The following is a 61,998-nucleotide window of genomic DNA, read 5'->3' on the forward strand; positions in this document are numbered from 1 at the left end:
CCAGACAGATGTGGCAAAATAGAATATGAGCTTGGTTAACTTAGATGGGAGCCTTTAAAGTTACAATCCATGTTTATCGCCCAATCGTTTGTTTTAATCGTGTGGGTGGGGGGGGGGGCAACAAATAAAGTGCAGCATTTTATGGTTCCACTTAATCCTATCGATGACTATTGTTTCAAAACGTGCCGTTAAATTCAACTGGAGATATGAATTTCCCCTCGATTCACCAAGGTGGGAAATAAAGAAAGTAGGCCTGCTTGATAACAATAGCCAATTTCATCGTATAGGCATTGAATGCATGATTTCATCCGAGCGCTAACCCATGGTGTTTTCAGATCCAACGGCACGCGAGATTGGACTTTATAGTCAGAGGAGGATGTGTACGATTTGGAGGACCCAGTTCGTGGAAACCATAAACTATTCCAGATATTCTCCTTATTTAGGTACAAGTTATCAGACAGGGAGATCCGCTGAGAAAAATTGCCGCCCGATAACACTTTCAGAAGAGAATGTTGACTTTGCTCCACCCTGGTTGGCTACAGGTTTCCTTGTAGACCAGCCAGGTTAAATTTAAGAAGACTGATGACAAAACTGACAGCATACGACTCCTCGTGTAGGATCCGATCATCTTGGTATCATTGGCAGCCATCTTTGAGTCTATGTTTGTTGATAGGCCTTGGCCTCAAGTTCATATCTGTGTGGTGTTAGGCGCTTCGTCGTGCCCTGCGTGTGATAGTGCAGACAGCATGAGATGATGCATAGTGAGATTGGAAATCTAGACAGGCACTCAAGGTCAAGGTTCACCCAAGGGATGTCAGAATGGGGGCGTGGCTCTTTCTAACGCATTGGGGGACTCTCTGCGAACAGCCTAGCGGGAGGAAGTGTATTAAAGGCACTTGACACTATTGGTAACTACTCAACGTAATTGTTACCATAAAAGCTTACTTGGTACCGAGCAATTGAGAGCTGATGATATTATAAAACATTGTGAGAAACGGTTCCCTCTGAAGTAACGTAGTTTTTGAGAAAGAGGTAGTTTTCACTCAAATAATAAAAGACTACAGGCATGAAGCCTTTTATTATGCATCTGAACGCACACAAAGCTGTGCACAAGTTTTTTTTGTACACAAAAACTTCGATGACTAACTTGAGCAAAAAATTTCATAAGTCAGGTTGGTTTATTTTATGCATTACAGCTCTTCGTATTCTCCTAACGAAGACCTAGTCTGTTTAACTGTCCCTGTAGGCGTAGGCCTATAGTCAAGTGTAAAGCTTGGAACGCTAAAGTTTGCTGTTGTTAAAGTAACAAGTTGCCTTGAATCGGCCGAGTTGGTCTTTGAAAGGCGTTTGTTATAGAAGCATATGGGTAGAAAGATGCAGCTGTACAAGCACAATACAATGATCCACACAAACATGCCTCCAAATTGCACGGTTTTCAACTTTTTATGGGAATCTTTTGACTCCCAATGGCCGACCGTGTTTTACTGTTAGTTCGCAAAGTAAAAGGAAAACCACGCAATTTCGAGGCAAATTTGTGTGGATTATTGTATTCTACTTTTAAAACATCTTTCCAACCATATGCATTATATAACAAACGGTTACAAACGCCTTTTATAAAATAACTCGTCTGATCCAAGGCAACGTCATTCTTTTACTGAAAGAAACAATACTACGAAATGCCCGGATGCAACTCCCTCAGTATAAATTTCGAGATAACAGTCTTTATTTTCTTCCTTCATGAAATGGATAATCGTTTCCAGATAACTGTTGTACCCAAGACTCCAATTATTAATGATTGTTATTGAGCTGGACCGACCCGGTGAACCAGGGACTCTCCGTCCAGTCACTGACGGCCTGTGAAGCATCAGCTGATTGTCGATGACTATGCAACCGGTCGGTCGCGTCAGTAGCGGCTTCATATTCTCCACAATACAGGAAGTTATCGATTAAGTCCATCTCGTAACCGTCATATGTTACTTTAATCAACGACTGTGAGCCTACCAATAAAACGATACAAGCCTTAATTACATTACATCTATTATAGAGTTGTGTAGCTGGACAAGACTAGACGCTACGTGTCCTCGGATTCACCTTGGACTGCGCGCTAATTTATGCTACATGTAGACTACCTTTATAGGTTTATGCCGAGTGGTTCTTTATAGGTTTATGCCGAGTGGTTTTGGCGGGAAGTATTCCGTGCAGAGAAATGACTACGTTCAAGAAAGACTGGATGATTTTTTTTGGGGGGTGGGATTGTAAGTCGTGATGTTTTTGGACCCATAAACATGAAGTTGATAATTCATGAACTGGTACATATTTCCATGTAGTTGTTAACCGGATATAATGAACTGTAAACCCATAGGTTGCGATGGGAACCAACCTCTTTTCCAGGAAAAACACGGACGATTTGTTTCCTTGCACCGTTTCTTTCAAGACACAGACATCTTTGGTAGCCAACTTATCAAAGACCAGTCTTCTAACTTGGTGTATCTCAAAATAATATGCATAAAATAACAAACCTGTGAAAATTCAATTGGTCGTCGAAGTTGCGGGAGAATAATGGAATAAAAAACACCCTTGTTGCACAAGTTGTGTACTTTCAGAAGCTTTGAATTCGAGACCTCAGCTGAGGTCTCGAATTTAATTCAAATATTTTAGTGAGAAATTACTTCTTTCTCAAAAACTATACGTTACTTCAGAGGGAGCCGTTTCTCACAATGTTTTAAACTATCAACAGCTCTCCATTGATCGTTCAACAAGTAAGTTTTTAATGACTGTTTGTAAGTCTTTCATTGCCGATTACCACCAGTTTCTTTTTGTAGGCGTATCTGTTCTCGTAAGTCTAAAAACGGAAATGACCAAATGTAGATAAACAAAAGGGAGATAAGAGGAACCCATTGTTTCGGATGTTTTATTGCTGTGTTCGATTTAGCAAAATGTTTATTTTGCACCATTGTGTTATGACATGTCATCTCAACGGACTTGACGCACCCGACAACTTAACATCTAATGCCTCTTTCAAGCTAGACGAGTTTGCCAGGTTAGTCCAAGGAATAGTGATTGAAGTTTTTACATCTGAATCGCTTACCCCAGCTAACTCCTGGGGAATAGCAGTGTTCATTGATCTAATGAAAGTTGCACTGAGTGTGAATGAACGAACATGGATGGAACAAGTCCGCAGGAATCTGCGGATATTTCTGCGGTTTCCTGATAATTGGAAAATGGTGTAACAGGAAAATTATGACTTTTGTTCTTTGGGAATGAATTATGAATCATACTTACTCTTTAAAGATTGGACGACGATTATTTTAATTCATGTCAGTATTCAAATGTAAGCCAATTACTGCTCAGCTTGAGCACAATGTACGGAGGGTGCTACAACGGCGTGTAGAAGCCCAGGAGTTTCTGTTGAATGAGAGCTATAGATCACAGTGTTTTCCATTTTCAGACTCAAAGAGAAAGACCATATTACATGTTGCAACATCATGGTACATGGCAGGCCCTCTTCATTCATAAAAACATTTTATAGGAGTATGTGATAATGCTGCATATTAAGTAACAATTTTCAATTTTCAATTTATAAGGTTATATTTGATTTACTAACTTCCAAAAGTTGCATGGGCATTTTAGGTGTGAATATTGTTTATGGTGTCTGGTAGCATCGCAATTTGTCAGTAAGAGCAGTAAGCATGGTCTATAAATTGATAAAAGATATAATTTTCCCTTTGATTTCAAGGAAATTATACCCCGTCTTTGGCTAAAACGATAAGCCGTTTGCCTCCGTAGTGGATGAAAGATGTTTATCAAAACTCAAGATAAAAATAAATTGTTTTGAAGTTTGATTTTTTGTAATCTGATACATCCTTTGAATATAAATTATCTCGGACATAGCAATTTGGTCAGGATATGTTTTATCACCTGCAGTCTCAGTCCATTTCAGCCTCTGTCTGGAATTTATATTGATACTTGTACATTTCGGGAAACCTTTATTGAATAAGTATGAACTGCCTACTTAAGTTTTACGTGAGTTTAACAAGAATCAATAACTTAATGAAATGCATACTTTTTGTTGTGGAAGTTTGACTGTAGCCACCTGACGTTTTGATGGATATCCCCTTGGGAATTCCTTGCATCTCAGACCCCCAAATCCTCTCATTAGGGCTAAAGTTTCGACAGGCAGAAAGTGCACTTGACTTGGTGACTACTGTGGAAAGTGCAAGGGGGCAGTGTAGCATTGATCCTCTATGCAGACCAACCCTTTTAACACCATTCCGGTTGAATCAAAGTAGTTGAAAGTATACAGTGACTAGATTTGACCAAACCATGTATGCCTATACCGAGGAGTCATGCATTCACAACGTTGCATCTCAAACCAAATCTAACATTGGACAGTGGACACTATTGGTAATTACTCAAAATAATTATTAGCTTAAAAACTTACTTGGTAACGAGTAATGGGGAGCTGAAGTAACGTAGTTTTCGAGAAAGAAGTATTTTCCACGAATTGATTTCGATACCTCATATTTAGAATTTGAGGTTTTGAAATCAAGCATCTAAAAGCGCACGAACTTTGCGTGACAAGGGTGTTTTCTCTGTCATTATTATCTCGCAACTTCATTGACCGATTGAGCTCAAATGTGCACAAGTTTTTTAAATGTATGTATATGTTGGGATACAGCAAGTGAAAAGACTGGTCTTTGACAATGACCAATTGTGTCCACTGTCTTTAAGAACCAATCTGGATAACGTGCAGGAGACAACGAAAATGTAAAATTTACTGGAGCTGAAACTTATGGACAACCATTACTATCAGACGCTGATCTACAAAATCAGGTAAAACTGATATAATTGAAGCAAATGACATATCAAAATTGAAAATGATGAAGAAAACAGTCCAATCGGCATTCCACACTCGAATCACTGTATCTTTCAGTAATCTTAAAATCCAATCATTCATAATGAACGTTCTCATCAAAGTTTTACGAATTAAGAAAGGGTTCCCCGCCCCTCCTCTCCCCTTCCCCCATCGGCCATATGCGGCCACCTAGAAGTTAAATAAGTAAATATTGGAATCTAATTGATTACTTTCCTCTGCCTCGCCCAACTCCGAGATATGTGGTTCGATATATCTCGGCGCTCCAAGGTAATGACGAACAAAGTTAGGAATTGCAAAGTACATTGTCGTCAGCTTCCAGATGCTGGTCCCATTCACTAAGGGCGGGAAGGAATTTCATTGGTCACATTGTCGTGTCAACTAAATCTACTCTTTGGTGTGAGACACTCTGTCATGTCCTAACAACTGCACGCGTACATTCCACAGTTGGTTACGTCTATCAGACCACAAAGTGCTTAGCGACACATTCTCGTCACCCTTATCGGTCGCCCAAGTCTCAGTCGTCTTGGGTCACGAATTTTACCTGTACTTTCGTTCGTGATTTAGTCAAGATATTGTTCCGACCTGTAGAATAACGATTTCGCACATAATGTAATGAACCTCCAAACGATTTAGACTTGTCTAAATCTTGAAGACTCAGGAATAAATCAATCGGACAGTGAAACAAACTCTGATACAGCGAAGAGTACAAATGTATCAATTAATCAGTTAGAGTTGGAAGTCAATCCTTTTTAATTCTTTGAAAGCTCAGAGGAATGAATTCATCATGATGCTGAAGCTGTTTTATGAGTTCGAACTAGATCTGAATGGCTCCGAAGAGGTGTTTTCCTTAAATATAACTTAACCCTTGACTCTTCGCGCAATGTCATCGAGGTATGCCACAATATTTGATTTAGTACTTGGTAGTTTACACTGTCGGCGTTAAAGACAGATGCTGCCTTTTCTGAGTGATCATTTTGCTCATGTTAAAGGAACACGTTGCCTTGGATCGGACGAGTTGGTCTATAAAAAGCGTTTGTAACCGTTTGTTATAAAATGCATATGGTTGGAAAGATGTTTTAAAAGTAGAATACAATGATCCACACAAGTTTGCCTCGAAATTGCGTGGTTTTCCTTTTACTGTGCGAACTAACACGGTCGGCCATTTATGGGAGTCAAAAATTGTACTCCCATAAATGGCCGACCGTGTATTTGACTCCCATAAATGGCCGACCGTGTTAGTCTACGATGTAAAAGGAAAACCGTGCAATTTCGAGGCATGTTTGTGTGGGTCATTGTATTCTACTTTTACATTATCTTTCTACCCATATACATTTTAATGACCAACTCGACCGATCCAAGGCAACGTGTTCCTTTAATGTCAAGCTTTCCCTGACATCATCACCAGTGAATTCGATTTGCTGATAATTGCCCAATTTCGTAAAGTTCCTTAAGCAAAAAATGCTGCTTATCTAAAAATGAGCAGGATATCAGCACCAGAAACATATTTTGCCCTCGTAATTTTATTACGTTAAGAATAGATGTGCTCAGCCACTTTTGCTTGAAGTAGCTATGAAATTATGCACTGGCTGGTGTTTACCGGGATGTTGGTTTTACAATGCATGCAGAAAGACCGTTTAGTACCGCGACGTCATGCTACTCATCATTAACGTCACTGTGCCATAGAGATGAACCTGACTGTATTTCTTAAGTCTACTCAGCCGTCTAAACAAGCTACTATGGGCTATTGAGATGTACCTGACTGTATTTCTTAAGGCTACTCAGCCGTCTAAACAAGCTACTATGGGCTATTGAGATGTACTGATGGCGCTTACTCGAAACCCAAGTCAGGGAAATGAAAAATTAGTCTAGCCTCAAGAAATCTCAGCCGCCAATTAGACGTAACTTTAGAGGAAATTGTTCTTCAAATTCGGCTGATTTAAGTAATTATTCCCGAGAGATGGCGAGATGGATAGAGAGTTCATCTTGGGGACCCGTACCCCGAGAGACCTCGATATTACTGCCCTTTCACGAATATTAGTATGGCTATTTTTTGATAGTATGAGATCGGTTTAGATTTTTATTTTGCTACCGCGGTATCGCAGCTGATTCACAGTAGTAACGTGTTTATGAGTAGGCGGTACTTTCTCTACGGAAATAAGGCTCTCTGCATGGATTGTTTTGGATTTTGCGTCCAGGTGAAAAATATCACAAGCTAAGGTTCATTTTTCATAATTTTTTTTCTTTCTTCAAGAATGTTTTTGGTTTACCTGCATCATATATTACTGAATTGTTTTTATGTTAGGGAGTTTATCCTTTATAATTGCATGTCATCTGTTTCGCAAATACTTGTCGTCGTAAGCAATTCTTGAGTTGTGTTAGGTTGCTGAGCGCAAGACAGTTTATAAAATCTGAAGATCTGAGTTTCAGATGGTACTCTGTGGTGCTCTCGCACATAGGGTCTCATTCCCGGTACCGTAACGTTCGACAATAGCAATAAAGGTTATTGTCAGTAGCTTCCCATCAGACAATCCATTCAGACAAAACATTTTGCTTCCAGACAATCCATTCAAATGGTTTTCTCTCAGACACTCAACTCTAAGAAGAATGTATTGGACTATTTCTGTGTCGTATTTTCCTTGCGTTATATTGTACATGAGGTTATATTGATTCAGTGGCAATTAATTCCGCTGCAATGACATCTCAGTGTGTTGTCATCGGTCAATCCATACTTTATATCGCCCTCATGTGATCAGAAAGTTCCAATCACGCAACTTCCATATATCAATTACACTCAACCGTCGATATGCATGTCTAAGTATTTATTTCATAATGCATATAGTTTTGATTATGTTTTATTGCGAAAAGTGCTTTACTTGCCAACAGAGAGTAGTATGCGGTCATTTTGCTTTAAAATTATTTGGCTACCAGGTATTTGTTTAAAATAACTTGGTTACCAGGTAGTTGTTTAAATTAACCTGGTTACCAGGTGGTTGTTTAAAATAGCTTGGTTACCAGGTAGTTTCTCAAAATAACTTGCTTACATAGTAGTTGTTTAAAAAAATCTGGCTACCAGGTAGTTGTTTAAAATAACTTGATTACCAGGTAGTTGTTTGAAATAACCTGGTTTCCAGGTAATTTTTTAAAATGACCTAGATTCCAGGTAAATAGAATGTTTAAAATAACTCAGTTACGTTGTGGTTAGTTTTAAATAAATTGGTAACCATGTAGTTAGTTTTAAATAATTTGGTAACCAGGTAGTTAGTTTAAAATAAATTGGTAACCATGAAGTTAGCTTTAAATAACTTGGTAACCTTAAGCAATAGTCAGGCAGTTATCTTTTACTATATAGTTAACATGAAGTTAGTTTGTAAAATTATTATGCTTACTAGGAAGTTAGGTTTAAAATAACTAAATTACCAGGCTGTTAGTGTTTAGAATAACTAGTTCTTCCTTTAGAAATAATCAGAAAGTTATGTCTTACCCCTTTAGGAAGTTTGAGCGTTGTTTGAACTTTCCTACTCTTTATTGTGTTTTATTCGCGAGCAACAATTTTGTTGTGTCTTTTCGTAAATCACAACAAACAATATTTTGGCGGGAGATGATAACTCTTATTTGATTGTTGTGATAGAATTAATCTGGGGTGTTTCAACATCTTTGGCATCACTCAGATGTGGTTAAAATGAACATTAACGGTCAGTAATGAATGCAATTGTCATTATAGGGAAAACGATGTTAGTTAAAAGTAAGATTTAATCTTACATGAAAACGTAAATTTCCCTTGACAAGATAAAGCATCGCTTTGGTTTTGCTGATGAGAAAGCAAGACATCTAAAACACATTTCTAGTGAAATTAACATGCTACTTAGCTTACGCTAAGTGATACTTCACAACACAACACAAAGCACCGAAAGACTCGAGATTTAACATAAAATACTATTTCAATAGGGAGTTTAGCGAATTAAATTACAAAATATCTCTTCGTGAGCAACAATTGTCAATATCTTCAAAAAAAACTGCTAAAAATGTACCTGTTCTGTTATTAGTATAACTGTGTAAAGCTCATTTGAACATTTTTGTTGAAAATGTGGTATACAAATACATTACTACTTTATTTCAATTAAAGAGGTGTAGTGTCAGTAACCAGGAACATTACGATAGCCTATATTTGCAATATCTTTGTTTCCTGCACATTAAAGAGAATGTACACGTTTGGCAATTACTCAAAACAAATATTAACTTAAAAAACTGACTTGGTAACGGGCATTGGAGAGCTGTTGATAGTATAAAACATTGTGAGAAACTACTCCCTCTGAAGTATAGATTTTGAGAAAGAGGTAATTTTCCACTAAAATAATAAAAGACTTCTATCCAGTAGAATTTTATTCCTATCGAAAGCACACTAATTCGTCCAAAAAGGGTGTTTTTTTCTTTCATCATTTTCTCGCAACTTTGATGACCAATTGAGTTTAAATGTTCACAGGTTTTTTATTTAATGCTTATGTTGGGATACACTGAGAAGACTGGTCTTTGATAATTACCAAACGTGTTCAGTGGCTTTAACGATATCTGTCAAACCTGTTCCACATTTCTGTTTTTAAGGGGCGTGATTGTTGCTTTCTTCCGTGCGATACTATCCAGAAATAGTTTGCATTTTTATGAAAGAAAGATCAAGCAACATTTTCGAAACTTGATATCGTTGTTATCGAAGTAGTTTAATCTGTTTTACCGCAAACAAATTTATAACAATATAGCACGTTTGAAAAATGTGGTTTCATGAAAAAAAGTTTCACTTCAAGATAACCAGTTACCCCCCGCAGCAACCGGCCATTTTGCTTCCGCTTCAGAGGGCTCATTCTATAGCACTACAGCTTACCAGCTTAAATAACACTAATCGTCAATATATCTGACTTAACTTGTAAAGTCTGTTTACCATCAGTGGTACAATATTTCCCCATGGTTAGGCAAACCAGGATAAAACTAGGACCGTTCATAGGATAACCTAATCGATAAGTCATTATAACCCGGGGGTGCCGCTCCCCGTTTAGAACTGGTTATAGGAAGTTGTTTGTTCCACAACTCGAATGATGTCGAAGTCACTGTACACAACACTGTAGGCGTGCTATTGTTTATTAAGACGCTTGCTATTATTATACAGACTTGCAACTGTATCGATCTCTATTGCCAATGTAAAAAGCCCTCCAACAATGTTTCTCAGCTCATCTAATTCAGGGCGTCTGACAATCGTTTCTTTGCCCAGCCTAACGGGTCATACACCAAGGAGTGCATACTGAAAGCACTTGCCTTCCAGGCCGGCCGTTTATGTAATCCACACTCGGACCCTTTCAACGTCTCACTTTGTGAGTCCAGGCTCCTTTTTCTCTTGTTGACACTAATTTCAAACCACGCTATTCTGAGCTTTTGAGCTTAGGCGTGCGCCACCTATGTAGTAGGTATTTCCATAGAGAAAGGACCACGGATGGTATTTCAAACCATGTTCAAAGCTAGTTTGTGCATGGTTTGTGGTTGTGGTTTTCTCTTCAGTGGGACGAGCCGTGCAGTCATTCACCACAGGCTAATTAGTGTTGTGCTTCATATAATGAGTGGTGATGACTTTACCTCACTAGTAATTTGGAAAATTAAAGGGAACAAACCCACTTGGTTTGAACAATGGTAGCTTTGGATAGAACCATCCTTAAAGCGTTTTCACAATCACTTTACTGCAAAGTAATGTGAATGTTTTTATCCCCCAAAATTTTGCATTTGAGAAACGTTTCTGTCCGATACTTTTCTCAGACTTTGTTTTCTAATTACGAATCATTCTTTCTGCGTGGACAATTTCGTCCGGATTTTTGGCGATATCTCAAAAAACGGTACCACTTTTTGAAATGGAATGTTCACAGGTTGGCTTCCACTGGGTGACCGATCGGATTGGAAGATTTGAATGAAATACAAACGACAGATCGATGCAAACGGGCAGTCTTATTGGCTTTTTAAGTATCGTGACGGCTCGGGAAAGGCACACACCCCCATTGTTCAACTTTACAGATGCTTTATTTTAAATCTGAGGCCTCGAAATCAAATTCGAGGAAAATTACTTCCTTCTCGAAAACTATACGTCACTTCAGAGGGAGCCGTCTCTCACAGTGTTTTATACTATCAACCTCTCCCCATTACTCGTCACCAAGTCAGGTTTTATGCTAACACTTATTTTGAGTAATTACCAATAGTGTCCACTGTCTTCATATAAGAGATTTTACCCCGGTCCTCGTTTCTCTTAACAAAACAACCGAGCATGTGTTGCTGAAACCAATGTTTAGTGGCAACAAGTTATTCTAAGAACACAGTGACATATATGACAGAATGTGTTGGGAATGTGTTGGGATGTTAATATCATCAACTCTTCACTTTGAATGTATTTAGTCCAAATGATATTGACGAACAATTGAGGAAGTCATGCTAAGTTTCAAGAGTTCTTGGCATCATCAATCTACTGAGTCAAACACTTTATTAAAAATAATTTCATCAAACTCTCCAAGGGTAACTCGCACTTTTCCCGAAAAACCCTCTAAATTAAATTAGCTGGAGTTATGAGCTTGGTTGCAAAGTGATAATAATTGCCCGGTCGCCAATCAGATTTGGCACTAGAGGGGAAACCCCTGAAGGACTGTATTTATTAGTCACATATTTGTCGGTCACATATACATGAAGCTTGAAACAGTTTTACTTGTAGCTGTAAGATCTCAATGAAAAACGGCCTCAGGATCTTTAAAAAAGACCACACAAGTCAAGAATTAGTTAGAATTTGTTCAATACACCACGACGTGTTGCTTGCAAAGTAGAGAATGCAATCGTTTTATTCTGAGAGGTTTCTATTTTATGTTGTTTCTTGAGTGACCAGTGTGTGCGTGACTTATTATATATGACTGGTCTCTTCTGGCATTTATCTGAGATTTTCTTGCGGAAAAGCAACTTTTTTGCAGTTTCAACCGGAAGTGGTGAAGTACAGTAAACGTCCCACTGGTGCCTGGTCATAAACTTATTGGTCGTGATAGAATCAGATTTGCCATATGTTACGAAAGGACAACTATTACAAACATGAAATGTTTGAAAGGACAAGTTGGAGTGTTTATCTTTAGAGAGTGTTTTGGGCACTAACATGGTCCGTTCTTTAACCATGGAGGAAGAAATAGTCTACCATAAAACTCCACATGTATTATTAAAACGAAATGTGACACGTTTGATAACAGGGGTGAGACTGCTCCATAATGGTTGAAGATTATTGGTCAATTATTATTACACGACGTCACGCAAGAATGCATTTACTTAAACCTGCTAAATTTATTTGTGCGCCTTGTTCATGTGAATAATTGTTTTTGTTGACAGCACAATGCTCCTTGAAAAAAAACCTGTGGATTTTTGATATAACAGAGGGATAAAACAGAGTGATCCCAAGTGACCCGTCTACAATAGATACTTGCTATACCTCAATACTCTGATAACCCAGTGATGTATATAGTTCAAGCCAGTCAATCACTACACGCATCAGCTGTGTGTCCCGGTGTTCCTGTTTGTCTTATTGTGTCCTTGCTTTCTCTATCTCAGACATTTTATTTCGGCATCTTGATAATGTCCCATACCTTCCCCGGTTTGTTAGATTTCCTATTATTTAAGCCTGGTCAGTATTCAAAGTCGGTTGTGGGCATATAGGCCTATTGTTTGCTTCAATTTTCTAATTGTCTGTTTATTTATTATTTGCGTCTAGAAAACACACATGCCGATTTGATTTAAATACCCTGTACACCTTTGGTAATTGTCAAAGACCAGGCTTCTTACTTGGTGTATCTCAAAATGTGCATAAAAAAAAACACCTGTGAAAATTTGAACTCGATTGGTTGTCGAAGTTGCGAGACAATAATGACAGAAAAGCACCGAAGTTTTGGGCTTTCAAATGCTTGATTTCGGGACCTTAAAATCTAATTCTGAGGTCTCGAAATCAAATTTAAATATTTAAGTGGAAAATTCCTATTACGTTACTTTAGAGGGAGCCGTTTCTCACAACGTTTTATACTATCATCAGCTCTCCATTGCTCGTTACTAAGTAAGGTTTTATGCTAACACTATTTTGAGTAGTTATCAATAGTGTCCAGTGCCTTTAAAATAAAACGAGAAAATAAAGTCAGATGTACTTCCCTTACATTCCCGAATGTCTATCCACCATGATCCAATACTCCCTTAAAACTTACTCACATTTAAATACTTACCAGATAACATCAAGGATATGAGTGAACACAGCTTAGGTCTGATAGCGAACTTTGTTATCATGTGGTGCTGCATGAATAAGTGGCCGACATTTTGGAGTCTTTTGGCAACTTCAATTGTAAGGTGGCTGCACTTTAAACAGCGACTCATACCTGGTATGCTTACTGGAACGTAGGGTATATATTGGATGATTAGTTCACCTAACTGAGTGAGTCAATGGCCTCCTATATGTATACCCCAACCTGATGTGTCCCACATAACGATGGCGACCTATTGACTGGCAGGCTCGTTCATCACTTCCAATTCAAAACCTGTTGACTTCGCCAGTTTTAAATTTCTAGGGTGTGACCTTTGAAGGGCGTGGCTCCATTTGAAGAGAGAGGAGGAGCTTTCGGGAAAACTTCTCTCTTGACTTAAATATATCACTCACTCAAGTAAATTATGAAATAAATAGTTGTTTCTTCTAAATTGATTTAATTTTGTATGCAATTTTACGAAGCGCAGAAAGTGAAAACCTTTTTGTTATAAATTGAACAGATAAACTTGAAAGCAACCTTTTCCGTCAGATGCAGTGCCACCTTTGGGTTCCGCACCTATTTTTAAATCTTGGGAGCTTGATACCCTAGGCTTACTCACTGTTGCTGTTCCCCTATTTGATGTTTAAAAAACACTTAATGTTTTGTTATTTCCCACATCGAAGCCGTAACTATTGATATAGAATGTTAACTTAGTTGTTTGCTTTTGTTTTCTATGTGTTTTCAAGAGATAAATTCTACTTCGTTATTCGTGGCGAATAATTAAAGAAAAATAAGATACCTGTAAATATAAACAAAGTCAACTCGGGTATCTTGATCTTTTCTAAAAAACTTATTTTGTAACTAAACTTTTTGAGATGAAGACTGTAAATGCGGATAGGAATTTTCCAAGCCTCGGTTGGTTTGGCTTCACCGTCAGTCTTAGAAGCTTTTACCTATACATTCAAACGGTTCAGGAGATTCACCTGTGAAATGCAAAGTGCATTTTCTACACTAATGAACGCATCAAAATCAAATACTTCACATGACCGCGGGCACTTTGAGCGCTTTCCCGTTCCCACCAAAAATCTGGGCTAATGAAGCTGTGTGCTTGAGTAGAGCTTGAGTGAGCTTGAGCGTAGAGCGAGTATCTCTTGCCATGGAGTCATTTATTTAGCTAAAGGCTTGATTAGAACTGACATGTTTTTCTTCTCGTCGGAGGTTGATTGACCCTACCGTACATTTAGTTTTATTGTAGGTTTTGTGGTGTGGATGAGTTACCCTTAGTCGTCCTTGCATTCTCTTGCTCTATGCTTGAACTTCCCTGACCTGTAATACACGAAGGATGGCTCTTCGGTTCAGATAGAGTTGTTATTATTTATTTATTAATGCGAATCAGTGTATCAGGTGTTTTAAAGACACTGGTCACCTTTGTTAATTGCTTGATGCTTAAAAGACCAGTGTTAAAAGCTTGATGTATCTCAACAGAACATGCACAAATAACAAACCTGTGAACATTTGAACTAAATGACCGTCGAAGTTGCGAGATATAAATTGAAGAAAAACACCCTTGTCACACAAAGTTGTGTGCTCTCGATGCTTGATTCGAGACCTCAGCTGAGGTGAATCAATTCAAATAGTTCACTGAGAAATTACTTCTTTCTCAAAAACTACGTTACTTCAGACAAAGGGAGCCGTTTCTCATAATGTTTTATACTATCAACAAGTCTCCATTGCTTGTTACCAAGTAAGTTTTTATGCTAACAATTATTTTGAGTAATTACCAATAGTGTCCAGTGCCTTTAAAGTGCAAAAAGTGTTTGAGAATCCACGTCCATTTCCTGTGACCACAGTTTGTGCTCAATATGGCATGGTGTACACTCTCCCACAATATTGTGTCTTTATCGAGCTTTGGGAGTTTCAGGAATTCACCAGAGGATTTTCAGGGATGGAGGTTACTTCTCTACAGGAAGGCTGGAAGAGTTGTATGTGGGCAATAGGAACACATGTTGTTGTTGGTGTTTTTGTTGTTGTTGTTGGTGTTTTGTTTGTTTGTTAAGTTTGGTCTTGTGGTCTTTGTTTGTTTGTTTGTAGTTTGTTTTGTTATATGAGAGGGGTGGGATGGCTCCTCCTGCCACTCAGTCATGGTAAAGACGAGCAAGAAAAGTGGCGTTTGAATTTCCTGTGTCCATTGCATTGTATACTCTCAAGGAAACAAGGTTTATGCCAATATCATCTTTCATGCTATCGAGTCAGTTGTATAACATCATTGATGCTGACAATAAGACCTCTAGATGAAGACATGCAAACAGATCATCTTCAAAATGGATTGGACAATTTGAGATTGTCCGAATAAACTGTAAGTGATCTTGACAAAACACAGTTGTTATTTTATCTTTGGTTGTAAGAAGCTTGTTGGAATCAATTTCAACAGTCAAAGATTCCATGAAAAACACAAAGTGGCAAAACAGCTTCGTATCGGTTCATTGCTGGTCACTTACTTACATTTTTCTGCATTGTGTTAACGTTGTAGTAGGCGCAGATCAATACGGCTTACGCATGTTTTTGCACACTAGCAGACTAATTAGTTAATACCGTTGAGCGGTGGACTCATCCTCGGTACATGATTGGCTGTAATCTTACATCGTCCATCTTCACTCCATCCCTTTACTCGATTTAACAATGTAGACCTCCCCCTGTGGTGGCTATGTCTGAGCCTCACTTCCGATCTAGTTTCCCCAATAGCAAGCGGATCATCAAAACCAGCACCGTAAGAAGCGACAGAAGGACAGAGGTGAGCAGGGGACATGCAGTGTGAGATGACACTAGGCCACCGTGTGGATACATTATGGACCACCCCTTATCTATTCTGGTACTAGTCAAGTTTGGCCGGCTTTGACCATTCACAATCAGTATCACGTATCTCTACCAAGCTGGAAATACAGCCAACGTTCGTGTGTATAGCTGGACGTTTGCTGAGTTGGCTAACAACACTGATGTACATGTTGACACACGTGGATATAAGATTTGGCGGCAACGGCAGAGTCGTTTAATTTGTGCCAAGGCTTTTGAGTAGGGCTACAGTTAACTCGTGGAAGCTTTAGTTGTGCGCTGTGCTAGATGACTTTACATCTCGGAATTAATACTGTGACTCTTGAGGAACTGCTGCGTTTTAAAGTGTAAGTTGTTTTCGAAATTGTTCGTTCATTTCTTGTCTGTGCTGTTTCGATTATTTTTAATTGTTCACACAATATAAATTATTAATCAAATGGTGTCATCCCCATAGCTTTTCAATTATTTTCTTTTGTTAATGTTGATTTTATTTTTTTAATTTTGTATACAGTTGGTGAGCATTTATAGCCTCATGGTCAGACCATGGCCAGATGAATTATTGAAGATAAAGTCAATAATGATATGTTTTTCACGTAGTCCTATCTTGTCTAGGTTCCGTTCGTAGTTTGCATGCATGCTAGCATAGAAGAATACGTCCCTTGCCGTTACCGTATGTGATTCTATACTTAATTCGCAGTCACCCAACCCTAATTCGATATTGAAACCCGCTAACAATTAGGAACTGAAAAAAACCTGCGGCTGTCCTCGGGAAAAGGCATGACGAGCTGCAAATTTTCAAACTTCCTGCAAACTATTAAATTACTTACTACCTCGATAACGTGAACGTGCATGTTGTCTTGGGCTTGGCACTCGGCACTAGAATCACTACGTGACATTACGGCTATTTTGCGCTCCATTTTGTCATAACTATTATCCAGTTCATAAATTGGAGCTGTAGTCACTTGGTACGATTTTGACATGTTGATTGGAATGACCTTGCATTGCATATGGCGTTTACTGCTGTATGAAGCGTATGTTGGTAGGGAGTAGCCAGTTGCAAAAGTCAATGTCAGTTCCATAACGTCATCATCTAACGCAGCCCTAAACATGCTTCAGTAGTTGCTGTGTTAAATTCAACGGTAGAATCACACACAGGAATGATTGTTTTGACAAAGCTACCTGGATTGAAGATCTGCTTAAACAGTATCGGGTATATTTAAAGAGCTCTGTGTGTTTTCTGTTCCCCACGACCGAGTACAGTTTGCTATATGAACACGTTAATTACCTAATGATGTAGTGCCTGCTTATCGTAGCTTTTTTATTGTAATCCAAAGCAACACCGCGTAAAAAAATGTGTAGGTTACCGCAGTACTGCCCAAATCAAAACGGACTTTAGGAAGTCTAGTAAAAAGTACAGCGTGACCCCTTAGGTCCCTTGAACGTTGGATCTATGGATACGTCAATTCATTGCTAAAGGGGAACCATTGCACCTGCCGAGGAAGTGCCCAGATCGGTGGTACACTTCCAACTTGCATGTTCTTCTTTTCTTTTCCATCACTTTCTCTTTTAGAGGTCAGGCGGTTCACTAAGTGGAGGCCATACACAGAGAGTGGGTGTATGAGTGATTGGTTTGACGGGGCAGTAGAATTAGTACGCGGATGTGAAGCACAATAGATATGTTGGGTAACTGATGTGGTTTGAGGGAATCATATGAAGAGCTATCAAAACACATATTGGAGGTTTTAAAAATCAAAATCGGGGGCCTACTTACCCTACTAATGTATAATCAATGTCCGCATAAGTCATGAACATCATGTTATTTTGTGTATACTTAACTGTCATAGTTGATAGATGTAGGGAATGAAGGATTCCACACGATCAGAATGCTTCTGTTCGAAAATTCACATGAATAAATAAGTTGTCCAAAGTTTAAAAGTGTCATTTTTATTGATTGTGCAGTGTAGTCAAGTTTACTTTCAGATTATTTTCTGTAGCACTGAGATAGACGGGCAATAATTCTGTTATGGAACCCACCTGTTTGATACTGGTTACTGTCCAAGAGGCTTACTATTGTAAGTTATAGAGGATTTGAGGCATTGCATGAAGTATCAATATATATTTGGTTTGCGGTAACACCATATGTGTTCTCTAAGAACAAACTCTAACTGGCAAGTAGATACACACATTGTGTTACCGCAAACCAATAATATGTGGTAAGTTAACTAGGATGAAACTTGGATCGATGACTGCAACGCATCGTAACTCGCAAACTCTGAGGCTCAGCAATTGACTTACTCTCTGCTCGAGATTATTTGAAGCTCATGTGGGAAGTAAAGGTGATTGTTCGACCTACTTCCTTTGGGAAAGAGAACTTTACTTTTTATCGAGTTGTTTGAATGCTTTGGTAAACAAACACCGAGCCACAAAAAACACTGAATAGCAAATACGTCACCTGTAACTTTTGTAGAATTATGTACATCGAGGCCTTTGTAGTGGTTTGTAGTTGTAACCGATACGAACTACATAAATGAATTCATGTATCGGGACTCTATGCATCAGTTTCGTCAGTGTGGCGATTTATTTGACAGTGTGTTTATTTACGGTTGGCTGTTTGCATTGTGTATTGACCATGTGAGAACTTTAGACCAATCAGGTCGTGTACCCAGTCTGTCTGTACGGCGTGCAGTGCAGGCAAAAGGTGTTCGACCAAAAACAAATTCTATGACAAATTCAATAAACATATAATCTTTAAATAAATGTGAACACAATTTAATGGAATGTTAATAAAGCAAAATGAGCTCTTGACACGTCTGAATATTTAAACCGTATATAGTGATCAAGGATCAAATTGAAATGTCCATATTAAATTTGTCTATATGAGGCAGTAGTTTACAATTTGTAATTTGCTAATGGCTTTTGCCTTCGTGGTGGTTGTTTCAAGTGTTGATGACACATAGCGTCCCCGTTGAGTGACACAAGGCACGATTTGCTACACACGCATGTGACAAATAGCCCAGTCATCGCTGCAGGTAATCCCCATGTAGCTCTATCGACACTGATTAGTTAGACGTGACTTAAACACACTCATACCATGCAGCTGATTCTACCTACATGCTCAAACCAACTACCATCTCTAGACCCCTTCGGAGACAAGTCAGCACACCAACTGCCAATCTTTATAGACGTGCAGAGTAAAAATTGTGGTGGTGCAGTAGCAATGATGAAAACATGATGTGTTTATAATTGCATGAACTTAAAACAGTATGGCTGTTTTTAGCAGAGACGCAATCAACCAATATAGTATTATAAATAACATGTATTGTGGACAACATGTAACAGAAAATTGGGGTTCTGAGAAGAACCAGGGTAGAGATAGAATAAAGGCAGTGCACACTATTGGTAATTACTCATAGTAATTATTAGCATAAAACCTTTCTCGATTACGAGTAATGGGGAGAGGTTAATAGTATAAAACATTGTGAGAAACGGCTCCCTCTGAAGTGACGTAGTTTTCAAGAAATAAGTAGTTTTCCACGAATTTGATTTCGAGACCTCAGAATATAGAATTTTAGGTCTCGAAATCAAGCATACGAAAGCACACAACTTCGTGTGACCATGGTGCGACAAGGGTGTTTTTCTTTCATTATTATCTCGCAACTTCGACGACCGATTGAGTTCACATTTTCACAGGTTTGTTATTTTATGCATATGTTGAGATACACTAAGTGAGAAGACTGGTCTTTGACAATTACCAATAGTGTCCTGTGTCTTTAAAACAGTATGGCTGTTTTGAGCAGAGACGCAATCAGCCATTGACTATGTAGCTCTATAAATGACATGTACTGTGGACAAGTAGAAAGCGGTGGTTCTGAGAAGAACAAGGGTCGAGATGGGTTCCCAGTTTCGATGATCAGAAGATGCTGAACGGGCAACATCACGACACATCTTACCTATCATCTTTGTTATCTCGTTCTTTCGTGATGATTGCTATCAAAGGGTTGTCACAAATAAACTTTTAAAGTTTCAAATCTTACAGTTACTGGAACTCTACCCGTTTGCATTTCATCAGCTTATGAATGCAAAAGGTTGTGGCGCTTGTTTATTTAAATATTTTACCAAAATTAAATATCATACACAATACAAATATCGGAGACAAAACCCCTGACAAAACTGTTAATTGGCTGATGAAGACATCGCATTTTGTAAAATTTAAACAAAAGTTGATGTTAAATGCGGATTCTGTGAACGACTTGTGAAAGTCGTGTTTAGTCTGATAATATAATACTTTCAAATCAGAATGGTGTATCAGCTTCCATGACTTTATTTAGGTGTGTAACGATTGTAAAGTTGGGTCAAAGTACGATTGACGTAGAATTGTAATTGAGGGCGCAATTTTACCATAACAATTATTATACCATCTATCATATTTTCATGTTGCATATTTGGAATGTGTAAGTTGCATCATGGTTGCATCAAGTATGTTTGATGGATTAATCAGGAAGATGAACATGACGGCAGTTCGTCTATGACTGACTAAACATGAGCAACTTGGCAGGGAGTGTTTTGCCCAAAGGAACGCCAAGGTTTCCAGGGAACTTTTCTGTCAATTTAAGAAGGAACTTCATGTTTTGGAGTGTATGGAGCGTGTGACTTTGACCTTGCCCAAAAAGTGCAGGGGACTCGGGAAATAACTCATCTGTATCAATTTGTGGACTGCTTAATTTGATTGTGTCCAGGCATGATACGGGAGTAGCTCATCAAACTGCAGCGTGATAACTTACAAATTGTATCGTTTAGGATATCAGTACCGGCTGAATATTTTAGCTGTTGACAAATGGCGGAATATGTTAGACGTTGAAAAATGCAAGGCATTCAAATAAATTAGTTCAGAACCAATGCGTTGATATTCAGCCAAAATAGTTTCAAGGTTCTCGTTTGAATATTGCTATTTGTCCAGATGTATAATTAATTTAGGAGATATGACTTTTTGCATGTTGTATATAGAGTGTATTTGATCGGATTCATATGTTGTGTTAGCATTATATTTGCCATGTCATCCTGAGCAGCGAGTTCCGTATGGAACAGTCCCAATCATTTTCCAACAAAGAACGAGATTTCTACTCAAAACTCATTTGTTTGTTTGTTCTGAAACAAGTATTGACGATAACGACCAGGAATAGTTGGAAATCAATATGACCGTTCTTTGCAATTTTTAAAGTGCTTTGGTTGATATCAAAAAAGAGTTAAGACTAGTCTTAATTCAAGACAGTGGCACTATTGGTAATTGTTCAAGGCAGTGGACACTATTGGTAATTTCTCAAAATAATTATTAGCATAAAACATTTCTTGGTGACGAGTTATGGGGAGAGGTTGATGGTATAAAACATTGTGAGAAACGGCTCCGTCACAATTACCAATAGTGTCCACTGCCTTTAACTTGAGTTAGGACGAGTTAAGGACTATATAGCTTCGTATGTTTTAATACCTCTTATAGGAATAGTCCTATCTATTGTGAAATCGACCACAGGTTGACACTTTAATGACAATTGTGCACAATGTAGGGTGGGGAAGCCTATTGCACACATTCCCTCGATTAGGCCGGTGCTAACTTTTCTTTGTTTAATGTAGGTGAGGGGAAGCCTATTGCACACATTCCCTCGATTAGGCCGGTGCTAACTTGTCTTTGTTTAATGTAGGTGTGGGGAAGCCTATTGCACACATTCCCTCGATTAGGCCGGTGCTAACTTGTCTTTGTTTAATGTAGGTGTGGGGAAGCGTTATGCACACATTCGCTCGATTAGGCCGGTGCTAACTTGTCTTTGTTTAATGTAGGTGTGGGGAAGCCTATTGCCCAAATTCTCTCGATTAGGCCGGTGCTAACTTGTCTTTGTTTAATGTAGGTGTGGGGAAGCCTATTGCACACATTCCCTCGATTAGGCCGGTGCTAACTTGTCTTTGTTTAATGTAGGTGTGGGGAAGCCTATTGCACACATTCCCTCGATTAGGCCGGTGCTAACTTGTCTTTGTTTAATGTAGGTGTGGGGAAGCCTATTGCACACATTCGCTCGATTAGGCCGGTGCTAACTTGTCTTTGTTTAATGTAGGTGTGGGGAAGCCTATTGCACACATTCGCTCGATTATGCCGGTGCTAACTTGTCTTTGTTTAATGTAGGTGTGGGGAAGCCTATTGCACACATTCCCTCGATTAGGCCGGTGCTAACTTGTCTTTGTTTAATGTAGGTGTGGGGAAGCCTATTGCACACATTCCCTCGATTAGGCCGGTGCTAACTTGTCTTTGTTTAATGTAGGTGTGGGGAAGCCTATTGCACACATTCGCTCGATTAGGCCGGTGCTAACTTGTCTTTGTTTAATGTAGGTGTGGGGAAGCCTATTGCACACATTCCCTCGATTAGGCCGGTGCTAACTTGTCTTTGTTTAATGTAGGTGTGGGGAAGCCTATTGCACACATTCGCTCGATTAGGCCGGTGCTAACTTGTCTTTGTTTAATGTAGGTGTGGGGAAGCCTATTGCACACATTCGCTCGATTAGGCCGGTGCTAACTTGTCTTTGTTTAATGTAGGTGAGGGGAAGCCTATTGCACACATTCCCTCGATTAGGCCGGTGCTAACTTGTCTTTGTTTAATGTAGGTGTGGGGAAGCCTATTGCACACATTCCCTCGATTAGGCCGGTGCTAACTTGTCTTTGTTTAATGTAGGTGTGGGGAAGCCTATTGCACACATTCTCTCGATTAGGCCGGTGCTAACTTGTCTTTGTTTAATGTAGGTGTGGGGAAGCCTATTGCACACATTCGCTCGATTAGGCCGGTGCTAACTTGTCTTTGTTTAATGTAGGTGTGGGGAAGCCTATTGCACACATTCCCTCGATTAGGCCGGTGCTAACTTGTCTTTGTTTAATGTAGGTGTGGGGAAGCCTATTGCACACATTCGCTCGATTAGGCCGGTGCTAACTTGTCTTTGGTTAATGTAGGTGTGGGGAAGCCTATTGCACACATTCCCTCGATTAGGCCGGTGCTAACTTGTCTTTGTTTAATGTAGGTGAGGGGAAGCCTATTGCACACATTCCCTCGATTAGGCCGGTGCTAACTTGTCTTTGTTTAATGTAGGTGTGGGGAAGCCTATTGCACACATTCCCTCGATTAGGCCAGTGCTAACTTGTCTTTGTTTAATGTAGGTGTGGGGAAGCCTATTGCACACATTCGCTCGATTAGGCCGGTGCTAACTTGTCATTGTTTAATGTAGGTGTGGGGAAGCCTATTGCACACATTCCCTCGATTAGGCCGGTGCTAACTTGTCTTTGTTTAATGTAGGTGTGGGGAAGCCTATTGCACACATTCGCTCGATTAGGCCGGTGCTAACTTGTCTTTGTTTAATGTAGGTGTGGGGAAGCCTATTGCACACATTCCCTCGATTAGGTCGGTGCTAACTTGTCTTTGTTTAATGTAGGTGTGGGGAAGCCTATTGCACACATTCCCTCGATTAGGCCGGTGCTAACTTGTCTTTGTTTAAACATGAGTGAGTTACGGGTAATAGTAATACTACTTAACTGCAAGGCGTCTGAACCCAAATGCAACGAGAAGATCATGTCATTACATTCAACAAATGCAATGATATGCGGAAGTAATTCTCCTTGGACTGTATCCTGTATATAACCAACTTTCATTCTGGAATACTTTGTGTTGCACATTTTGCGATGTATTATATTCAGATTTTGTTTTCGCTCTTACACAAGTCCATATGGCATAATGGCTATGTATCTTATTATTTTATTTTATTTCCAAAACCTCTTTGATAAATCATTGCACGGATGACTTCATGAGGGGGTAATGCACCATAAGTTGTGCATCATTGGTTCAAGACTTAACATATTAAGTACATTATTAATTTGTTTATTTTTCTGCTTTTCAATTTGTTGGATTGAATTTGGAAATTAGGGAAATGGTGTTCATGTTGTCACGACGAATAAGAATAATTTAATTATAGGTGAATTACAATTACTTCTGCCAACTTACGGGTTCATAAAGGGCGAATCAGGAGTTTGTTTAATCCGAAATGGTTGAAGATGACAATGCCGTGTGCATTCGTAGAATCTCCGAGTTATCGTTTGCACAGCAAATAGTTAGAATGGTTTGTGTCATTTTCCCTTACCCCTGTTCCAGAGTTTACTTTCATCATTTTTCTAGCCGGGGTAGTTTTTAACTGGCTCTGTTTACCTCTTTACGGTTGCCCTTTAAAAATAATAATAAATATTTTCAACATTTTTAGAAACGTAAAAGTGTGCATCTCGAAGCCTGTGTTAGGGTTCGGCCCGCTTAAGGGCCCCTGCAGACAATATTTTATGAAAAGATACCCTTAATTGTAGGTGGAGCAGTTTGAACCGTCACTAGATTTCTTCCGGCTTTTGTTCTCTCAATAGGCGGGAAAAGGGGACGGACAACATTAAAGGAACACGTTGCCTTTGATCGGACGAGTTGGTCTATATAAAGCGTTTGTAACAATTTTTTTTTAAATGCATATGGTTGGAAAGATGTTTTTAAAAGTAGAATACAATGATCCACACAAGTTTTCCTCCAAATTGCGTGGTTTTCCTTTTACTGTACAAACTAACACGGTCGGCCATTTACGGGAGTCAAAAAATTGACTCCCATAAGTGGCCGACCGTGTTAGTCGACAAGGTGAAAGGAAAACCGTGCGATTTCGATGCATGTTTGTGTGGATCATTGTATTCTACTTTTACAACATCTTTCTACTCATATGCATTTTATAACAAACGGTTACAAACGCTTTTCAAAGACCAACTCGACCGATCAAAGGCAACGTGTTCCTTTAACTGGATTAAACAAACTTGAAAGGTTGATAATGCATACTTGCTTTTAATTTTTGCTTGCATTGTTGCGCTCTTCCGTAAAGTGAGGTGCAATTTTACTTTGAACACAATGAATAAAGTATCAGCCAAAATAAAAACAACAATTTCAGCTCATCTATTTCCGAATTATTTGAGTTCAACTTTGTGTTTTAGTCATCAAAGTCCAGAGTTGCCGAGAGGTTATTGAACTCGACCAAGAGATGATGCAGGCATTGTCAGCTATGCCTAACGGAAACATGATGTCGCTCTCACAATTACAGCCAAGCTCGCTGGCCATCCATTTCCAATTTGTCTGTAATTTGTTGAGTCTAAAATCGCTGTAAATTGTAATCGATCAGTTGTGTAGATGAAAGTTGGATTGTACAAAAAGACGTGTTTACGAAATCGATTGTTGTCGTTATCTGTCAATTAGACGTGTAAATGCATTACTGTTCTTGAACAACAAATGAGTTTGAAATGGTTGATTTGACTTGATGGCTTTCCTGATACTATCTTTGCAAAAGTGCAGCCATTTCACAACAGATTCTGAAGATCTATTGATGAGCCCAAGAAACAAAAACAATTGTTTTAAAGGTTGATCGCAAGTGAAATTGTTTCTCAGGTAAAATTGATTGAAATTCCGTCATGTAATTCATTACAGTTTGTATGACTTATGGTAGCGTATGTTCACATGTCCATGGTGCCTAGGCCAAATCATGATGAATAATAAAAAATATAAAAACACAATGACAGTGTAGTTTTCATAACTGGAATTTTAACCTTCTAAAATTGCAGAGTCACTAGATGCATTAATATCATTGTAATATGTGTATGTGTCTACACCACTTGGGACGAACTATTTGTTAATGACCTTCAAATACATTAAAGATAATTTAGGCCCATCTCAAAGTGTTTCAAGACAGTGTTCATTCCCGCATCTAACTTGAATCACCGTCCAATATCAACGAAAACAAATCTTATTCCACTCCAGCAATTGTCACTTCAAAGTTTGTATTTAACGAAGAAAGCAAATAACTTGCCACTGGTAATAACGTCTGTCATTCCCCATTTCAGCAATGAACGAGGCTTGAGCCTACTTTAAGCCCACCTTAAGCCATGCTCAAGCCATGCTATGAAAACCATTGCAGAGTTGAAAATGTTGTCGATATACCAAATTAAAGCTAGACAAGGTGCACAGCTACCCGTGGTTATTACAAACTTCGTCATGGGTAAAGTGGCAATTTCAAAAGGTCATCAACTTCCCCCAATTATGGTTATGTAAAAAAAAATACAATTTTGAGACAGTGAAAAGGTTCAACTTGCAGTTCACTTGTACCTTTTTGGCGCCGTTTTTAATGTGTTTTTCCGATATTTTGGCAGTAAAAAGAGATGTGGTTGGCATAACGTAGGTTGTTAATGTCATATTGAATTACTCTTCGGCTTGTTTATGTATTTTGACCATACCCTTAGCATTCTCAAGGGATCGGAGTTTGATAATCTGTGCATAAAACACCCGCTGTTAAAAATCATATAAACACGTGGCCTTAAAAGAAACTAATAAAAGAAACTAAAAATAAAAACCACAAAACAGTATTGAGTTGCCAACCACCGGTTCATCTCAGAACAACCACTAATCAAGTCCAAAGAGATTTACACACAGTATTATCAATTAAAAGAACATGTCCTTATCTTGTTAAAAGGAAGAATTTTAGTCTGAACTATTTTAAGTAAATACAAGTTTATTTGTGAGTGTAGTGGATAACAGTTAGATAGTCATCATCTATAGCTCCAAATCGCATTTCGTTCTAAATATGTACAAAAAACAAAAATGCTGAAAATAAATGGCAACACATGGAAGAACAACCAGTGAGATTAGTTTAACTGATTATAATTATTAATAATAATACATTTGACCTTATCTCCCCCTATCAACAACTATGCTTGACTGAACTTTTCCATGGATACTTGATGTGTTATTTTCTTCATCTGTTTCGGTACTCCTTGATCACTGATCCATCGAGGTGGCTCAGGAGATATATGCGGTTTGCTGCCTGCCTGCTATCTGATGCTGGGGGGGGGGGGGGGGGGGTTAAGTTGGGGCGACTGGCCCGGTTTTGGCAACTACTTCCATGTCTTCACTTTGCAGTGACAGAGTTTGGCCTACTTATGACATTAACGAAGACCCATTAGTATAATATAATGACATGGTAATTAAAACAGCTTTGTTTAAAGACAGTGTACACTATTGGTAATTGTCAAAGAGCAGTCTTCTCACTTGGTGTATCTCAACATATGCATAAAATAACAAACCTGTGAAAATTTGAGCTCGATTGGTCGTCGGAGTTGCGAGATAACTATGAAAGAAAAAACACCCTTGTCACACGAAGTTGTGTGCTTTCAGATGCTTGATTTCGAGACCTCAAGTTCTAAACTTGAGGTCTCGAAATCAAATTCGTGGAAAATAACTTCTTTCTCCAAAACTAGGTCACTTCAAAGGGAGCTGTTTCTCACAATGTTTTATACCATCAATCTCTCCCCATTACTCGTTTCCAAGTAAGGTTTTATGCCAATAACTATTTGAGTAATTAACTCAAACTGCAGTATCTCTGAAATAGCTGAGGTAGCTTTGTAGACAGGGGAAGAGGGCTGATTCTGATTGCTTTAGTTACGAGACTCATTTGAGCAATGTCAAGTTCGTTTATTTTCATGCATAAGGTTTGCTAATTTGCATACATGAACTCCTCCCAAACAAAGTGAAATCACAAAGTGCACTATGATGATAAGGTTACTCAACACAACACTCAGCAGATGATGTACTTTTATGCTACCTGTCATCTGTCACTTTTCCTAAATCTTTCGGACTCTTTTGGCGGGCAATTGAAGTAGCTTTATATCCTGCCTCTATGAAAAACAACTGTATTGGATTTATTACACTCAATCACGACGAGCAACATACCTAAGATGGTTAAATCACAGTCACATATGAGTTGGGATACCAGACCAGCGAATCACCCAAATACTAACACTTTTAAGCTGATTTAAGATCAAGGTGCCTGCGCGGTCGGAAATGTTTGGAAAACTCTAATTTTTACAAGACAAGTTGTAATGATTTGGTTGGAGTGCAGAGTGTCTTGCGTGTCAGTGGAGATAATAAATCAGGGACTCAAAAGCTTACCTCATTAAAGAGATTTATGTGTAATTGATAAAAGGTTCGGAGTCCCTTGTGGTTTATTGTTGTGACATCTTTATATATAGTTATAAAGGTATACATAGTTGTTTACACGAATCAGTCCAGTTTAAAAAGAGCATCATCGCTTAAATTGAAATCACTAGTGACTTTTGGAAATTAAACTTGGTATCCCCTTTTTCACAAAATTTTGAAATATATTGACAACTCACTTAAGTGTCTATTGATGAAAATGACATGAATGTTTTTGGATATGACCTCCTTCTGCCCTGTGTAAAACATAGGTTGATGGTATTCCTGGTACCCTACCGCAGCCAGACACGGCCATAGCAACGCTTAGTATCTGTCCTCACTGTGTCTCCCCTATAATTCGATTTTCTGGACTAAAATTCGATTCCAGGGTCCTCCTACGGGACAGTGATTATGCTCAGAAACGTAATCAGGCGTAAATGATGGAATTATGGCTGCGGATATTTGTGAGATCTAGTTACCGCCGCTGGTAATTCCTGTCCGTATTCACTTGAACGAGCCTGGGTAACTAGCCAACATGGCGGAGACTACTCCACCAAACCTAGGCCATAGCCTAGGTTTGGTCAGCAAGATACTATTAAAAAAATACTACTTTTTTGCTGAGTCGTCATCGAATCACAATGGTTATTCGAATACTTTCTTATTGTTAGTTCCTAGTCTTCTTAAGTGCTCCGCAGGCTGTTCCTTCTTCGAACTTAAGCATGACGATAAGCTAATAAAAAATAGTCTACAATATTTGGTGGTGATTGGGCATTTTTTACCTGACTTTGAAATGGTTAATACATTCGCCGCTATAACAAGGTCACACGTGGCTTCATAATTAACTACCACTTGTGAATGTACACCCAGCTATCCTGTGCCAAACCCTTCACCTGAGCAATACCTGTGTGTTTTCCTTGATATGTTTTCTGGCGTTAGCAGCAAGCTCATATAAATCATTCAGTCTTCACACTAGTTTCACTTCATGTTTTTGACATACATGATATCTGGATGGATTAGTAATGTCCTGTTTGTGAAACTTAGATTTCCCGAAGTCGTGACCTTAAACTTTGCACTTTTGTGCCTCTTCAAAGACCTGCTTCCAAGAGGCCGAGGGACTGACTGTACAGACTGGAACAATAATTAATGAGTAAGGATAATTTTGGATGTTGTAAATGTTCTTATGCAGGAAGCATGATGGATATTGTGTCATTCATCACTCATACAAATGTTCCAACTATCATAAACTTCCAAGGAAGTCTAAAGTACACGCGCGTGTGTGTTAATTAATAACAAAAAAGGTCCATGACTTAAAATTGCCTCCCTTGGAATTTCTCAGTGTAGACTGTATTTGTTTATTTTGTTGTTCATTTTTGCGTTTCTACCTCCATGGTTAGATGTATGGATTGTCTATAGGAATGTTCTTTGCTTCATGCGGGTACTTTCATGCATGTATGCATCGTATGTAAACACATTATAATTTCAGCGGGGGCAGCTGTCTCCCCATTTCAACTGGAGAAATTTCATTAAGTCCCCATTAGTCCCGGTGAGAGACCGAGGCAGGGAGGGTTTGACGGGGCGGTTGCACGCTCGGCCTGACCGTCTCTCGCGGCTATGTCCCTGCTCAGACGCGCCTTGGTGGCATGCCTGCCTGTCGCTCTACGTGCACGCTCATGTTGATACTACACTTTTTCCTCCTCCAGCGTCAAAACCCATCGGCTACGGTGACAGAACACCCAGACTCTCTTAAGTTTAAAAGCGCACCATTAATTAATGACTGTCGATTGATGAGCACTTCCTCTCAACTCCCATATCTCATTTTTTTTTTTTTTTTTTGATAAAGATTATTATTTATATACTTTTTGTTTGTGTTTTTTTGTTTAGGACTATCGAGTGGCCAATGAATTTCTCACGTCATTCTTGCCACGTCCCTTGGCGGTCTTACTCAGTGTGTTGCTGAGTATATACCTTTCCACACGCACAAAGTCTACCAACATCTATTTCGTTAGATATAGCGTATCTAAAAGCAGTTTGATCACCAGGCTATTGGAGGATAATATATGACACATTTGGACTTGCGGGGGCATTGTAGTTTATAAGAAGCAACCTCATCACAGCGAGATATTACCTCTGGAACTACCGCACATTCTCTGTTGCCTTCTAGCGGTAAGCTATTTTGTTCAGATGCTATTGTAAAATAACCAAAACCTGGATGCAAAACTGTTCCTCTTTGAGTATGAGATTTCTGTTAATATGGCCATGAAGGAAAAAGACATGTTCAAGTTGGTTTTCTCGTTATCACTTTGCGATAGACCTACGTAGTGTATTCACAGTAATAGTCTGGTCATGATGTTATAGTTATATGCACTGTGAGAGTTGAGGAACTGTTTGGTGCGTTTCTAATATTGACTAACTTCACACCGGTTATTAATACTTTATCATTACATTGTGGTTGACTTTTTAAAAGTCTTTCCAATTCCCGAAGGTGAATATTAACTCGTTATGGTTTGTTGACGCTGTGCATATTTCGTTTCATTACCATTTATCACCATTCATTACCACTGCAGCTATATCATTTGTTGGGGAATTGAACTTCGAAGACTAATTAGAGCTTTAAGTAAACCTACTCACTCAATGTGAACACTGTCGTTGTTAGGTTTTGCTGCAGTTTAGACGTTAACACGACCAGACCACGGCCAAATTTCCTAGAGCTGCTTAGCAGACAAGGCTGCTTAACAAGTTTCCGCTTTGCAGAAGTGAGCAGGATACCACTCACAACGTGTACATGTGACATTGTAGGTTGGCTGATAACGCCATTTTGGTAAGCATATTTTGTTGTATATAGCTACATTTTTGTCTGCCTAAGCAGCATGAAATTGGGCCAAGCATAATGATGACAGTGGTTTGGTTTAATGTCATGGCTGTGTGCAATCAGTTGAGTTCTTCAACTTTTAATCTAATAATGTAAATCTTGAAAATAAGTTAGAAAAGTTTAATTTGAGTGAATGAAGAGAAGACCACAATGTAAAGCGGTATTGACATGTGAATTGGAAATTGCATCGTACACAACGTACTGTACATACACTTACAACTACTGCGTGTATCAAGACGTGTGACATTCGGAATTGAAGTGGTATGGGTTGGTCCAGACGTTTATTCTGAAGTGATGCCTCATCCTAAACCCCTCCCCTCTAATATTTGACAGCATTGTTTTCCTCCATGAATGAGGAAAACAACAGCTTGTTCCCATGTGGGTTTTGAGGTTTCGTCACAGTTCTCGACATCCGCTATGTCTGTCAGTTCTACAGAGTGCGCGCTAGTCGACAATTATGATTGACAGCTGATTGACCTCTGCGTCTCATTATGACCCCATGTGGAGAAGGGTCAGGTCCGTAGAAGCTTTTCCTGTGTCAGTATTTGTCAGCGAGTCATTTTGCTGAGGTCACTGTCCTGGGGCAAGTTGATTCCAATTCCCTTGTTGCATCTCGTCTCCTTGGCCGTATATAGCGATTAGTGTTCTTCCAACGGCTGACCTGACTATCTAATGACAGTAGGACAACGTATAGGCACATGGTTCAGCATATATTCACAACGTATAGGCACATGGTTCAGCATATATTCACAACGTATAGGCACATGGTTCAGCATATATTCTCCATTGAGAATTATGAGCTAGTTGGAAAGGACTGAATACATTTACCGTGAATTTATTACGGGTGCTGTTCAATAGCCCATGAACCCCTTTTTCAAAAATAAATATCCAAAATCTCTGAGAGACATTAATAAAATAATGGGCCCAATTTCATGGCTCTGTTTACCGCCGAAGTCTGTGCTTACGATCAACATTCCCCGCTTACTTGCAGGTGCTAAATGTCTGCGCTGGCTCTGTAAGCGTATAATACCTAGTAAAATGGAGTACGTACACGCACAAGTCAAAATACCCTGCCAACCCTTGAAACTTGTTTGATGTAAGCACAGAATTCCCTGCTTCCATAAGCACCGATTCCTTGCTTACCGTAAGCAGAGCCATTGTATGATATTAACCAATCCTAATTGATAGTGCAGCAAAGGGTTATGAAAATATCTTTGCATAAAGTTCTATATTCAAAGTAGACGTACATTGGTTAACATTGAGCTCATTAAAGTTTATGCCACTTTGCGAGACTGGTAGCCTATGGTAGCCAATATGATGGCCATAGGTCAGTAGTATCAGTAGTATGATCGACCAGTATTGGCACTCATGGAGCTCCGTACAATCAGCCAGCCCAAAGACATACATGATGGCACTCATGGTGCTCCGTACTCTCAGCCAGCCCAAAGGCACACATAATGGCACTCATGGAGCTCCGTACAATCAGCCAGCCCAAAGACACACATAATGGCACTCATGGAGTTCTGTACTTTTAGCCAGCCAAAAGTCTCACATAATGGCACTCATGGAGCTCCGTACAATCAGCCAGCCAAAATACACACATAATGGCACTCATGCACTCCGTACAACCAGCCAGCCCGAATACACACATAATGACACTCAATGAGCTCCGTACAACCAGCCAGCCCAAAGACACACATATGGCACTCGTGGAACTCCGTACTATCAGCAAGCCCAAAGACATGGCACTCATGGAGCCCCGTACTATCAGCCAGCCCAAAGACACCGGAATGGCACTCTTGGAACTCCGTACTATCAGCAAGCCAAAGACACACATAATGGCACTCGTGGAACTCCGTACTATCAGCAATCCCAAAGACACACATAATGACACCAATGGAGCTACGTACAGTCAGCCAGCCAAAGACACACATAATGGCACTCAAGGAGCTCCGTACTATCAGCAAGCCCAAAGACACACATATGGCACTCGTGGAACTCCGTACTATCAGCCAGCCAAAATACACACATAATGGCACTCATGCAGCTCCGTACAACTAGCCAGCCCGAATACACATAATGGCACTCAATGAGCTCCGTACAACCAGCCAGCCCAAAGACACACATATGGCACTCGTGGAACTCCGTACTATCAGCAAGCCCAAAGACATGGCACTCATGGAGCTCCGTACTATCAGCCAGCCAAAAGAAACCGGAATGGCACTCGTGGAACTCCGTACTGTCAGCAAGCCAAAGACACACATATGACACTCGTGGAACTCCGTACTGTCAGCAATCCCAAAGACACACATAATGACACCAATGGAGCTCCGTACAGTCAGCCAGCCAAAGACACACATAATGGCACTCAAGGAGCTCCGTACTATTAGCAAGCCCAAAGACACACATATGGCACTCGTGGAACTCCGTACATTCAGCCAGCCAAAATACACACATAATGGCACTCATGCAGCTCCGTATCAGCCAGCCAAAGACACACATAATGACACTCATGGAGCTCCGTACTATCAGCCAGCCCAAAGACACCGGAATGGCACTCGTGAAACTCCGTACTATCAGCAAGCCAAATACACACATATGGCACTCGTGGAACTCCGTACTATCAGCAAGCCCAAAGACACACTTAATGACACTCGTGGAACTCCGCACTATCAGCCAGCCAAAGACACACATAATGGCACTCATTGAGCTCCGTACAATCAGCCAGCCCAAAGACACCGGAATGGCACTCGTGAAACTCCGTACTATCAGCAGCCCAAAGACACACATATGGCACTCGTGGAACTCCGTACTATCAGCAATCCCAAAGACACACATAATGACACCAATGAAGCTCAGTACAGTCAGCAGCCAAGGACACACATAATGGCACTCAAGGAGCTCCGTACTACCAGCCAGCCCAAAGACACACATAATGACACTCGTGGAACTCCGCACTATCAGCCAGCCAAAGACACACCTAATGGCACTCACTGAGCTCCGTACAATCAGCCAGCCCAAAGACACACATAATGACACCAATGAAGCTCAGTACAGTCAGCAGCCAAAGACACACATAATGGCACTCAAGGAGCTCCGTACTATCAGCAAGCCCAAAGACACACATAATGGCACTTGTAGAACTCCGTACTATCGGGCAACCAGAAGACACACTAAAAGACACTCAAGGCTCTCTCTGAGCCCTATTCCAGAACACCAGGATCAACCTCTTCTCCTTATGATAGTGTATGCACTTCACAACACACAAGACCAACGGCTTCACGTCTCATCCGAAGGACGCAACAATAATGGTGAAGTGTCTTGCTTAAGGACACAGGTGTCACGACTGGGACTCGAACCCACACTCTGCTGAACAGAAACACCACAGCTTGAGCCCAGTGCCCTATATCCACTCGGCCATGACATCTCTAGGTAAAGATGTAAATATGTTTACCCTTTTCTTAGAAATTCTTGAATTTAAATGGAAAAATACCGTGTGTTTGATTTAACCTCTTTATGAAAAAGTTAACCATATTCTTTACTCGTTCATAATTATCCTCACGGTGTATTGCAACCGAGGATAATATGACGTACGGAAAGGTAATTGGAATCTGCCTTATCTGACATGACCATGGTTGACCATGATTTGGCCTTGACTTTGTGGTTAATGTGGGCTGTAATTGAAAATACAAGATCGATTCTGTATCTTTTATTTTGTCGCATTGATCATACTGTGTGTTGGTAAAGATGTCATACCATACTAATCTCATTACTGCGTATTTAAAGGGATACGTTGCTTTGGATTTGGGCGCTTCGAGCTTTACAAGTGAAATGAACAGTATATGTGGAAATATGTTTTAAAAGTAGAATATGTAATCCACCCAAATTAACCTAGAAAATATGTGGTTTTCCTTTTACATCTTGACAAAACACAGTCCGCAATTTGTTGAAACAATTTGTTTAGTGTACACACATAATGGTAGACCGTATTGTTCACAGAATAAAAGGTAAACCGCGTAGGTTGGAGGGATTTATTTTGTAAATCATTATACTGTATACTTGTTAAACATGTTTTCAAACATATTCAATTCAAACAAACGCTTTTGATAGTCTAGCCCAAAGCGCCCAAATTTGAAGGCAATGTGTCCTTTTAAAGGCAGTGGACACTATTGGTAATTGTCAAAGACTAGTCTTCTCACTTGGTGTATCTCAACATATGCATAAAATAACAAACCTGTGAAAATTTGAGCTCAATCGGTCGCCGAAGTTGCGAGATAATAATGAAAGAAAAAACACCCTCCGTCACACGAATTTGTGTGCTTTCTGATGCAAGTTTTAAACTTGAGGTCTTAAAATCAAATTCGTGGAAAATTACTGTTTTCTCGAAAACTACGTCACTTCAGAGGGAGCTGTTTCTCACAATGTTTTATACTGTCAACCTCTCCCTATTACTCGTAATCAAGAAAGGTTTTATGATGATAATTATTTTCAGTAATTACCAATAGTGTCCACTGCCTTTAAAAGTTCGATGCAGTAATTTCAGTCTTGTAATCTTCGTGCTATAAGCAAACACTAAACCTTTCATGCTCTCGTCTAAAAATCGTGTAAACTTTATACTTGATACAGTATACATCTGAGCCTTGTAATATACGTCTTGAAGCCTTGTTGCTGCTAGTATAATTGGATAGTTCCTCCAGGTGTCTCAGGTGCTGCCATCACGTTGTCCTTACAATATAAGTACGGTGTAGTTCAAATCTAGTTCATTGTACATGCAGACCTACCAAGTCTCGCGCATTAGGCGTGAGACTCACGCATTGGGGCCAGACCGGGAAAAAAATAAAAATTAACGACATGCATTGCCAAATCGCGCTCGTGTGTACAAAAAACGCAATCTACAATGTTTGCACAATCTTCAGATTGCACGCAGTTTATCAGAATCATCATTTGTGTACAAACTTTGTACAAACAGAGCGCAAGTTTGCAGATTGCGCACGCTTTTGCTCTTCCAGCAGGTTCAGCTAAACTTCGGCAGAGCGCAAAACGCTTATTGCGCACAAGTTTTTACCGATTCGTTTAGCAAATTCGTTAAATGCGCTCCACTAGCGAAGACACAACAGGCAGAAGAAGTGAGCGGAGGATTTTGGACATCTTTTTTAGTCGATCTTTTTTAAGTTTGGAAGGAAATAATCTGACGCAATCGTACCTCCACATTTACCATCAACATCTCCTGTGTACCTCATGTGAGTTTTAATTATTTTGAAGAGGTTTTTGATGCATTTTGGAACACTTTTTTTGTCCACTATTAAATTTCGGATTTATTTTTTATTTTATTAAAAATAAAAATAAAGTTGGGCGGCGATTTCGAAAGGCCTTCTAAAACTGGAAGAAAAAAAATCCGGGGGGGGGGGTTGAGCTTTGAAAAATCTCACGCATAGCTGGCCTCTGGACTTGGCATCTCTGCCATACTCTGCCATACTGATGCCAGAAGAGCATTTGCAAGCTGTGTTTATTTCTAAAAAAATATTTCCAAATTCCAGGTCAGTACCATGCTCGTTTTACTCCTATTCTATGCAGTTTGGCTGGAGGCTTGATCCAAACTAATGTGTATGTATGTACATTGTTAAGGGAAAATCACCATTGTTTAAGGGAAAGTAAATTCATTTCTATTGTCCGGTTCAAGTTTAAAAACATCATACAACCATTTACACATTTCATCAAATCGTGCTGTTTGCATTTTCGAGAAAACTACAAAAAAACGATTGATTTTTTCATGGTGCACGTTCACTGGTGTGAGCAAAGTGATTTTTTCGGTCTTCAAATGCGATTTCCTCGTCATTTCGCGAAAAAAAACGGGATTAGCATGGGCTTAATTGAATGAAATAAAATGGTTTAACTTGAAATGAAGGGATGTTTGAGACTTTGTATGGCCTGGTTCATTAAGTGTGGATACAATACTTCGTTAAATCTTTGACAATACAATGTTGTACACCTGCTGTTATTAAATTTAGAAGTCTGAAGTTATAATTGTCACAAATAAAACCCGTATAAGACCAGTGATGTTTTGTTGTAGGAGATGCTTGGCCTATGTCTTACCCGTATAAGACCAGTGATGTTTTGTTGTAGGAGATGCTTGGCCTATGTCTTACCCGTATAAGACCAGTGATGTTTTGTTGTAGGAGATGCTTGGCCTATGTCTTACCTTGCTTTAAACCCGCATAAGACCAGTGATGTTTTGTTGTAGGAAATGCTTGGCCTATGTCTTACCTTGCTTTAAACCCGTATAAGACCAGTGATGTTTTGTTGTAGGAGATGATTGCCCTATGTCTTACCTTGCTTTAAACCCGTATAAGACCAGTGATGTTTTGTTGTAGGAGATGCTTGGCCTATGTCTTACCCGTATAAGACCAGTGATGTTTTGTTGTAGGAGATGCTTGGCCTATGTTTTACCTTGCTTTAAACCCGTATAAGACCAGTGATGTTTTGTTGTAGGAGATGCTTGGCCTATGTCTTACCTTGCTTTAAACCCGTATAAGACCAGTGATGTTTTGTTGTAGGAGATGCTTGGCCTATGTCTTACCTTGCTTTAAACCCGTATAAGACCAGTGATGTTTTGTTGTAGGAGATGCTTGGCCTATGTCTTACCCGTATAAGACCAGTGATGTTTTGTTGTAGGAGATGCTTGGCCTATGTCTTACCCGTATAAGACCAGTGATGTTTTGTTGTAGGAGATGCTTGGCCTATGTCTAACCCGTATAAGACCAGTGATGTTTTGTTGTAGGAGATGCTTGGCCTATGTCTTACCCGTATAAGACCAGTGATGTTTTGTTGTAGGAGATGCTTGGCCTATGTCTTACCCGTATAAGACCAGTGATGTTTTGTTGTAGGAGATGCTTGGCCTATGTCTTACCCGTATAAGACCAGTGATGTTTTGTTGTAGGAGATGCTTGGCCTATGTCTTACCCGTATAAGACCAGTGATGTTTTGTTGTAGGAGATGCTTGGCCTATGTCTTACCTTGCTTTAAACCCGTATAAGACCAGTGATGTTTTGTTGTAGGAGATGCTTGGCCTATGTCTTACCTTGCTATGACCTGTCTTGATTTCTGAACTCTGTCAATGTGGACATATTTTCAGATATCGTATGTTTTGAATGTTCCTATATTTTGAGGATTCCAAGGTTCTGTACTGTAGCAACCATTGTAGCAAGCGTACTCTATCTTCCTGTTGCACCTCTAAAGCAGGTTATATATAGGTTTGGATTTGGCTAAGATAAGACCCGATTATTGGTCCATAACTACCTTATTAATGTCATACCCGGGTACAGGATATCATGAAGGCCGAGAATTACTCAAATTCATTTAGGAATTGACTTTTTTGTCTAGACTAAGCGCAGCTAATTCTTAACTTGAAGTTATCTTTATATAATAAAGTAGAATCCGGGATTATGGAATAATGTTGTGGATGACAGATTTAATTAGTTTTTAAGATAACAAAACAGGTTGTTGATGGATGCTGAGCATGGTTTAATACCCTACTGGTTTGGCTGACCTCTCAAACCTCTCGGTTCAACGATTTGATTTTTATAAGAGAGTTTCCAGTTGGCTAATCTGGAGATACTTCCGGGTTGTCGTGTCCAATCAGAGAGGTCTTTAATCACAATAATATCGTGATGGGGTTTGTAACGAGCAGATCACGTCCAGCCACTTACCGGTCGTAATCACAATAATTACTGCCTCTAATATCTCTATTGAATACCTCTATCCATCTCATCTATATCGACAAAACAACCAAACAAGTTGAGTTTGGTTAATGTGGTGTGTACTGCTTCTCAAAGAAGGTTCATTAAAGACAGTGGACACTATTGGTAATTGTCAAAGACCAGTCTTCTAACTTGGTGTATATATCAACATATGCATAAAATAACAAACCTGTGAAAATTTGAGCTCGATTGGTCGTCGGAGTTGCGAGATAACTATGAAAGAAAAGAACACCCTTGTCACACGAAGTTGTGTGCTTTTAGATTTTTGATTTCGAGACCTCAAATTCTAAACTTGAGGTCTCGAAATCAAATTCGTGGAAAACTACTTCTTTCTCGAAAACTGTGTCACTTCAGAGGGAGCCTTTTCTCACAATGTTTTATATTATCAACTTCTCCCCGGTGACTGCTCTATGTTCCGACACCCCTATGTTCCGACACCCCTATGTTCCGAAACCCCTATGTTCCGACAACTCCTATGTTCCGACAACTCAACCTATAATCCGACACCCCTATGTTCCGACACCCCTATATTCCGACACCCCTATGTTCCGACACCCATTTATTCCGACAACCAAAACACCCCTATGTTCCGACACCCATATGTTCCGACAACCTGCACCAACATTTTGTGTTAGCAATTTTTCAAGAAAAACGGTGCGAGTATAATTTATATGAAAAGTGTTATTCTGCAACTTTGGTTTAGTAAGAAGTGCTGAGTAAATGGGGGGGGGGGGGGGGGGTAGACTTGATTATTTGTTATTATTAATTGTTAACGTATTATTATTACTTGTATTATTATAAATAAATAAAAAATTGGGGGGGGGGCAAATGAAAGAAATTACACATCGGCGCTAAAAACGCAGGGGAGAGTTGTAATTTTTATAAATTATGAAGGCTCGCATCTAACAAAGGAAATTGTAAAGTACCGAGCATTTTCTTGTGGGCTTACTCGGGGAGCCACAACTCATGTTTATAACCACAAAACAAAAGCACCAAATTCATGTGTGATTCAATTATCTTAATTTTGATTCAATCACTTTAAACAAACAATTAACAAAATTCAACTGATGATTGTTCAAACTTATTACCGGCCGAAATTCGCCGGGCAACATGTAATACAACTTGTGTTTGTGTTATTGGTCAACAGAGTAACAATGTGCGAATATAACTTGTCGGAACATAGGGGTGTCGGAACATAGGGGTGTCGGAATATAGGGGTGTCAGAACATAGGGGTGTCGGAATATAGGTTCAGTTGTCGGAACATAGGGGTGTCGGAATATAGGGGTGTCGGAATATAGGGGTGTCGGAACATAGGGATGTCGGAATATAGGCTGAGTTGTCGGAACATAGGGGTGTAGGAACATAGGGGTGTCGGAACATAGGGGTGTCGGAACATAGGGGTGTCGGAATATAGGGGTGTCGGAACATAGGGGTGTCGGAACATAGGGGTGTCGGAACATAGGGGTGTCGGAATATAGGGGTGTCGGAACATAGGGGTGTCGGAACATAGGGGTGTTGGAACATAGGGGTGTCGGAACATAGGGGTGTCGGAATATAGGCTGAGTTGTCGGAACATAGGGGTGTCGGAACATAGGGGTGTCGGAATATAGGGGTGTCGGAACATAGGGGTGTCGGAACATAGGGGTGTCGGAACATAGGGTTGTCGGAACATAGGGGTGTCGGAATATAGGCTGAGTTGTCGGAACATAGGGGTGTCGGAATATAGGGGTGTCGGAACATAGGGGTGTCGGAACATAGGGGTGTCGGAACATAGGGGTGTCGGAACATAGGGGTGTCAGAACATAGGGGTGTACCCTTTTCCCCATTACTTGTTACCAATTGAGGTTTGATGTCGATAATTATTTTGAGTAATTACCAATAGTATCCACTGCCTTTAATATACACTGAAGGCAACATTTGACACATTTTATATCATTTTTATGTTTAAAAACATTTGTCAAGGTAACATTGTTTATTTAGTTAAAGGTACGCTTTGTGGAGAAAACTAAGGAAACAAACCAACTATAAGAGCAATATACTAAATTTTACCCTATTTATATTTTAAATTATTCAATAAAGGCTTGTTTTATTTGATTCGTTATTACCACATTTTATTTGGGCTTGAATTGTGAGCTCTGGTAGGTTCTGATGAATCTTCTCACGCCGTCCAGTTGACATTATTCTCCATTCGATAAATCTGAAAGTACACCTCTTTTCTGGCCACGTCTGAGACCATATCAATCACATGATGGACGTGGGAAGCCCACCACCGTGTTGTTTATATAGACACCATTCCCTTTTAAAAAGTGTTAACACAATAAACAATATTGCCTACACGGAACCGTTGAATATTCATAAATGCTTAAGCGAATCTTAAAGGAATGGTTGCTCCTCTTACATTAACTGCCTATGGATGGGCGTGTTATCTTTTTAAGCCAACACGTGGTTCCGTTTTTAGTACTTTTATTTTTGTGTAAATATTTATATATTTATATATATTTAAAATACAACCAGGCAGTACCTATCAAAATGGATGACGTATCAAGTTTGACGATGTGTCAGAAAGTTGATGCTTGACTGTGACACAGCAGTGCAAAGTGTGGTTGTGTTGGCCCTTTAATGTGATTAATGACGTGATTTGTCTTTGACGCAGACGAAGCTGGGTATCTGATACCACGCTGGAAAAGTGTGTTTTTATAAATGTACAGAGTGATAATAATATCTGATAGCGATTTAGCGCTGTTACAATTCTCATCATACTTATTGCACTCATCGTTGGATTGTTGGACCAAGGTTGCACCAAGTTTGAAACAAGCAAAACATATCCCTACAAGTATATCTCTTATCGTGGAATGCAATGCAATGGCTGGGGGAATAGATGATCACAACTCTCTTTGTAAAAAAAAATATATATGTAGTTTGTTATGAAAGGCTTTCTTGTGTCCTTTAGGATATATTGGATGCATCATTAACAATCTCAGATGCTCAACATTAAACAAAGATCTGACTGTGTTTGTCTTCAGGTATAGGTTTACAATAATCAGGGAGTAGGGGAAATAATCGAAAAGAATTGGAGAAAACAAGATTGATGTGACTCGAGGAAAGGTCGTGAACATTAGAGAGGTGGGCGTCTAGCCTATACAGTTATATTTATAGGCCTTTAATACAATTAATTTTTTTAATGTTACATTAACGCATACAATACAAGCTCACACATTAACCTTTCAGCAGAATCGATTCGATTTCCAATCCTGATCTGTATCAACATAAAAGACGTGTATTTCGCTGGTTCTCATCTATGTCAATGATTCTATTACTTAGTCACGTCTCAGTCAGTATGACGTCACATACGGCCTTCAGTGGATGCATGCATTATGTTTAAGACAAGAACAACAAGATATATTCAATACATGACGTACTTTCCAGAGTTCAGTCGATATAAATAAATACATTTATAAATATATTTCACTTACGGTTTTAATTGATAAGGTTTTAAGAGCTTAAATAATAGGCCAGCTTATTGCACCCTATAGTTTAGCGGTATTCTTTCAATAAGCTTGGGTGTTTAGGTTCTTAAGGCCTTATAAACAAGTTCACCATCAGGGAGATTTGTTCTAATTTCTTAAAACTCTGAGTTTATAGCCTACTAGAAGTTGTTAATGTGTGTTCATATGTAATACATACAGTAATTTAGGTTTACCGTACTTTGTTTGTTACGTGTCGGACGATAAGTTAAAATTTTAATTTTGGTTAACAAACAAAATTAATGTTCTTTATCTCCGATGCAAATTTAACATCTATTATATCGTTGCGGTACCCGCTGCCAAAACATAGGATTCGAACTGCCTCTAGCTACCGGGTAACTTCGGTAGTCTAGTTGGTAAGACACTGCTCTAGAATTGCAAGGGTCGTGGGTTCGAATCCCACCCGAGTAACATGCATGTGATTTTTTTTCACAGGACTCGGGAAAGTGCTGAGTATACAGTACTTACACACATCGGTGTATGGGTAAAAAACAAAATTAATATTCTTTATCACCGATGCAAATTTAACATCAAGTTTGAATTTGTTTTAAATGTTTATTTTTATTTTGACATGCATGTATTACATTGCAGTGCAGTACACTAGCACCTTACATGTTGTTTAATGATGATCTGTTCTGAATACATACAAACGTGATTCTTGACCCGGCTCCAATTATTCTTCAACGGCTTTCTAGGCTTTCTTTTAGGTTTCCACCTAGCTCCAAATATGTGTTGATAGCTGAAAAAATGACGGACGAAAATATCGCTATGAATAATAATCATGTCTGTCAAAAACAACGAAGCTCACTAGTCAATCTAGTTAAATGGTGCTGCAGTTCTGAAGGGAGGCTTGATCAAGTTAGTGTATAAATAGGAGTTCAAATCGATAACATTCTGTCAAAAAAAACCGTCAGCTTTTGGCGGTCGTCTATACATAAAAGCTCTTTTCGAGTTTTAATTTATACCTTGAAAAACATGAAAACCGATGACGTCATTGGAAACTTGTGCATAGTCATTGTGCGCAGACACAGGTGAGTTCCGGCTATGGTTTTTATCATCACCCGTTATCTCCATTAACATCTATAGGCCCCCTATCCATATTGAAACAAAGATATATGCAGATGTTCTTGTGTCAACTTTACTTCTTGAACAGAGACTACTCAACAATTTGAACCCGTCAAGGCCAAAGCTCATATTCCACAACAATAATAACTGAAACAAACGGATATACTATCGCTTGCATTTGAATATCCATTTGAATAGGCCATACATAAATGGCAAAGCATGTCCACACTACGAACATGTACCTAGCAATGTCATTGAACGGTTCCATACTTTGAGCAAGTCCATGTTCTATGATCTGATGAAGCGGTATAGTTATTACGAATTATACTTAGTAATATGCAAGACTGAGATTCGAAACTTCCTCTTTCTTTCTCACCCTTTTCGTCCCCTTTCGTTTGTTTGTTAAAATTAAAGAAAGGACTGCAATTTGCAACGTATAATAGAAACACAAGGAAGCCTAATAAACATGATAGTCGTTTGGCCGTCAACGTCCTACCATTTAGATAATCAGCTTTTAATTGATATTTCCAGTTTTAGATGTCCATTGTGTTTTGTTACCAGACACTTGTATAGGTTGTATAAGGTGGTATGCGTGCTTAGTCCCTGGTACCAGCCTTCAGTACAGTATTTTACTTGAGCTTAACCAGATCACCACCAGCTGCAACCTACTACTATTCACGCACACCTGTCGCAAAGCTGATTAGCTGGCAACACATGTGCTTTTACACCGAGTAAATCACTGATGTATCGCCAAACGCCGACCGGGGGTTACTTTCAGGTTAATGGTGGGCTCTGGAAATATACAACAGGGAATTCGGTCATTTAGTGTCAAACCTATTTTATAACTCATAAAATAACTTTTTAGTCTGCATGAACACATTTTGTTTTGTTCTGTACCATCTACGATTACTTACGGGTAAAATGTTTAAATTGATCTGTGCACTGTTGTTTGCAGTGAGAATGTTGAGGCAGTGTGTACTTTGTGTAATTACTCCCGTAAAACTTGGAAAGGATCACCGGAGAGATGTAGAAACGACCCTGTGAAGTAATATAGTTTTTGATCTTGACCTTGATATTTTTACTGCACAAATCGCAATAGATGTGGCTGTTGACGTGCAGTCCCACATGTTTTTTGGGGTTATTTTTCCACCCCAAAAATAATATGAAAACGAGAAAGGCTTCCGCAGTGCACCCTTTATATGAAAGCACACAATTCTATGCAACGCGGGTGTTTCGCGGGTGTTTTCACTTCTGTCATTGTTTTCTTGCAACTTCGATGACAAACTTAGCCCATATCATTTCCACTGGATTGTTATGTTGGCACTATTGGTAATTGTCAAAGACCAGTCTTCTCACTTTGTGTATCTCAACCTATGCATGAAATAACAAACCTGTGAACATTTGAACTCAATTGGTCGTCGAAGTTGCGAGATAATAATGAAAGAAAAAAACGCCCTTGTCACGCGAAGTTGTGTGCATTTAGATGCTTGATTTCGATACCTCAAATTCCAAATCTGAGGTCTCGAAATCAAATTTGTGGAAATCTACTTCTTGCTGGAAAACTATACTTCACTTCAGAGGGAGCCGTTTCTCACAATGTTTTACACTATCAACCTCTCCCCATTACACGTAATCAAGAAAGGTTTTATGATAATAATTATTTTGAGTAATTACCAATAGTGTCCACTGCCTTTAAGCTTGTCTAATAGAGGAACCGTCTTTATGGTATGATCACAGAGGCTCTGAAAGCTCACACCCTCCACATCTATCCCCTGAATAGATGTTACACAATTTAATATACTTTCTCTTACTGAAGGGTATATCAAACGGCGCGTGCGAGCACATGGTGAGTAAGGGGTGTCTATTAAGTGCCATTCCTTGCAGGGTGTTAATCCATTACACGTGTGCTCCTCTAGAAGCAACGAGTAGTAAAACATAATAACGAGTGATTTGTTGTGATAACTAGCGATTAGTTGTGATAACTAGTGATTGGTGGAATAACTAGTGATTAGTGGGATAACTAATGTTTAAGGGGTAATGGTGATTAGTGGGATAACTATAATAACTAGTGGATAACTTGTAATTAGTTGTGCTAACTAATGATGGGTGGGATAACTAGTGATTAGTGGGATATTAAACTAATGTTTAAGGGGTAACTAGTGATAAGTGCTGATAACTTTAATGATTAGTGGGTAACTAGTGGTTAGTTACGATATCTTTTGGTTAGTTGTTACATGGAGGAAGGAGTTGTAATGACACAGAAAATGCAGCGTATCATCAAACACTAGGATCTGGGTCAGACCTCTGGTTCCAACCAATAAGGTAGAATCTTGGTGTCCAAAAAGGAACAAGGATACAAACTGTGAGCAAACGAACATGATATTGGTTGTTATCAACCGAGCACAGTTTGAATTACATATTCTTGTGAATTCATCAGACTTTCTTGAAGTGATGACTAGAGAATCTTTAATTTAGATAAAGTTTGATGGAGTTGAACTATACTCGTGGTAGTCTGTGAAATAGCAGTACGCATACATTAAAGGGTCTATGTACACAAAACACAATGTCCACAGATTTAAAGTTTGACGATAATGATAGTAAACGCTGCCATTAAATTATTACCTACTGATGCGCTGTAGTTTGAGAGATTGTTAATACTATGTCACGAAAATAATTTGCGTCTCAGTTTTAGCATGTAAAAATGTATTAACCAGTTATGGTAATATCATAACTACAATATCATAACTGGTTATCAATTTAATACGTTATGCTAAAATATTTATCATTTGAGACGAAAACTATTTTGTGACTTGTTTTGCTAATTTCTCAAAAGCTACAGCACTCAAGTAAGTAATAATATTTGAAGGGAAGCTTTATACTCCATTATCTTCAAACCGTGTTGTTTTAATGTAAATCGGTGGTCGTCTTTAAAAAGTACCCGAATCCATTAAGCTAGTACATTTAGGCCTACAATGTATGCTCCTACGTGTTCTCTGACATTCGACGTACGGATGGATGCCAGTAATGTGTCCAGGACGGGCATAAGGAAATGCACGGTTTCAATAGAGGGGTTCAATCAGAGGCCATTGTAATTTGCGCGCTGTATACAGCGTGTAGCCTAGGAGTGGGGTCGAGGAAATGGGCCATTGCATGGACATATCGACGTCACAGCTGTTACTACGTCATCAAATACAGCCAACACCACAGAAGATAACCACGCACTTTAGCATTGCACAATATCCAGCCCGTAACTAACCAGCATCAATTAATCACTGACAGCTAATAGCTATACCCTATCGTAACTTCATTAATTTCAGTAACCAATTGTTGTTTCCATGTGCTTTACATTTGTAAGTCGGTATTCTTTTCCGAAGACGTTTTAAATTTTTTTTTATTGGAAACACCCTAAGGGGGGGGGGGGGGGGGGCTCCTGCAAGCTCAAAACCTTATAGTTAAACCGTATTTCCATCATGGAAGTTTGAAATAATAAAATGTATTGTATTGTATTGTACTCCATTAATACTGTGTTTAGTGTAATGTAGTGTACTATGTATTTTGATGCAGGGACAAATCCCATAACCCTCGGTAGGGTTACATTATGTAAATAACAACAAGTATAACTTGACATAAAATAATAACAGTTCTCTCAACGATCATGTTTATGCATTATATCACTTTTAACTACCATACAATGTAATCACCTTACAATTTTTTTTTTTTTAAGTTTAAATTAAAAAAACGAAAAAAAAAAAAAAAAACCGCCAACACAGAGCTATAGATATCTCAGTTGCTTCTAATCCCGCTTTAGTATTTTTCTTTGTTCAGCCCAAATTTGAAAAGAAAAAAACCTATTGGATTGAGTCAATCTAAAAACTTGTACATAATGGTTGGTGCATGAGACTAGTTTTTTATTAACCGTACTGCGGGAATATATCTCTTTGTGTAGTTGGCATTGTGGCATTTTGTACAGTTCAGATTGTAACTACGCATATTGGATGACCATACACTGGAGCTTTCCAACTAAGTTACATCACTAACAGCTCAACTTGACTTTCTTACTTCTTTCAACGAGAACTTACTTGAAACATTAAGTCATTCAACATGATCAACTGATCAAGACTTTATAATTTTCCCCACCGCCAAAAATATTACCATCAATTTTCTTTCTCAGACGAAGCAATAACGAGCGGAATGTGTGTCTGGCTTATTCGAGAGACCGTGCTATTCAGTAGGGAAGCTTAAATCATCATTTGTCTTCATCTTCTCGTTTCCACTCCAGGGAGTGGAAATTTATTCTCTAAAGTTATTGGAAATATTAAGGAAAGGAAGGACACTCTGTAACTCTAGAACTTCAAGACCTTTTTTATAGTGCCCAATAAAGTGGGCAATTGTAAATTACAAGTGGTTTTAATAACGACGCTGCGACGGTTTGCTATCATATTACCCAATGCGTCTAATGTATAAAAAAAAAAAAAAACTCTATCAACTCGGCAACGGCTGAGGCCTGTTCAAATAAACTACTGGGATTGTCTTTGAAAAAATCCGAAATTATATATTAGAGAATTCCATAGGAATGCCTTGGTACACATTCAAATGGTATTGATTGATGTATTTTTGTTTCTGTAAAACTAGTGGTTTTATAGTGACCAAAATCGATTAGAGAATGATTGTATACTTGGAAGAAACCAATCAGCATCACAACATGATCAAAACAAATAGACTTTTAAAAAGTCCTTAATTACATGCTGATTAATAGTTTCTCATGAGGTTTTTGCTAAAGAAAAGGGAAGTAATTTGATTTGACCTTTATTATAGGCCTATCTGTTTCAATTTGCCATTGCGAAATAATGAACATGTTGTCTTCAGGTGTCATAGACCTATTAGACTAACCAATATTCGCGTGCTCGAGGTTAAACATGAAGACTGCCAGAAAGTTCTGGTGCGAGCCACACCGGCTGGTTGTGGGCGTCGGTCACCCATCGCTGCCGGTGTTTGTCCGCGGGGAGGCTCCTAGTTCCAGGCGACTTACTGACGGTAAGACCCGACCTGCTCAGGATCCTTGTCTTCCCGCATGATTCAAGCATTCAATCACGCTTCGGTGGACGATATGAAATTGAAATAGATGAACTTGATTTTAGTAACGGATGATACGTCTAAATGAAATAATTGTTCTCTTTATTTACGTTGATTTAGAATGATCGCATAGCCTCATCTGCTATAATGTATCTTATAGTACAGTCTTGGGGCATATTAAAGCCTTACTCCTGTCAACATTTTTAGGTCATTGTATTTTTATTTCCTACAATGTGTTTTAGCGTGTGTCGTAGTATTTGACGAACTTCAGTCATATAGATGTCTAGCTGTGTTGCTGCCAACTGCACACATGGGCAACCAGCAGGAGACGTCAGTTCTAGTTAGAACTCTTCGTTTAGCGGACGACGTTTAGCGGACTTCTCGCCTACCATGCGTCCCGTAGCCGGCGTGTCTACTCCGGGCATCCGCTCCAGTGCCTGATGCCCTCCGTACAACCAGATTTAACTATTTCATCGTAAAGAAAACTTTTGAGTTTCTCCTGCTTGCCAGCTTTGTAGTCGTCGTTGAGACTCGCCCGGATGTTCCGGGACGGGATACCGTGCTGGTTTGATCTCCGGAAGTTGAGTTGAGTTAAGAACCTGCGTGCCCATACAACCAGCAACGTGTCATCCAGCCTCAACTAGCGAGAGACCAGTGTAAATAGCCATCGGCTTACACCAGGGCATGTCATTCGGGGGTGCGAGAAGCTTCCATCAAGAACTTATCCAGCCGCATACTTGTTGGTTTTAACCATCATCTTTATCATAAAGAAAATTTGACCGGGATTATCAGCTGTGTAAATCCAACGTGTACGTCAACTGCTACTGATGCTGTAGAGCATCATTGTAGGTTGCTCTTCATCATCACTGGTCACCGAGGCCAACGCAACGCACACCAAGCCAGTTGCTAACTAACTTGTGCAATAAACCATTGAGTCACGTCCGTAAAGAAGTCTCACAGAGCACTTTTGGCCTCCCTGAGTCTAGGTTGGATGATCCCATAGTACCTTGTGTCATAAAGCAATAACTGCTCCAGCAGTCTAGACAGTGTCAGCCGTGGAAATAAAACGTTCTTCAAAAAGTAAGTTGAAACTGAATAATTGTATATTTCTAAAAAATCAAGTTCTATGCTTGAAAACCCGATTGCGCTTTACGTGTCAGTGTGTTAATTCTAAAGATGATTGGAGGAGATTGTACATAATAGGCAAGTACAAGGAAATGTGGCTCATTGTGTTAGTTGTGAATTGCCAGGGATGAATTGGTGATTGTAAGATTACTTAATTGCTGTGGAAAAGCTTGATATTGGTTAGCAGCCTCCTCAAAATGTTCAATCGCGAATATGCCAGGTATGTCATTATCAAGGATAACACTTAATGTGAGTTTGGACAATTAGACATGAAGAAGCATCATTGTGAACTCTAAACATGTAAGAATCCCATCGTGATTGTAGCTGCTCATGAATCGAGGAAAAATGTTACAGTTAGTTGTACAATACCTATAAATACGTTGTGTACCCAATATGTTGAAGATAATATCTGACTTAGTATACCAAGTAATTAGTTCACATCTCACTGGTAATCGAATATTCGTAATACAAAAGCCGGGTTCAGCGTTTCAGTTAATGAAGCATCAATGTTGTGTTAATAAATCACCGGGAAAATAGTCCGAGAAAAATTTATGAATGAAGTGTTGATGTGTTAAGGTCACACACTTATTAACGTTATAGTTTTGGTTATTAGGTAAATCAAGCCTATCAGAAGTATCACTTTCTGACAAAAATCCAAAGTACTAAACTACAAGGGAACCTGACTGATAAAGATTGGGTTTGAACAAAGATACATTTACTGGAGCGGGACTTCAACCAACGAACTACGGGATTAACGTTACCGCGGCGCTCTACCAAGTGAGCTAGCCAACCCTTTCTGAAATCTTGCCATTCACCAGGTTTGCATATAGAATTCCTTTCTCCATTACACTATCATAAGACACATAAGTATACGAATAACTACTTGTATACTAATACAAATTTGGTATGATATTTGTGTAAGCTTTTTTTTTTCCATTAATAACATAAATGTTGAAGAAGATGTTAGTTTTCTGAAGCAGTGTTGTAAAAGTTGAATGCATATCGCGGTCAGCGAGTCAGATTCAAGATGTGGTGTTAGAGAGAGTCATATGAGGGCTGGTTCACATCCCGGTCGTTACACTGTGCTTTTGAGGAACTCATCTGTAATTGGTTCTCTTCACCTGGGAGTGAATGTGTATTTACGAAGTTGGAGATTGTTTATGTGAAATTCAGTGTGTCCTTCTCTTATAAGGGTAATTTTAACTGCCGGTGGTGCATACTCCTAAGGAGTTGAGATGGAATATGCGTATAGTGTACAACGAACACGGGGCAATAATATTAACCACTTGCTTCGAGGGGATTGGCTTGAAAAGCGCCTTTACAAGGTGTCTCAAAAAACCTATACACTTTTGAAATGACTGCCGAATAGCTGGGGGAAGAAGTTTATATGTATGGATAGCTCGAAATTCGGATATATTATGGGCTCATGACACCAAAAAGTCCGAAAATAGTTTATGATTGGGTGAGCACTGCTCACTTTTGTAAAGGGTATATGAAAATAAGGTTGCGCAGTAATTAGCCTTCCAATTACTTTGGAGCTTACAAATTCACTCCAAGATGTCGGCTACTTATTCTTCAGGGAGCGGTGCTCACACAAGCATGAATTGTTTTAAGACTTGTTGGTGTCATATTAAAGTTGAATCCATAAGCTATCCGTACATCTAGACCCTCTCCCCCAGAATCATATATTTTTTATTCGGCAGCCATTCCAAAGTGTATATTTTTTTTAGGTACACGGTTAGCGAATAAGGGCCTGGTTATCAATATTTAACCCATTAAATTGTTGTAATTGTTGTCATGGAAGTGTCGTGGCCGAGTGGATAAGAGCACCGAACTCTGAGGGCAGAGATGGTTCTGGTTTAGCCGAGTAGCGCATATATTGCGCACAGGCTGTATACTCCCCAGGGAGCTGAGATGGTGTGAGGAATGATTTAAGGCCCAGTGACCAGTGGTAATAATGTCGGAAGCGCTTTGAGACACCCCTCTGGCGTGAAAAGCGCTATATAAAAACGGTCTATTATTATTATTATTATTATTATTATTATTATTATTATTATTATTATTATTATTATTATTATTATTATTATTATTATTATTATTATTATTATTATTATTATTATTAATTGTTCATTTAATATTGGGGACAAACGAAATTGTCTTATTTCTTTGCTTCAAAAGTAATGAATACTATAGAACATGGCGTACTTGCTGTCGTTGAATCGAAAAATTACGCGATTTGGCGTGTGTATGTATGATGTATTTTGATTGTTAGAGAATTCAATCGGGCTAAGATTATCTGTTCCTTTGAAATTATTGTAAAAGCTCCCAGAGTAACATGACAATACGTATCCTGTTATGCTTGCTAGTAATCAAGTATAATGGGCATCTTACATCTCACTATCTGTATTATCAGGCTCGTGTTTCCAATCTACGTGTTAATGCAACGTGAATGTCAAGGAGACTAATCTGGCTACCATTTACCACAATCATTACGTTATTAGAAACTGACACTGGGTTCCAGACATGCTTAGAAAACACCATTAAACTGCACCTTAAGCTATATTACTATTAGGCGATTTCAGATTTTCCGTACCAGCAAAAAGGGAAACTATTTATGCGGTTGAAGTGTTTAAGTATCTGACATTCTGGCAAATGTCATTATTGTTACATCTCGTTGCACGTTTTTGAGTTGAGGTGGAATTTTGATGCATTTTTATGTATGGTGGTAGTTGACTCATTTTCATATTTTCTTTTCCTTTTTGGCCATAGGTCTGGACATGAGCATGTATACAACGACGGATAACCGCCTTGGACCCTTCACAGTCATGCATTCGCTGAGTATGGTGTTCATTTTACTGCTGGTCGCCTTCTCCAGGCTGGCAATGAGCCAACCATTTCCATCTCGCGACGAGGAATTATTCATCCATCAAATGTCAAACCCAGAGTCAGTTGCGGACACGAAGCTGCTTCCAGATGGAGCTGAGACAAAAGACTACGTTTTTCAAGACTCACGTAAATTGTAAGTATGTTTGTAATGGCGTCTGTTTTAAAGCAGTGGTCTTTTTGTGTCAGCGTTCAGTAAGTTTGCAACTTGTGTAAGCTATCGCACACGATTTCTGAACCGCGTTTGATTAATACATGAGTTGACTTCCCTTTCAAGATTTGCAAATTTGCTCTCAACCCCTTTTTGTGTTTTCTGTTTTCTGGGTCTACAATGGGTCATCATTTCTTCTTTGTTTTAACATCATACTCTATGGTTTTAGCAAGCTGACCTTTCAGTCAAATCCCCACCCTATACAAATAGTGCTTTCACTGGAGCTACAGGTAAAACAAATATTTTAAATCGGGCAGCTTATTCTTTGACATTCGAAAAATGCAGAAATCCCCCCATGGGACCAATGAAAATATTATCTCTAACCTCGCCTTGACCCTTAGTGTTACCCGGTCCTGGGTGATGTGACCCCCATCAGCAACCGCTACCCTTGCCGTGTCTGCACAGTGTGTGTAATAGACTCGGTCTCACTGCTAAGTCTGTTCAAACTTGGCACCAACTAAGAATGATTTAAAGGCATAAAAGCATAAAACCTTTCTTGGTGACGAGTAATGGGAAGAGGTTGATGGTATAAAACAATGTGAGAAACGGCTCCGTCTGAAGTGCCACAGTTTTCGAGAATTTTGATTTCGAGACCTCAAGTCTAGAACTTGAGGTCTCGAAATCAACCATCCAAACGCACACAACTTCGTGTGACAAGGGTGTTTTTTTCTTTCATTATTATCTCGCAACTTCGATGACCGATTGAGCTCAAATTTTCACATGTTAGTTATTTTATGCATATGTTGAGATACACCAACTATGAAGACTAGTCTTTGACAATTACAAATAGTGTCCACTGCCTTTAAAATGAAGAGGTGTAGGTGCAATGATTAGTGTTTTTAACACCTCAATAATATTCAATCAGAGCATGATCAAAGATACGTTGATCTCCACATATCCGTTTGTCTCTCGACCTACTTACAGTGACTGGTACAAGTCCTGCTAAGGATGTTGTGATTGAATAATTACTATAATTTGCTTATTCGTCAGTTCCTAAAACCATCTTGTTAAACACCTAAACAACGTTAACACAACGTGTTAAGATCGCACGTTTATTAGTGCGGGTGAAAGTTTTCTCGCGTTCCCGTGGGAAATAAAGGTGTGAAATCCGTTTGTTTTGATCGTCAAATTGACCGGATTCCCGGAAGCCTGAAGCCAGGTTAAACAGTACGATGTATATAGCCATGGTGCAGCCACAGAGGGATGTTCCTTCCTCCACGGTTGTTCCATGATCAACGTGGGAAAAAGTTGATCAGCTTTTTGCGGTTTGTTTTGTGTTCTTCATTCAACACCTTTAATGTTGGGACGCACCTATGAAATTGTTTTGTTGTTGTTGCATACACAAAATCGTTGGCAAGCTAACTTGGATTTCCAATCCAACTTGATCACCCAGACCGCCAGACAGACCATTGAGCAAGGACAAGACCTTATAGTCCTATGCTCAGACATTGTAGAATTGGTTTAAAGGCCCTGGACACTGTTGGTAACTACTCAAAATAATTGTTAGCATGAAAGTTTACTTGGCAACGTGCAATGGCAAACTGTTGATAGTATACAACATTGTGAGAAAAGGCTCCCTCTGAAGTATCGTAGTTTTTGAGAAAGAATTAGTTTTTCACTAAAATATACCTCGCTGAGGTCTCGGACTCATTGCATCTAAAAGCACACAACTTGTGCGAAAAGGGTGTTTATTCTGCCGTTAAGCTCGTAACTTCGACGACCAATTGAGTTCAAACTTTCACAGGTTTGTTATTTTATGCACATGTTGAGATACACTAATTGAGAATACTGGTCTTTGACAATTACTAATGGTGTCCACTGCTCTTAACATCGTCGGTACGGTGAACTTGAAAGCAATGCCAAACCATGGGAAAATGGCACTGTGCAAATAAACTGTTTACCGCTTGGGCGTGAAGTTGATGATCAATCATGGCGTCCTGCCAGAAAGCCTGAAACCTGCAAAGAGAAACATCAAGCTTTAACACCAGGGATCTGCTTGTAATCATTTTATTCATGTCTGATCCAGTAATCCAACAGAATTTACAGAAACATGCATTTGGATTCGGATGGGTTGGGTTGGTAATTAATTTATTATAGAAATTAAGGACCGTTTAGTTGGTGTGGTTAGGTGCATTCACTTATAACCAAGCTACTTTAGTTTCCGTAAAAAGGAAGGTTTGATTTCAAGAAGATTGTGATCATATCAATTCTCATGAACTTAATTGTATCTGGTGAAATGGACAGCTACCATAACAAGTCTCGGATACAGTCATAATTCGTCTTCAAACTGTTCTTTCTGTATTTGTTCATTAATAAGCGTGTGTTCTGACTCTGTTTGGTTTTTGTCATAATACGAACACTTCCCCTACATCTGAAACAGTTATATCAGATATTAAAATATTGGACATGTTCCAATATTTTTCTATATACAATTAACTTGTAAGCGCTTAAAGGCACTAGACAATATTGGTAATTACTGAAAATAATTGTCAACATCAAAACTGATTTGGTAACGAATAAGTAATGGAGAGCTGTTGATAGTATTTATTGTGAGAAACGCCCCCCTCTGAAGAACACATATATTTTAGAAAGAGGTCAATTTTATTTGATATGTTTTGTTTGCTTTTTAAATGTTCTGTTACTTTATATATAAATTAAAAGTAACATGTGATTTTATTTTATTAAAGATATTTATTGCCGAAAGTCTCAAGCGGTTATGTCCTCGCCTAGGGCGAACAATCCATACTTGGAATACACAATCTGAGAAACGTTTCATACAGAAATGGTTCTCAAATTCAAATTTGTTTTGAATCCCTCACTCTCTAAAAGTAAAACCACATTCCTTTGTAGGGAATGTTATTCAAAAGTTTGTTTGTTTGTTTGTTTGTTTGTTTGTTTGTTTGTTTGTTGTTCGTGTGAATGATCTTCACACATCAAGGGAACTCGGTAAACTCCCAAAAAGGGTTATAAACACCAAGCTGGCAACAACCAATCTCTCTCATACAAACATTGGTTTAACGTCTATGACTATAAATTACACAAATCAAGAAATTTTGATTCAGTAACCAATTTATTCCTCCATGCTATAGACGACAATATTTATTCTAGTCATTGTGATATCAGTGGTTATCATGGGGGATTTGAACCCACAACCTTGTGATTGCAAGTCATGCAATCTAGCCACTTGACCACGGTGACATTATCAACAGAAACCACATTATACAGCTACATTGTTTCTTACCAAGTGTGTTTTGTTTGATCGTTATTTTTTTGAGTAATACCAAAGGTACGAACACCGGGTTAAGACTCTGATATTGATGTTGTGATGTGATTTGTTCTTGCAACAGTTTTTACTTCCTAGTAGAAGAAGACAGCGCCCCTGTAGCGATAACAGTCACACCTTGTGCAGCTGAACTGCAGTGGACTTTGTCTCTCATGGATTTACCTGAAGATGGAAGCGGATCAAGTATGTAGATTACTCTAATCAAATTCATGTCAAGTTTTGCTGTAAACTGTCTAAGGTTTTGATTTAACTCACTTTTTTGTGTAAATTATTATTATTATTATGGTTTATTAAAAAAAACTGCTCATTGCAGCCTACTTGCTGAATTACAAAACAGTATACATTAAAATGAAAACGAAAAAAAACCCGCATATAATTAAAGGCAGTGGACACAATTGGTAATTACTCAAAATAATTATTGACATAAAACCTTACTTGATGTATAGTTTTAGAGAAAGACATAATTTTCCGGCAATTTGATTTCGAGACCTCAGATTTAGAACTTGAGGTCTCGAAATCAACCTCTAAACGCACACAACTTCGTGTGACAAGGGTGTTTTTTCTTTCATTATTATCTCGCTAGTTTGATGACCGATTGAGCTCAAATTTTCACAGGTTTGTTATTTTATGCTTATGTTGAGATACACCAGCTGTGAAGGCTAGTCTTTGATAATTACCAATAGTGTCTTCTGCCTTTAAGCAGAGAGGCAACTTTCAAATTAACGTTACCCATCTCCGCCCCCTCCCACCACAACTCACTCAAGAGGGTTTAAACGTAAATTTCGACACTTAAATCAATACAATTTAAACGAAACATTACTACAGAGGGATTCAAACATTTAACCTCTGGATAAACATACCAGTGTGTCTTCTTGCCGTCTTATTTGTAATCATAGCATTACAATACAATGGGAAGCGGCAGCAGAGAGATAACCTCAACAAGATGAAACTTTTTATTTCAAGTATCGAGTAATAAATTACGAGGGAAACCCACTGTTTGACTTTTATACAGAAAATTTTAAGCGAGATCAATACATGTCAATTTAAAGGCACTGGACACTATTGGTAATTACTTAAAAATATTTGTTATCATACAAAAATAACTTGGTAACGAGCAATGGAGGGCTGTTGATATAAAACAAAACAAAACAAAATAATTGTGAGAAGCGGCTCCCTCTGAAGTAAAGTAGTTTTTGAGAAAGAGGTACATTTCCTACCCGATATGTTAAAAGACTTCAGACCTGAAGCTCTTTTTGTCATTTTATTTTTGTATGTTTATTGGGATACAGCAAGTGAGAATACTGGTCTTTGACAATAACCAAAGGTGTCCAGTGCCTTTATTTAAGAGCCAACCACCCCTTTGTCCTAAAGAAAACAACAACTTGAAGTAATGTTGGTCTTCTCATCAACTGTTCAGTTTCATCCTCTACTTCCCCATCTTTTGTATGTTCTTGTTGTCGTTTGTAGTCGTTTTCGTTCATTATCTCTGTGCTATCGATATTCCCCATGTTAATTTGTGTGGGTTTTACTTCGTTCTCATTACTTGCTGTTGCCGTCGTTCTTGTTCTTATACTCCCAGTCTTATTCTTGCCTATTACTGCGTAACAGGTTAGCACGATCGGTGTGCAAATACGAACATTATAACAATGTGATCTCTTATTACATCAATGGTTCATTAATTGAACGTGTTTTTTTTTCTACAGGTGACGATCAATTGAGTGAACAGCGCCCTCGCCGACATCCAAACGCAAAGGTTGGTACTGTGGTGAAGACCTACACTGGGTATGACGTCAGCACATACGTCACCTACAACTCTCCAGCTGGAATTTACACCCTGGAGATCCACAGTTTAGAGAAGAGCACGAGTGTGCAAATCTATGCCACCACGACCCCGGATTCAGACCACTTGTACCCAGAGTTGCCCACCGACCCACGGCTTGACATCACTTCATTTAGGAAGAATAAGGTGTCATTAGCTTGGAAACCAAGCCCCTCTGACGTGATCTATCGAGAGCCCATCGTGTATTGTGTTGCACTCAATCCAAGGCGTAATTACCATACATGGTGCAGTGTGCAATCATGTTTGTATGGGGATGCTCCTCCAGCTCGTCCTCCCAATACAGGATTTGGCTTCGAGAACGAGAAAACCAAGAGAGATGAATATCGCCGAGATCGTAAACGAGATAAAGGAGGTCGGGATAGAGACAATGGGGAGGAAGATGATATCATTGTGGAATGTGTAGGAAAGAAGACACTGCACACATTCACCAACTTGGAACCGGCTCAGCGCTATTACTTTGACCTTTTCGCGGTAGACGAGACCAATAACAGGAGTATTGCTTATACAGGGACCTCCATCATTACAAGACCAGGGCCAGCCACAAGAAAGTACATTGCCCTCAAGGATGGTAACCTACGGACATCGTCAGTTCGTCGGTCGTCTCCTGTTAAAACATTCAACTTTAGTGTCGGTGAGACGGTCAAGGACGTCCTGGTCACCGTCCAACCCTGCACTGAATCCATCACGGCTGAGTTGTGGCGAGATGGAACCAAAATAAGAAGTTCTAACATCCGAGATCTGAAAGATTTCCGCGTACGTGAAGTAACGGGCGACATACAGGTCAAAGTGAAGAGTTTGCGCAGAGGGTCTACGCACTTCAGAATCTTCGCCACGACGAGACCAAACAAATACCCGTTTCCCCAATTGCCTGTTGACAAACGGATAAAAGTCTTTGAAAATCTGCGACAGTGTGATTCCATCACTCTGGCTTGGCTTAGCACGAAAGAGGTATCGCAGTACTGCCTGTACAAACGCGAAGATAGGCAGAAGAAGCGATCTAAGAAGAGTAATCGTGAGGGAAATACGCAGTGCCACGAACCAGACATGAGAAAGAGAACTGAAAAGGTGATTTGCCGACCTGTTAGTGGACCTGATACAGAGAGGGATGTACTCACGGAAACGGTTACCGGGCTAACACCGGGTACCACGTACGTCTTCGATGTTTATGTCAGCAGTTTTGGAAAGCAAACGCTGGCCTATAGGAGTGCCAGGGTTACAACGAAGAAGGTATGCTGATTCTTGATAGAGTCTGCCTCAATAAGACAGTTATTAAGTGAACTGTGTAATGTTGCCGTGGAAACGATGCAGATCCCTCCCCGAAGTACTTATCAAGTTAATGACGCAGACTCTTCGTGAGATTTTGTACGCCGAAGAGACCCGGTGAGACTATGAATACTTGTTTCAAGTATAAGAAACTGAGGGTGAAAAGTCATCCCAAACACGTATATTTCAAAAGAGGGCGCCCTTACAGTTGACCAGGATCTACTGTCATGATAGGGAAGCGGTTTGTTTGGTGAACGAGTGTTTGATTTTTTCTCTTTCGAAAGATTTCACATTGGATAAAATGAACACAGGAAAAAGACAATGACTTTGGCCGAGAGGCTGCATATAAACCGTAAAGCAGTATTCTTACAACGTTGTATGAGAAAAGTATTGGGAAAGGACCGCAGAATGTGAACATTTGTAATTTATGATATTGTATATTATAAAGAATCATTCGTCGCTTCTTGTTCTTGAGTCGGTGTATATATTGTTTTATGAAAAGGACTAGTCAAGATTCGATGTTTTAGCGGAAAAGCAGATGTGGATAAAATGGAAGTCGAGTATGTGAAAGCTATAACCACTGCCGTAGTTACCACAACTGTACATGCTATATAAAGTAATGGTGACTTCATTGTATCTCACTACAGCCATAATAGTATTGGTGGTATACAATACTGTTCATGAGTATCCTATTCTATAAAATGTGCCTAGTTTATGTGCCCATTGACTTGTATGGTTAGGAATTTAGAAAGCCTAAATAGACAACCAAGGTCATGACGAAAAGTCAACACAATCACTGGACAGCGAAGAGTGTTACGTCATAGACCGATACATAGGGTGCGTTCGATTAGCTTCCCATGGCGGACCCCGGTCTGCCCCCGGTACGTTCAAATAGCTTCGACGTCATTCCAGGGGCTCACCCGGGCTACAGTGCCCTGCTCGTGGAACGGGTCACTTGGGGCAGGCCCGAGGTGCATGTCGTCACCACGAGAGGGCTAGTGTGACATAACACTCTTCGCGGTCAGGGGCCCACCCGAATGAGTACCGCGGGGTCGACCCAGGGAAGCTAATCGAACGCACGCATAAACTGGTGATTAATTGGGCATCATTGCAAAGGGGATAATGCCATGCCTGTAGTATACATCCATATCATCGTTTGTTGAGCTCAACAAACGCACATTATTACTAACCCAAAGGAAACTGTTCCAAAGACGTAATACCCGATCATGCACTGGTCACCAGACTAAAGCTCTAATAAGACAATGTAACTTGGCTCATAACTCGATTGTGAGCCAAGTGCCTGACTGAGTACATGTCATGAGACTGTTATAATTGCATTACCGAATCATCCTTCACAGCAAACTTCAAATACTTGACAATGAATAAGCATAATGTATACTACTAAAACAGGGATCAGGTTTGAAAATTAATTTAGTTAAAATTAAGGCACCAACAACAAGTTCTGGAACCGCTTTATGTAAATAGTATTAATGTATCGTGCATTATGCTGACTGTTAACTTGCACTATACTTACATTTGTAAATGTGTATATTTTTTCGAAGCACCCAATGGTTTTGTCAAATTCATTCATTATTCTTTTTTGTATAAGTTCTCCTCATTAATTTTGCTTTATTGTTATTTAAAAAGTTATATTTTTTAGTTTAGGTATCCAAAGATGATTCCGACGTTTGTTTGTTTGTGATTTTCCTTTTATTTGTTTAACCAGACCATCAATACATTTTTCATCGGTCTAAAACGGCTTTTTGTAAATTTCAAATTTGTATTCTTTGAAAATGATCGTAATTTATAATAAAATGTGTATGAAATGCGGCCTGCAAGACTTCGACTTCAGTTAATCAATCCTTTTTGTGGCCAGTAATTTTGTTCTCTTCGGATTCGTTGTTGTTGTTGTTGTTGTTTGTTTTGTTTTATTATTGTTGCTGTTTTTGTTGTTGTTGGATTTTAAACGCCTTATGAAAGAGACGATTAAGTCCTACGGAATCTCAATTGCGAATTTAAACCTGGCATGTTTAAAAAGTATATTTTGTAAACGTAATCACCTTGTTTTTAATGTAAAAAGTGTGCAAATTTTAAAAATGAAAAAGTTATAAGTATGCATTGATGTTTGAATAATATGACTTCAATTGACTGGGTGTTTGTTGGATATCCTGATACCAGAGGGTGTTATTATTGTTTGTATTGACCTGTGTGGCGTAGGCCATAATGTCATCCAAAACTTTAGAAAAACCTTTGGAACTTAGTCTTTCTATATGTTATAATTTGTTTTGAAAATGTGAAATGGGTGCCAACCGCGAGCCAGTTAACCTCAATCCAGCTTACCGCGAACCAGCTAATATCAAACCAGCTAACCGCGAACCAGCTGATATCAAACCAGCTAATCTCAAACCAGCTAACCGCGAACCAGCTAATCTCAAACCAGCTAACCGCGAACCAGCTAATCTCAAACCAGCTAACCGCGAACCATCTAATCTCAAACCAGCTAACCGCGAACCATCTAATCTCAAACCAGCTAACCGCGAACCAGCTAATATCAAACCAGCTAACCGCGAACCAGCTAATCACAAACCAGCTAACCGCGAACCAGCTAATATCAAACCAGCTAACCGCGAACCAGCTAATATCAAACCAGCTAACCGCGAACCAGCTAATGTCAAACCAGCTAACCGCGGACCAGCTTACTGTGAACCAACACCGCGAACTAGCAATAGAGAACATTTGGGACGCTTGGTGACAGAAGACTTACCAGGTTTAAAATTCCATTGTTCTCGGCGAGGTGCGCAGGCTCAATACTATGTAAGTAATGAAAATTTACCTGGTAAGTCTGCTGCCACCTAGCGTTCCTAAATCTCCCATTGAATTATGTACAAGGTCTGACACAAAATATGTTTTAAAGGTGGAAGCCTTTCTCCTCGTTCTCGCCAAACAAAATATTGTTTCTCAACCACTTGAATATCTTGTACCTTTTCACAGAAACTCAAACATTAAAATTAAAAACTTTGAATTAAAATGGTGAAGATGTAAATCTGGGGAGGTGAGATAG

General features: G+C 39.2%; 1 protein-coding gene across 3 annotated transcripts; it reads left to right on the forward strand.

The window, feature by feature from the left end:
* The first annotated feature begins 15,841 nt into the window (after positions 1 to 15,841).
* LOC117303749 (protein NDNF-like) lies at positions 15,842 to 59,096 on the forward strand. Of its 3 annotated transcripts, XM_033788072.1 has the most exons (6): positions 15,842 to 16,328; positions 29,925 to 30,206; positions 30,697 to 30,861; positions 52,227 to 52,476; positions 55,899 to 56,017; positions 57,538 to 59,096. In XM_033788072.1, exons 4-6 carry the CDS (start codon positions 52,235 to 52,237, stop codon positions 58,908 to 58,910), a joined length of 1,734 nt encoding a protein of 577 aa, XP_033643963.1. In that variant the 5' UTR covers positions 15,842 to 16,328; positions 29,925 to 30,206; positions 30,697 to 30,861; positions 52,227 to 52,234; the 3' UTR covers positions 58,911 to 59,096. The 3 variants fall into 3 exon arrangements, with proteins under 3 accessions (XP_033643963.1, XP_033643962.1, XP_033643964.1); XM_033788071.1 differs by lacking the exon at positions 30,697 to 30,861; XM_033788073.1 differs by lacking the exons at positions 15,842 to 16,328; positions 29,925 to 30,206; positions 30,697 to 30,861 and adding an exon at positions 48,819 to 49,412.
* Positions 59,097 to 61,998: the final 2,902 nt, after the last annotated feature.

This window comes from Asterias rubens, chromosome 20 (assembly GCF_902459465.1).
Source record: "Asterias rubens chromosome 20, eAstRub1.3, whole genome shotgun sequence".
In the NCBI taxonomy this organism is placed as follows: Eukaryota; Metazoa; Echinodermata; class Asteroidea; order Forcipulatida; family Asteriidae; genus Asterias; species Asterias rubens.

Coding starts and splice junctions, on each gene's coding strand:
- LOC117303749 (XM_033788072.1), top strand. CDS start 52,235: ATGAGCATGTATACAACGACGGATAACCGCCTTGGACCCTTCACAGTC. Junction 52,477..55,898: donor TTTCAAGACTCACGTAAATT/GTAAGTATGTTT, acceptor TTCTTGCAACAG/TTTTTACTTCCTAGTAGAAG. Junction 56,018..57,537: donor TGAAGATGGAAGCGGATCAA/GTATGTAGATTA, acceptor TTTTTTCTACAG/GTGACGATCAATTGAGTGAA.